The sequence below is a fragment of the Osmia lignaria genome, unplaced genomic scaffold (genome assembly GCF_051020975.1).
Source record: "Osmia lignaria lignaria isolate PbOS001 unplaced genomic scaffold, iyOsmLign1 scaffold0016, whole genome shotgun sequence".
Classification (NCBI taxonomy): domain Eukaryota; kingdom Metazoa; phylum Arthropoda; class Insecta; order Hymenoptera; family Megachilidae; genus Osmia; species Osmia lignaria.
In genome coordinates this window covers 12573464-12645552 of record NW_027478168.1, presented here as the reverse complement: position 1 = coordinate 12645552, position 72089 = coordinate 12573464, and positions in this window count along the sequence as shown.

Genomic DNA, 72089 nt, shown 5'->3' with positions numbered 1-72089 from the left:
CGCGAGACTGCCGCGCCAAAATCACTGCAGAGGGGTACCGGGCGACTCAACGTTTAATGCATTATGGTATATGGAAACTTTGACGGCTTTTTTCTAGGAGAAGGGTTGATTTCCGGCACATGGTTCCTTTCAGACTTTTTATCCCCTCGATGAGCACTATACGATAAGCCAATAAAAAAGTTTGACCTTGAAATTAGGGGTCAAGGTCAATTTTGCGGTCGCTTTCTTTGACAGATCTCCACCGATCCAGAGGTGTAGAATCACCCTATATAGGTCGTGACATTTAATTTTTTTACACCCTGTACATCAGAAGTGCTACCAACTTCTGATACAATCGTTACAAATACGAATGTTTTCTGAAGTATCTATAACGTTTCAAATTTTTTTCTTACGACTTATTAATTACCAGGTTTGCCATACCGCAGTCAAATCATTATTAGCAACATCGTATATTTTTAATTTTGCGCTGCCTCCGAGAACTTTGAAATGTATTTGGTATCCTATTTAACGATTAAGTAGATATTATTAATAGCTATGGAATATAAGTATAAATGAAATAGAAATTATTTGACACTTTTTAGTGCATCTCGAAGTCGGATTTGTTTTTTGTTAAAAATTATTTTATAAATAAATAAATTAATAGTGTTACGTTGCGCGTGCGACGGCGCAACGTAAAAAAGGAAAATATAAATTGGGGGATATGGGGTCGTTAAATTTCAATTAGTTAGTTGGAATTCAACCCCTTACACCTTCTTTCCTATTTTAGCGCGATGGTTGGTATCGCTGCCACCAGTCTTGAGCGGATTAACGCTCTCGACAAATTAAAAGACGAAAGGCAAAATTGATAAGATGTTAGATTAGAATTTATTAGCCCTCCGTTGGGTTCGTTCAACGCTTAGGTCCCGTACGGGTCCCTCTTTGAATCTGTGTATGTCGGTAGACGTGTTTTAGCTGAAATGTGTGAGGTGCGTTTGAAATGAATTTTGAAACTGTTTAGGTCAATGAAACTGGTTTAATTGTGAATGAAAAATCAAGTAAATAGTAACAGAAAAATGCCAAAATTGAGACTTTTATAAATTTGGAAAAATTCGTCAGTGTAGAAAATACCAGTTTATGCAAAAATGTGAACAAGGGTAAAGATGCTTAGAATTAATTAACAAAAATATATCAATATGAAAACACTCTAATATCACAATTGAAACGCGCTGAGTAATGTACCGGTCGCGTGAAATGATTATTACAATTTCGCTTTCCTAAAGTTAACTGTAAAATCGGTGGTTTTCGCCCGTGGTACATCCCAGCCTGAAATTCTCTCGTAACTCCCGAAAGAGCTGGACTAAGGTGCCCTTTTGATGATGGAAAAATTTGAATTGCGAGATTGTAATAAACGGAAAAAATAATACTGAACTCAGTCGATACCTCGTACAGTGGAACGATCTGACCTGAGTCTCTCTCGTAACCCTGAAGGGCTGGACCAGATCGCCCGTTTTGCCAATTGATAACGTCGTGATTGAAAAATGTAGTGGAATCGACTTACCGTTACGGTGTTTAATACGAAACAAGATTTATAATATTCGCTTGCTAATTTTCGCTTTGTATTCGCTCGATGATCTGGAACACCAAAGAAACGGTAAGATTTCGATCACTGCACTTGTCGCGGCGAAAACGGATTATAACGGACGAGTACGTCGACGAGAGACAAACGAATAACGAAAAATAATTAATTACGAAAATAATCGATTGTATATACTTACGCGGAATGAAGTTAATTCGAGAAATTACTACGTGAGCAAACGATTTAAAATCAGAAAGAAAAGATAGAAAATTAGGAAGAGAGAAGGTTTTACGTGCGCGTCTGTAAGTCCTTGTTAAGAAATCGGATTATTTCAACTACCACGGCACTCTGCCTCGCTACGCGGAGGACTTTACCGCAGAGGAAATCTATCGCGAAATTCCGAACAACTCTGTCTCCCGGACACACGGGCTCCCGATCACGTACTTACGATTGATCGATCAAGAGTGACAAATTTCGTGCGCGATCGATGGCCGAAGAGCCCGTCGCGCGAACATCGTCCTTGGAGGGGACGGTTTGGCGAATCGTAGTTCGTTTTCGGAAGTGTCACGTGCCCGGTGATTGGTTGAGACGCGCGAGCTAAACGAAGATCGTTAATCCCCTTTCTTTGATGTTCCATTCTTTTCTACTTCGTCGCCATGATAGTTTCAACGGTTTTCAGAAACTACGCAGTATTTCTCTTTATATATATAATTGATTAATCGTATTAAATTGAAATATGACTATTGCATTGAATTAATTTATAACTATGGATTTGATTGAACTGCAAGATGAGATTTGAAATTGCAGGCTTTGATGGAGGAAACCGTCATCCGTATATCAGGATCAATGTTATTCACTTTCCTGATTTACAATAACGATAGTCTGATTTAATAGGTATAAAAGCGGACGATGCGCTTACGGTGGTTGTAATGCCGTGGCGAATTATGCATTTTACAACAATCTATCGCACATTAGAAATTATCGCCTTGATGAACTCGGCATTTCGCATTCTATGACTTTTAAACAATTCTTAATCTGGCGAACGTTTCTTCGAGAACGTTCCTTTGTTCAAAATTTGCCGTTATCGCTAGGCAGTTCTAAGAATTTCGATACAATAGTGTTTATTGCTTCGAACGACCCTTGATTTTCGAACGGCGGTCGAACGTTCGCGACGTTCGCTTTCGTGAGGGTTCTCAATTCTTACTTTCATTGTTTAAATTCATTTTCATCCATCCATTCTCTCATACTATCGTTACAATCAGGTAATGGTGATCCTTGTTGGACCGGCTGACGCTTTGTGCAATAGAGAGAGAAAGAGGTTTCTAACAAAAGAATTATTACGATTTTCCCGTTTCTACGCAGTTAGCAAGGGAAATTCCCGGAATGCGAAGCACTGGCTATCTGCGTAGCGCTGGTGTTATGCTACGACTCTCTCTCTCTCTCGAGCTAACTCGAGTTTTTGTGCGTTATTACTGTATTCTATTACAATGGCTGGCGACGATAGTTTCAAGGAGGGTCACGTAAACTATTGAAAAGAAGAAAATAGAAACGACCTTTCCTCGTGTACCTCGCATGAGAAATTCTCGTAACCCTCGAAAGAGCTTGACAATATACACGATTCCATGGTAGAGCAGGTAAAGAAGAGAAAACGATAGAAGAAGTCAAAAATAGAAAAGAATTAAACTCAAACTCTTCCCTGCACATCCCTGCATGAGGAATCCTCGTAACCTCGAAAGGCTTGACAAGAATGTACAAGGTTGAGGATGAATGGAAAGATTGGCGGAAAACCGAAACACCCGCCTGTACGCCCCTTACATGAGAAATTCTCGTAACCCAAAAGGGCTTGATAAGGTACGCAAGGCGGATAAATTTCAAATTTTCCGCCGGGACGTAACAATAGGAAAAAATGAGACTTAATTTCTAATTTCCTGTTCCAATTTCCTTAATATAAAATTTAAGTTACGGTTCGCATTGTCTTCTTCTAGCTGCAAATAAATACTTTTGTGGAGTAAGAATTCATAAATAATAAAAAGAAGTTGTAATATTGTTGTAGTTACTTCACTCTTCACTTTCATCTATTTTGTACCACTTATATGATCACTTTTGTATCACCTGAGAGAAAGTAATTGCACCTGTTTTCAGAGTAAGCTTTTCTTATTTGTCCTAGCATTTCATTCGACACTGTTTAATTTCTTTAATGGATCTATTCAACTTTTCTACTCCATAATTTTTTGGATGTAATTTCCTCATCAATGTCTGAATAAATGCTGAAAATATAGAAGATGAAATCATATTATTATATATTGACACATTATACTCAACAGAATTAATTTGAAATAAAGGATGTATTGAAGAAAATAAGGTTTAATATTTCTTTTACCTTAAACATACTTGCAGATATATCTTGTAAGAAAGTAACTGCATTCAATTTCCACATATTTTTCACTATAACCTATACCTGTCAAACGTTACACATAACTATTTGACCTTAGTTGTTTTATGAAACAAGCGTATTGTTCTTCCGCTTCATCCAATTAAGGTAAAGAGAGCCGCTCAAATCAATTATAGGCTGTGGAAATGGTAGATGTGAATAGAATTCACGGCGATAGGACTATACCTCTAATGCACAAAACTACTCACCAAATAATGTTAAATATATCCAACTTTTGATTTTGGTTGCAACTTAATTGTAGTATCGTAGGTTTAGAGAACGTTAGTTTTAAGGACAGGAAAAGGGTCATAAAAGTGAGAACGTTGACGGACAAAAGACAGACCCAACGACTAGGCGATCGGCCGATGCGTCGGGGGTGTTTTTCTAGGAGCGTGGTGGGAGGGAAAGGGCCAGCGATGGTTTTCTTCCTGGTGAAAAGCGACAGATTCGAATGAGAGTCGAGAAGTGTCGTTGAGAGTCGAGAGAGAAAAGAGTTGGGTTGAACCTAACATTATCATTTGTATATCCTTAGTTCTAATAAATCATATTTTTAATATCAAACACTACATAATTATTTACTGATAAGCCTCTATTATATGCTTCTCTTACTGTGGTAAATAGATACATACTACTTTGCAATGAGAACGCTACGCACCATGTCATGCCGCATTGTCAAATACTTATACACTGTTAATGAAACAAAACAAACTAGTACATTTGAATAAGTATTCAATATTATTGTATCTTTTGCCCTATTTCATGTAATACGTGGATGAATGATCCTCTGGTATCTTAATAACGACCTTGTAAATATTCCTCTACTCTAACCTATACCTGTCAAACGATATACATAATTTACTAATCTTAGTTGTTTTATGAAACAAGCATTGCTACACACCTTGCTAAGTCGTATTGTCAAGAAACTGGACATCTCGTTTCTTACACTATTTTGTTAAAAAATATATGAATGTTTCGCACAAGCCTCAACATAAAATCCATATACAAATTAAATTCACTTCCAAATTTAATATTTTTGACCATGTATGTAATCATATACTACAGCATGCATACGCATTCAAACAGCATAGGAATTGGAATCGACGAACAATACCACCATCTGCCGACTTCCAAAAGCAATGATTTTAAAACATATGGCGTCCAAATGGCACAAATCCAAATGGCACGGCGTCCAAAAGGAACGCGTCCAATCGGTACGCGTCCAATTGGTCGGCGTCCAAGTGGGCATCACTCGAAATTTTTTAATTGCTTCTAATTTTGCGGGGTCTGGTTTAATACTCTCTTCGGTAATTACGTGACCCAAATAAATGGTTTCCTTTTATTTGGAGGGCTGCAATTTTAACCCGCTATCTGTTATTCCGATAAAAATTTCCGTCTGTCTTTCCTGGTGTTCCTGTAGAGAGCGTCCATGGATCACTATGTCGTCGATGTAAACGAAACACTTTATGCCCCGTAATCCTAACCAGTAAGGTCTCCATTGACCTTTGGAAGGTTTGCGGCGCTCCCTTTAAGCCGAATGGCATTCGGTTAAATTCGAAATGACCGTGAGCTGTAGAGAATGCGGGAGTGGCTCTGTTGCGCACAATACGATTGCGCACTATCGCATTGCGCACAGCTCCTTTGGACACAGTATTATTGTGCATAGTAACAATTGGGCACAGCTCTATTGCGCACCCGCGAAATATCGCACAGTATAGTTGGACACCGTAAAAGTTGCGCACAGTATCAATTAGAATATTTATATATTATTTGATTTTTCAATTTGTAAAGCTGTTTTAGGCTTATTGTATCTAGGTATATTAAGAATAGTTCGTAATCAAGGATTTATAATAAATTCAAAATGTTAATAACAGAAAGATTCATTTTTATGAAATTATTGTGTACCGCAGGGTTGTCTGCCATTCTAACTAGGACTGTTGTCAGTTTGTGAAATAACGGTTCCTGAATTTGGCGATGTCTTGTGTTCATGTTTTATTTATACGTGCAATTGAGGTTAGGTTAGGTTATATATTAATATTCCATAGATGTATCTATCCATAGACAAAATCACGACATAAGAAGGGAAATGGGCGCACAAATTTAATTCAGTGTCCAATTGATACTGTGCGCAACTTTTTCGGTGCCCAACTGTAATGTGTGATATTCTGTACGTGCGCAATAGAGCTGTGTTCAATTCTTACTGTGCCCAAAGCAGCTGTGTGCAATGAGATAATGCGCAATCGTATAGTGCGCAACTGAAGGCCTTGCAGTCTTTTCGCGATCGTCGGGATCCATGGCGATTTGATGGAATCCGGCGGCTAGATCTAGCGTAGTAAAATATTTGGCACTCCCAAGTTGGTCAAGAATTTCTGTTATATTGGGTAGAGGGAAGGAGTCACCTACCTTCAAATCGTTTAACATCCTAAAATCGACCACTACCCTATATTTCTTTTTGCCCGACTCATCGGATTTCTTGGGCACTACTAACAATGGAACATTCCATTCACTCGTGCTAGGGCTTACTATTCCTTGTTTGATCATTTCTGTGACTTGTTTTTCTACTTCTTCCTTATGTATCTGCGGAAGTCTGTATGGTTTAACGTTCGCGGGTTTCGCGTTTGGAATGAGCCGTATGTTATGCCTGACCTTGTCCATATAACCTAATTTGTCGCCCTCTAAATAAAATATAGCGTTGAACTTTTCGCAAAGTTCCATTAAACTCGACCTTTCTTCTGTATTTAAATGCTCTGTTTTTACGCTGTCTCGCAACATTTTCATTCTGTCCATTCCGACTAAGGCTCTAATGTCATAAGTCAGCGTTTCTTCGCGGTCCTTGTCCCCTGGATCGGGTAGGTCAGTGTCGTGTGCTATCGGAGTCATGTCCAGCTGCACCGTCGGCGGACGTAACTGTATCGTACAGTCGGTTAAGTTTACTACGGGTACGGTGCACATGCCATCTTTAGCATCTGTCAGGCAGCATTCAATATATACCCCTTGCCCTATTATTTGCTTTTCAACTACTTCTTGTCCATTTCTGTCTGTATGTGCCCGTATTATTGTTTCTGAACGCGGTTGGAGTTGAATTTCGACGTCTTGAATTAAAGGCCAGTGTGTTTCTAATACTTCTACTCGTATTCCCGGTCTAATGATGGCCATATGCTTTGTTATGAAGTCGTACCCTAAAAATTCCATCGGCTCTTAACGGGAAATCATCCTTAACTACGCGACATGGGTGTTTAATATATTCATTTCCTATTTTTATATATACATCTATCTTGTAAACTGTCGGGGTTTCCGTGCGACCGATGCTCTTCAGGATTACCACTTCTCGAGTAGTGCGCACTTCGCCACGAATTCTACTATACTTTAGGAGGGTAATGTCTACTCCAGTATCCACTAGCATTCGTACTTTGGGAGATTTTAATTCCTTTGCCTCTATTTCTACTATATTTTTCAACTCTGAATTTCCCTCTGTGCAATTTACTTCATAGGCTCAGAGCGACGGTCCTTGATTCGTTTCTGATTCTTGCGGACTGGTCGCTTCGTCATTTCTCGGGTTTCTTTCTCTGTTTCTGTCCGTGACGCGATGTTTTACGACTGCTAGATTAATATTACTATTTCTTGGTTGACCACCGTTGTCTCTCATTAACGTTCTACAGTCGCGTTGAACATGCCCTGGTCTTCTGCAATAATTGCATATCACAGAAGCTCAATGTACCTCTCGTTTAATTCCGAAACTTTGGTCAATACACGAGTGTCTCGATGGTGGTAAAGGTGGCCGTGGTACGCTCCGTTGCGCATAACAATTTTTTTCCAGATGCCCTTGCCTGTGGCACCTCTCGCACTGTAGTGCGCTGGAGTTTTGCCCTACTCTTCGCCTCGAATAACCGGAATTTCCTTGATTTCCGAAGCTACGCGTCGTACTTAAACCCATTGCCTGCTCTTCTTCTATAGCCGCTGAGATTGCTGCTCTAAGCGTGGTAAACTTCCGAGACCTTATGATCACCTTCAATTTTTCTTTCAACCCTGAACTAAATATATTTAATGCCTGTTCGTTTACGGAATCCACCAAAGCCATGTTTACTTCGTTACTGTTTCCTGGTTTAGTCATTAATTCAGTCAATTCTACGGTTAGTTTTTCTATTCGAGTTGCGAAGGACCTAACGTTTTCGCTGTCATTCTGCCGACATGCGTTGAATTCTGTCTGTACCGCACATAGGGAGCGTTGTTCCGTAAATAGTGTAGTTAGTGTCGTCTTCAATGTGTCAAAGTCGTCTATGTCTTGGTAACCCAATTCTGTAACTGCTCTCCCTTTTAGTTTTATCCCTAAAATTGTTCGCAGCAATAGGAGTCGTTCAGCCTCGGAGACCAACCCCGACGCAATATCGCATGATTTTAAAAGCGTAGTTACCTCACTAGCGCACTCTCCCCCGAATTCCCTCACTAGGGAAAGTGCTTTGATTACGGGAACTGCCATGTTTTGTGTTTCGAGTAAACTAAAATCGTGTTCGACGATAGGGAACTCTCTTTCTACAATTATTTGTTCGAAATTTACACTACCGCTCGGTGAATCGGTGTCGATGTCTATGCGTGGTGCGCGTATAAGTCTACACACTGGTAATTCTGAGTCGGAAAAAGGTGTATTTTAAACAACGTTACGGTCAAGAGTTAAATAGTTGTCAAATATTGATTCAAACGATCTTGAAAAGGTTCTAGTATTGGGTAACCGGAAACGATTTATATCGACACCTTACTCCGACATTCAAGATTCTGGTTTACAATTTCGCTTTCTAGTGAGATTGGCACTTACAGGATTAGCCGCTTGCACATCCTCGTTGTGCTAGGTCGCTCGCTGTGGAATCCTTCGAACTGGCCGCCAATGGTCCTCGGCTCGCTGATGACTGCCTTTACTCGAATTCCCGTTTGCTCCTGGCGTCGATGGAGAAGAAAGGTCTGGATTCGAACCTTCTAGGGTGCCTTTTCCAGGGTGCCTCCTTCGATATCGACGGTCCTTTGATCGGTCTCCGAATGCTTCTTAGTCGTATGGTCCACACCAGACCTGATGTAGACTTGCCACTTTATGGGGCTGGTAAACGTCTCCTCAGAGTCCGTCCTGGGTCAGCTCTTTAGTGCCACCTCAGTAGCTAAACGGTAGTCTCTTTCCGTTTGGCGATGCCAGCAACGAAACAGTGTCTTCGTCGATGTCGAACCACGACTTCGTAATTTTCACTGGAATTGCCCTTTCAACCTGACATGATTAACGGAATCCCACCGCTGCCACCAAATTTGTTGTACCCTCAGGCGATTTTTGGGATTTCGGGTGCTGGAGCGGTTGAACAATTAGAATTCACCGGTGTCCGAGTAACAGTCGAGAGTTTATTTCCAAACGAACTTCCCACAATCTTCCACTTTTACAATTGTTCGCTCTTTTATAATGTATCGCGTTGCGTGAGGATGACCAAAAACGGTCGTACTGCCCGGCACGTGTTCTGCTAGCTTGCATAGTTTCGCTATGGGTATGAGCTGCAGATTTGGACATTCCTTAGCCGGGCGATGGTCGTACGCTGACTCTTATGCACGTTGCCGGGCACAAGAAATATCATTATTGCTATATCTGCATTAGATATGAATTGTACATTTAGTAACAATATCATTATTACTATATCTACACTCGATATAATGTAATATGCATTTAATAACAATATCATTATTGCTATATTAGATATGAATTGCACATTTAATAACAATATCATTATTACTATGTATACATTATATATGTATTATACATTTAATAACAGTATCATTTTTATCCGACTTCTTGTAGGATATGTCTTCCGACTGGTCCCGTTAAAAAAACGTTTCGCATTTTTTTATTCCGAACGGTTTTTATTGCAAAAAAACGTACTATTTCATGTACGTGCGGTGTATGTTCACCGATTATTCTGAGATGGGTGGACCAATCGGAATGAAACTTTTTGCATCTTGTACAGTACAACTCCCCATTGGTCCCGTAAAAAAAATATTTTGCATTTATTTATTCCTAACGACTTTTTTTTCTAAATGTACGTTTTCTGATTACTCCGAGACGGATGGATTAATCGGAATGAAATCTTTTGCGTCTTGTAGGATATGTCTTCTGATTGGTCCGGTTATAAAAACATTTCGCATTCTTTTATTCCGAACGGTTTTCATTATTGCAAAATACGTTCTGGTTCAAGGAATGCACCGATTGCGATGAAAGCCTTCACATTTCGTAGATCATTCCACGATGATTCCATTTCCCAAATTTTTAGGTAACTTCTTATTGTTAATAACTATTGTTATTATAATAAAAAGCGTATTCTTTAGGGTTACCCTCCAAGGAATATACCGATCGCGATTTTTCAAAGTTGTCCCTGCAAGTAAACTTCGTCAGTTTCTTTACCAATTGGTTGCTAATAAATATAAAAAATAATAAAAAGGCTTGGCTTCCTTCTTCACGTATCGGAAGCTGGAAGCCGATTTGGACTGTTTCTTTGCAAAAGTAACTGTCGTAATCTTTGCATTTCTGCGAGTGCTCTCTCGCCATGAGGTTTAACAAGGACTTTGTTTGATGCTAAATCAGATAAAACTAGACCAGCTAAACTTTTAACACGACTAAGTGCAACGTAAATTTGGCCTTTTGCAAAATTCTTTTTGCCAAGATCAATTACAGCTTTGTTTAATGTAGTCCCTTGTAATTTCTGCACTGTTACTGCCCAACTTAGAATAAGTGGTAACATTCTGCGTTCGACGTCTTCATAACCTTTCGTCGCTTGGAACGTTGCTACAACTGGAAATATTGGAATGTAACCGTCGGTATCTTTGAATCTATTTCCAATCGACTCGTCGTCAAATTTTAGAAGTACTGAGTCTGGCAACTCTCCCTGTTCTAGTTGATCTCTTCGAAATGCCGGCCATATAAATTTCTTCACTATTTCCATTGCGCCGTTTATCAAACCATCAGAAATTGATATATTTCGTTGCAACATGATTCGCGATCCTTCAGTTAACGTTATTGTATGTAATAGTCCGCCACAAGTATTTACATTTACAGGTATGACATTTGCTGGCGGCCTTTTTCCATATGTAGCTGCCTCACGGGACTTGTCTATTGAATCAATGACGTACATTCGATGTGATTTTGGTAATTGACCAGTCATTTTTGAATTATATTCATCCACTAATTTTATCGTTGGGAATATTCTTACTGCTGCACCATCCTCAAACTCGCCGGTTAGGGGAACTCTTCTTCGTTCGCATATTTCCAGTTGAGAAGCTGTCACTTCCCTAAACCGAAGGTTATTCAATAAATCGATAAACTCAACGTCATCTCTTTGTCGCATATTAATGGTGAGTTCGCAGGATGAAAATTGGCGCCATAAATTAATTTCTGCAGTACACCAATGTGGCTGTACAAAACACCAGTGTCCTTTTACTGGGGACAACTGCATGATATCGCCAAAGAGAAGTACATTTACGCCACCAAATAGTTTATCATTTGTTTTGAATTCTTGCAATCTTAAATGAATTATTCGCAAATTCTCATAAGATACCATTGATATCTCGTCGATAAACAACCACCTTGTATGACGCCACTTTCGTTTTTCCTGTTCGAGCCTCTGTCCTGTAAGTCGTCGATAGGTCATTGCAGTATCTTTTTCAATAGATAACGAGAACAAGGAATGCAGATTTTTTCCGAATATTCGACGGGCGGCGGCGCCAGTCAAAGAAGCTACTTCAATGAAAAATGGTTTTATCGTCGTATCAATTGTAGGATTATAGCACCGTTTAACATGTTCAACAAGTAATATTAAAATAAACGACTTGCCGCTACCAGCTCCTCCGGTAATGAAACGCAATTTTTCATCAGCGGTTCGGTACAGTAATGCTCGGCTAAATTTCACTACGTTCGGGAGTCAGCAATGTAATTAACGCGAACAGGGTAGCGTTTTGAATCCGAGAATTGACTCGAGCAGAACTTGACAGAGTAAGAGAATAGATACGACAGGAGGAAGAGAGATAGACGTATTACGTCTAGCAGCATCAGTCGAGGTACGGCACTTCAAAGAGATGCCGCGAGTGAAAAAAGTGAACATGCAATAACGAGAATTTCACTATCATTAATTTTCAACTTATTTTTATGAAAATTATACCATTGAATTATTGAGTTCCTTCTGATTGAAATTAGTCCAAACACGACGTAAATCGGATTGTATTTACGTTATCTAATAATTTCATAAGAAATCACGTAGAGTTGATCATAATGTAAATCATAATGGATCATTTACAGTAAATATGGTTCAAATTATATCGTGTTTGGACTCATTTTAAACGGAAGAATATCAACTATCTATCGGAGCTACAATTATAAACGTAAGACGAAAAAGACTGAAAATAAAATTTTCTTTACTGCATGTTTACTTTTTCCAGTCGCGGCATCCAATTGATGTGCGTCTGTTCTTGTTCTTTTCATTGTATTTGTTCGAATTTCGCACTTCAAATTCGTACGAATACCTCGGTCGATAACACGGGTCGATAATCCCGTCGTCACCGAACACGTAAACGTAATCGCTGTTGCGCTGTTTAACCACCGATCCGAGCGCTCGCCAATATTAAAACTCCAAAACTCGAACCGTTACGGCATTAATGCGAAAGCAATTCAGAGAGCGATTATCAAGCGACAACAGCGACCAAGAACTTTTCTTTACTTGAGTTTCGAGCAATTTTAAATTCAATTCAGTGCCTTGCACCGCGAATTCTGTAAATCGTGTAATCCCAAATTAAAACACAAAGGTGATTTTTGTAGTGTTTAATTTACGACTCATTGTGTAAAAATTATCAGTTATAACAATTAGTGACCGCTAAGCTGTGTCGTTCATCTTTTCCTCGACGCCCACGTCTTTGAAAAGACGGAATCCACGCCATCCCAACAATTCCAATTCTCGCCGAGAACAGTATTCATTTTCTGTCCTTGCTACTGAGACCAGGTTTCGCCGAGCTCGCTGTGCTGAGTGGTGGGAGAAGAGTGGGGCTGGGTCCTGGAAATTTAACCGAGCAGATTTCAGTGAAATTTAGCCGAGCATTACTGTATTTTCATCATCATCATTTTGTTTAATATCTTTCTCAATTACTGCGGAAACTGATTTCAATAAGTCTTTCTGTTGAATATTCAGACTTCGAATGCTATTAAGGAATACGTCTTCGGGCATTGCATGTGTTTCTTGTAGCTGTTGATCTTCATATAAATCACCTTGATCATAATATACTGTTTCGTAGGCATGAATTCTGACTGGTTCTCCTAAATGTTCATTATTAGTTCCTTATTCAGGTACAACATTCAAAGCAACAGTCTGGGCGAGCGCCGCTTCAATAATTTGCCCTGCGTGAGTAAATTGTTCGACGGTTGCGTTACCCAACATAGGTTTCAACTCGCGTTGCCGTCGAAGAAAACATTGTTCCGAAGATTCGTTTTCGGACATAAGTGTACTTAGATCACGAAATGGAATGTGACACACTATTAAGTTATAGAAATATCCTTCCCTATCACTGTGTAATGTATAATATCGGTGGCGAAGTACAGCTGGTTTTCTTCTTATTCGCATTCGGGTATTGTCCTTTAATTTTATAAACCTCGATCTCGATAATTCTTCATCGTTATTTCAAAGTTCTGCGTCTCCATCCTCTTCTGTCCACATTCCACTTGAAACTGTTTCATGTCGGACAACAAATTCAGCTAAGCTCAAATCCTCTAGATTGTCTGGTCTCTTTACGTAACGATCGAATATGTTAGTGAAAAATGATGTTTCATTTTCTTCGAATCGGAGAGTTCTATATGTCTGTACAGGCCGACAGCTGTTTATAAATACAGCTTTTCTCGAGCTCATTTTAAGGGGCAGATGGCACAACCGATATGCACATTCTATAGCACAAATCACACGTTGAGATAGAATTGCCATAGATACCAAAAATAGTTGATCCCGGACGGTTCCGCTCCGGCGTTTCGCTCGTAAAATGGCTTCTTTAATAATATTTCCCTTGTCCTGCGGCTCGCATTTACTTGCGTATTTAGCAATATAATATGCGACAGCTGTAAGATTTACGCATGGTCTTTCACTTATCGGTCTGGGGAATCCAAGACGACAACTATTATTACGATCTTTGTAACATGTAGCAGAATGTTTGTGAATTTGGACCTTTTGATCTATGTCCCTCATATCTTGATTTTCTGCTTCCAATGAACAAGCTAGAACTTTCTCAATAACGTTGCGGCCTTTGTTGGTAAGGAAATCAGGTACGTTTGCACACCAAAGAAGCATGTGCAAATGTCGACTTCCCCTATTCTGAAATTCTATTATATGCCAAAAATCGATAACAACGCCACCTAGGCAATCGGAGTTTCCTAAATATTGCATTAACGCGTTTACACATAACCTAAATTGTCTTGCAATAACTACAGGATATCTCTGAATCAACTTTAGTCGATCTGCAAAAGTTAGGTTTTCGAATTCGGTAATGGGGCGACCATCGGATAGTAGTAATGCTTTCAACATATCTGGCTAGTTTAGATTATTACAAGAGAACATAGCAAACCACGTGGGCGGTCCAAGACTTCGGACCATGGCGATTAATTCGGAACAGCAGCGTTTCCAGTATGATGCCGATCCTCTTATGTTTCTCATCGTGAGGTGCATATTATCTACTAATCCCTGTGGAGTATGTTCCCCTTGGCGCATTTTACATGATACTGAAATGCTAGCTTTTGCGCGGTAATATTCAACAACAGATGACGCGAAGAACAAATAATCTGTTCGCTGGAATCGTTTGTCATTGCTCAGATTACGCGCTTGGAAGTAATCCAGTGGTGTTATTGAGATATCTCGATGCTCTCCAAATCCATTTTTTCCATCCGGAAACAGGGAGAACCAACACTGTGCTTCCATTCTTCTCTCCCTTTCTAGGTTCAAAGGAGGCGCTGTTTTTCTATGTATATTCGCCAGTTCTATCGGGTCATTGTCTGCGTTATTATTATTATTACTGACAGAGACGATACTGTCGATGTTGGGAACATCTTCGTCAATCGAGCGTAACACGCTTGTGGCGAAAATAATTTGTGTTGCGCCGGATTCTCTACGAGCGGTCGTAACAGATGGTTGTTGTAACCTTTCTATTTCAGGAGATCTATTCCTTTTGGGTGCTATTAGAGGCGTTAGTGAATAGATATTTAGCACATTGCTTTTGCCTCCTTTAGCATATAAATTACGACGCAAGATGATGTGTAAATCATCAATATAAGTACATTTCATACAGCATGACGATGCTTTATATCCTTTTGGACCTCCTGCATGGGAATCAAACAACCAATAGTAAGTAGTCTCCGACTGGTTACCGCATGATACAGCTACTGATGTAAAATTGGCAGTAACAATTCGTTACGTATACTGTTGGAAAAACGTAATCAAAGCGTTCTTTAAATTTGGAAATCCTTCATCGCCGTTATTAATATCAATGTGACCATTTACAAACATTTCATAGTCAACGTTAATATTGACTCGCCTATTATTAAATGATATGCGTGGCAATAATTAGGTTACGGCTAAATAGTTTACATTGACTTCTCTGGGGTCAGGATTACTTCGCGTTTCAATGCAATCACGGTAATATTTATCACCTACTAAAACTACGTAATCGGCATCGCTAGTACCCCACGTACTAGGATCGAGCAAATTAAACGCAATACAAGCAACTGCAGCTATGCCAGTACATTGTTTACCACTAGGTTCGATACTGAAGCGATCGCTAGCTTGATGGCACGAGCCTCGTAAAATAGCTACAATCTGTCCAACATTCACAAATCTACTGTTTGATTCAGTATTTCTTTGTGCAACTTCCAATTAAATCAAATAGTTCACTTGTTAACTTTCGTTACAAATTTTGTGTCATATTTTCAACTCTACAGATCTCACTTTTATATGCTCTTGCTTACATATGTTTCATTTGTTCTTTTCATGTGTTTCAAACAGCTCGTACTTTCTGTTAACTAAACCATTTTTATTGTTATACTTATTTTTCTGAAATTATACTTCTGTTAACTAAACCATTTTTATTGTTATACTTATTTTTCTGAAATTATACTTTTGTTACTCTTAATCAGTTCTAATTAATTTGCGTTCAAACACATTTCCTTCCTACACTTTCACGCCTACCATCTTCGCACAAATTCACACCAGGGGCCCGTATGGGACCAGGGCATTGACGAACCCAGCAGTAAATCTAACATCGAATTTTACTGACTTTTTAATCGTTCTAACCATAGAGGAAGATCGCACAAGTGATCGTCATAAGTGGTTAGGACTGGTGGCAGCGCTAATACCTTTCTCAACCGCGCACTAACCTCCAAAATTTATAGTATCAATAATTTAATCAAAATAATTAATTTTTCTTTTTCTAATTTTGTACGTCGCGCGCCGTATCTCGCTCGCGGCGTAACAAAGCATTATTTTGTAATAGCCATTGTAAAGCTACTCGAAGTTTGCCAACGTTTATTTGAAATTGTCGTTGTCGCTCCAAGTTTTCGACGCTTTCCACTACAATCATTATACCGGTTTGGTTTAATCTAACTGGAAGTTGCTCGGCTACTTCGAACACATCGCGAGCAAATAGGACTAGTTGACCGTTGTACCAATCTTGACTGAAGAGATTATGAATTTTCATGATTTTAAGAAACTGTACTATTCTGCACAACATTTGTTTTTCGATTTCCGATAAATCTGCTATCTCCTGAGGTACAGGCATTAGTTCCATTTTATTCCAGAATGCCTGTGATGGAACTTTATGTTTTTTAAGATGATGTAGGCAACGAGAACATGTTGTTATCTTCTCTGATTCTAATAGATTTGCAGGAATTAGACCCGACAAAGGCTGCGTGTGTAAAGCGTAACGTTGCTGCGGATATAAAGTCTTGCAACACACTGCACACGGTACATTAGCAAAAATATTAATAGCCGATTTAAAGTAGTCATCCTGAAGGAGTAGTTCTTTTCTCCGCTTTTTAGCTAGTTCACGCATATTCCTTAAACGCGTATTCGTTTATTTGACACGTTCACTTAGTAGTACCTTCCGCATACGATTTCTCACAACCTTTAGACGTTGCGAACGTTCCTCATTAGATTCGTTCGCTAAACGCCTGCGGATTAATTCGATACGACGTGACCGTTCCTCATTAGATTCGTTCGCTAAACAACTACTAATCCGCAGTAGTTGATCTATGCGGATTCTAAATCACTGGCGTCAGCACTTTTTTGTAATTTGACACCACACTGTCAGCAGAAATATGGTACCCCCACCCCCCACCCCCTCTCCGCACCCCCATGACCTTGAACTGAAATTTGACACCACCGTCAGCAGAAATATGATATGTCCTCGACAATCCCCCACCCCATAACCCCCCCCCGTGGCGTCAGCATTTTTTGTAATTTGACACCACACCATCAGCAGAAATTGATACCCCCACCCACCCCTCCACCCCACCCCATGACCTTGAACTAAAATTAGACGCCACCGTCAGCAGAAATATGAAACGTCCTGACCTTGAACTGAAATTTGACACCCCACACCATGACAACCACCACCCCATGACAACCCCCACCCCCACCCCATGACCTTGAATTGAAATTTGACACCACCGCCGGCAGAAATATAACACCCTACCCCCACCCCCCATGACCTTGAACTATATTTGTCTTATCCAAAGACGGTACAAGGCCCCAAGTGGAAATGAGATTTTTTGTTGGCGCAGCAAATCTGACGCTGCAATTCGCGACTATAGATGGTAGAGGTTTTGCTCATGACCTTGAACGAATTTTTCTACGTCTTGGAAATGCGGTTTTTGTTGACGCTGCAGAGTGAACAGCAATTAAACACTTTCGTCAATGACAGCCCCACTTTAATAAAATGGGAGAAAATTGGCAATGTGCGTCATATGTAGTTTGACAATTAGAAGTGCAAGGATACTTAACGCGTTTGTGGAAAAGAGAAATGGAGGCCACGTTACTGCAGGAACTCGAACGCATCACCGAATTATTGGCGCAGTGGGCGATAAACATCAATACTGAAGATGAGTGTTGCGATTGCTTGATGCGATGTGATCAGTGCATCGAATTGATAGACGAACGATTACAAATGGGAGACGATCTATCAGTCGAAGGATGGCGAGACGTAGAAGCATACAAAGAAAGAATCGACGCCTTGCGTAGAATATTGTATCGTGACAATGATCATCCTAGTGGTCAAAAGGCAATATTACTAAACGAACTTGCTTGTATAGAACAACTTTTGACACAACGTATTGCAGCCATAAGTAGTAACGACGATCGAAACGCATGTCTGGTGCAATGCAATCAATGCATTTATTTAATGATAGAGCGATTGCAACTGGAAAAGGACTTATCAACTGGTTTGAAAAATAGTTTAACAGCCAGGATAGCGAGATTTAAATCGTTAAGAGCAGAGTTACCCGGATCTGTAAAAATAGGCGAAGGTCAAAGGAGAACAGATGCTGAATCACATGCATCATCATCATCATCTCTTATCTGGGAGGATGTAGAATCAGCTTTCCATAACCGGATAACTACAGGAATTATAATCAACACCGAGCATATTGAAGCACGAAACTTTTTGGAAGATGCTAGAAAAATAGTATTCCAACGTCTAGCGGAAGTTTTCCAAAATCATTCATGCATAAAAGTGAATACGGTGTTGTATGGGGAGTTTACCGCTAATAATAAAACTGATGTGAAAAGTTTCAGTGCGAGAAATAAACAATTATTTTCTACATCAAACTTGAACGATTGGTATGACAAATACGTTGTGAACTCAACTTTAACACTGATGGAAGAATTTCAGGAACGGGACAGTGGTTGGGCAATATCGAAAATTCTGCATTTGATGTTAAATATCAATAAATGCAATCCGATGCATGTTGGTTGTTACACCGACATACCAAAAACAATCAAGAACAAAAGAGCGGTAGTAAATGTGACAGATGACGATGATACGTTTTTTGTCAGATCGAGAGTTGCAGCATTATATCCCGCCCATGTGAATGCAAATCGACCATCATCGTATCCCAACTATGACACCGTTTTAAATTTGGAGGGCATCGCATTTCCAATAACGCTTAATCAAATACCAAAATTTGAGCGCCAAAACGATGTTTTGATAAACGTTTATTTCTGGGACATGAATGTGAAAAGGTGTGCTCCGCTCCAACTCACCACTAAGAAAAGATTTCGTCACGTTAACCTGCTGATGCTTGAAACGCCCAACCGTAATGTGCGCCACTTTGCATGGATTAAAAATCTTTCCCGGCTTGTTTCAAACCAGCTCAGTGCACATAAGAGTAAAACTTATATTTGTGACAGGTTTGTATCACGCCATTACCATCTATTTTAGTGTATGCGTTTGTTCTTTTGTACTAATGCAGTTACTTTGTTTATATGCAGATGCCTTCACTATTTTTATGCAGATGAAAAGTTATTGAAACATACGAAGGACTGCATTGTCACGTCCTGTGACGCATTCTATATGCATATAAATAAACATAAGTTTCCTTAATTTTCTGATTGATTTCACAATTAAAATCAGTATAATATATGTATTGTCACGTCCTGCGACGCATTCTTGAAACTTCTATTTCATCAACCAAATTCTTTAAACTTCTATTGCACCATCCAAATTCATCGTTCCGCAAATTCTGAGTGAGCAACTCAGCCGGGTCGTCGTACGGCGAGAACGCTGACGATCCGAACGAGGTGGTTCACCCGAATTGCCAAATCAAATGTCGACCTCATTCATCAATATAAAATAACGCGACCGGGCCCGCCCGCACGCAGTCAGTTTTTACCAATAGTTCTCGAAAGAAGTTCTCATAGGCGCAGTTCTTATCAGTACATCTAAACGGTTCATCGACTTATCAATATAGTACGAAACCGAAAGTATCGCGATCAGACTAGATCATTCAAACCATCTGTAAATCCGCGAAGATAATCCGCGAAGTACCGCTCAGATTTCGATACTCTAGAATCTACACGACTCTGTTACGAAACTCAGTACTTCGACAGAGCAAGATTCCGGTAATATCAATAAATTAACTAAGTCTAGCGTTTATGACTCTGCTACGAAGCTCAGGGCTCCGACAGAGCAAGATTCTGTAAGACTCGATTGTAAACGTGCGCGAATCAAAAACTGTACCAGTAACGAATAAACATACATTGTGATCGGAAGTGCGTGATCTTCACTCGAAACATCTACCCTACCGTCCCAACACCTGGACGACATACCACCACAGGTTCCGTCCATATATAGGTTCTACTTATCCAGCAAAAGGTAAGTGAGAACCACTATCTACCTGACAACGCAGATCAAATTTCCTAAAGTACGCCGAGGACTCAGTGAGAGAGAGAACTCCGCGACTATACAGCATGAAGATGAACGATTGCGCAATCATTCTACCATCGAGTGAGAATAAAATAATAAAGTTTGATAATTTTTGTCACCGAGAACGTCATCCATTCATCGTGTACGCCGATTTCGAATGCATGCTTAAGAAGATTAACAGTAACATCAATCAAGGACACTGCAATACATACCAGCAGCACGAAGCATACAGTGTGGGATATTATTTTCACTGTTCGTACAACGCATCGGTGTGTGAGTATCGCCCGTATCGGGGTCCTGACTGTGCTGAATGGTTCGTGAATGAACTTGAGAACCTTGTAAGAAAAATTGCACCATTATTTAATACGATTGTGCCCATGACAAATTTGACGGGTGATGAAAGAGAAAATTATATGAAAGCAACGCATTGTTATATTTGTGAAAAACCGTTCGACATCGACGAAACAAAAGTTCAAGATCATTGCCATTTCACTGGTCGTTACCGAGGACATGGTCATCAGGGATGTAATTTAAATTATAAAAATAAACGTTTTATACCAATAGTGTTTCATAACTTATCGGGATACGATGCCCATTTTGTAATAAAAGAATTGGTAACGATTATCGAAGGCTCGACATCAGTCTTGCCAATTACAAAAGAAAAATATATTTCATTTTCAACGAATTTAAAACGTTACAAAATTTCGCTTCGATTTATAGATTCATTCAAATTTTTAAATTCAAGTTTAGATAAATTGAGTTCGTATTTAGGGAAAGACGATATGACGATTTTACGGTCACAATTTAATTTTTTGAACGAGATAAGATTCGATTTGCTTACACGAAAAGGCATCTTTCCATACGATTATGTTACCGACTACATGAAACTGAACGAGACGACATTGCCGACATGCGACAAATTTTATAATCAACTAAGCGACTGTGCCGTTTCGCAGCAGGATTATGACCACGCGATAAAAGTCTGGTACAGTTTTAATATAAAAACACTTGGCGAATATAGCGATTTATATCTAAAAACAGACGTTTTATTATTGGCCGACATTTTTGAAAATTTTCGTAGCAGCTGTTTGAGAAGTTACAAATTGGATCCTGCATATTACTATACTTTACCTGCTTTTACGTGGGATGCAATGCTGAAGCACACGCGTATCGAATTAGAATTATTGACAGATATCGATATGCTACTTTTCATACAGCGCGGCATACGCGGCGGTTTAAGTCAATGTTCTAATCGATACGCAAAGGCCAATAATAAATACATGGATCCGTACAATTCCGAAGAACCATCGCGATATTTAGTATATTTCGACGTTAATAATTTGTATGGATGGGCAATGTCGCAGTATCTACCTTACGGCGAGTTTAAGTGGTGAGACGATAATGAAATTAAAACTTTTAACATTCATGCAATATCCGAAAATTCGAACATTGGATATATTTTGGAAGTCGATTTGAAATACCCGCTAGAATTACACAATAAGCACGCAGATTTACCTTTGTGTCCAATACGCGAGAAGCCTCCTAATGCCAAACATGAGAAACTACTCGCTACAGTTCAGGATAAGCAACGTTACATCATCCATTACGGCAATCTTCAACAATGCATAAATCATGGCTTAAAAGTTTCTGTAATTCATCGCGTTTTAGAATTTAAACAATCTCCATGGCTTCGCGAATACATTAATTTAAACACACAACCTAGAACTGTAGCTAAAAATAATTTTGAAAAGAACTTATTTAAATTAATGAATAATGCAGTCTTTGGTAAAACTATGGAGAACGTTAGAAATCATGTAGACGTTAAATTAGTTATAAAATGGGAAGGCAGATACGGGGCTGAGGCCCTGATAGCAAAATCAAATTTTCATAGCAGATCAATATTTTCGGAACATTTGGTTGCAATAGAGATGCGAAAGTTGGAAATTAAATTTAGAAAACCCATTTATGTTGGTATGTGTATTCTGGATATATCAAAAACACGTTTGTACGAATTCCATCATGATTATGTTTGGCCGAAATTTAAACATCTTTGTAAAATATTATACACAGACACAGACAATCTTATATACGAACTGGAATGTGATGACATATACGATGTAATGAAACGCGATATACATCGGTTTGACACGAGCGACTATACCGAGGACAATGTTTACAGTATGCCACGAGTAAATAAAAAAGTACCAGGATTAATGAAGGATGAAAATAATGGATGTATAATGACTGAGTTTGTCGGACTTCGGTCGAAAATGTATGCTTTGCGCGTAGAGGGCAAACGGGACACGAAAAAAGTGAAGGGCGTCAAAAGTAACGTAGTTAGGAAAGCTATTTCCTTCGATGATTATATACGTTGCTTGTATGATCGTTTAGAAGTGCATCGTGAACAGAGATGTATTCGTTCAAAATTGCACAATGTATATTCTATATGTGAAGAAAAGAAGGTGCTTAGTCCTTACGATGATAAACGATTCATAATTCCACAATCCACAAGAACGTTGCCTTGGGGACATTATAAAATAAATAATTATTCCTAAAAACATAATTTATTCTTTGCTCCACGAGTAAAATATTATTAATTTCCAAGTATCTTTATAAGCCTGTAGGGTTTCGAACTCATGCAAACCGTGCAATTTCATGAGAGAGAGACCGGAGTTCTTACTCATCTCAGGTCTTAGAGTTTGGAGGGAGATGTTTTCTCAACTCGCACGTGATCATCACCCTTGTACTTGGCTGGAGCTGCATTCTTTATGTTAGAATATACGGACGATAAGGGTTTGTCCGCGTGTTCCGGTGTTACGTCGACGGGACACATTCTAATCGTACGATGACTTCTATTGTTATAATCTGAGACCAGCATCGGTAAGACGGTTGTCCACGTTGAAAAATTGTCGACGTAGAACTAATCGTCGCTATGCTCCTGGCAAACCTGGTGGGGGCCTGGTGGCATATAAACTGGTCGGTTGGGTGTTGCGATTACTTTAAAAGAAACTTTGTCGCGTAATATGGATCTATCACGATTCAAAAAAGACGTATTCAGATCTTGGGTGAGTAGTCCTGACATCATTCTTTTTTTCTTTTTTGTTTTTGATTTATTATTCCGTTTTCTTGTGATGCCCTTTTTCAGCGTGAAGATGGTACTCACGTGGTTTACACGGGGCACATTAATCTTGCATACCGGAAGGCCGTCCGGTGGTACCGGGCCTATTTTCGACATACCCTCCAGGAACTATGGGAGTGGGACGAAGATAACATCTTGAACCTTGCGCCTCTATTTCAAGAGGAGAGATAAATTGTTTTCTTTTAAGGAACAAACAACTTGGGCAAAAAATAAATCATATATATATATTTTCTTCTTCTATGTGGTGCGTGTTTTTATTTTTATTTTTATTTTTTTCTTAAGCCTTCTGATCCCGTTCTTTAGTTTTAGTAGTACAGGATTGTTTTGGTTTTGAAGCCGGGGTTCGTTGTTCCGTTTTGTTGTGCTTCTGATAGCTCTGCTATCTGTAGATCTGAGGGCAACGTTGTTGGGGTGGCGGTCGGTCGGTTCTGCAGCTCGATGTCTTCTGGCGTGAACTGGCTACGTATGTTTTCGCTAGGCTTGTCCAAAATTCGCTGCATAGAAACATTAAGATTCTCGTCGCTGTCGCCGTACGTTTCAACGGCATGTATCGATTCTTCACGATGAAAATCGGGGCGATCTTTCGTCACATCCACCGACCGTTCACTCGAAGATGTACCAGGTTCGGAATAAATGCGTGCTCTTGCAGTTTGTGTGCTTTGAGGGTTAAGAAAAGGAGTTGACGTCAATTTTTGCGGTTCTTTAATATTCACACTTGTCGAGCCGTTCAACAGGCCATCGATTATGTTTATATTCATGTTATTTTTTACACCGCCTAATATGAAGCCTCACTGTCACTTCTTCTCCACGGAAATTTATCAGATTATCGTTTTGATCGGTAATGCGTATACTAAGGTGATCAATGGCTCTCACGATAACTGGAAGATAAATGACGTTCGTAGTACTTTGCGAAATTATATATCCAGGCGGCACGCGCGGTGAAAACTCATGAATGGTATGAACACATTGACCGTTGCTATACGCACCAGTTGTAATATTACATTCGATCCTCAGCACATTTACTTTCATAATATTTACGGGTATATCCGACTCGTGCCATTGCCCCGACGGTAATATGCGATATGTAGAAAACCCGAGAAGCGATCCTACATTATTTGGTTTGGTAAAATCGATTGTATAATCACTATATATTTCACTTTTCAAAGTGCTGTTATTTGTACGAAATAAAATGATTTTTGTCTTGTCCATTATTTTCTCTTGTATGTATTTATTTAGCGCTTCGAGTTCGTACGAACCATCCGGTATCGTGATCTCACCATCGGCATCAAAGTAAAATTTATTGTTTGTAAAGTCAACGTTCGGTATTGTGTTGAAAGCTTGAAAATCAACGAGTCCGAGTTCGTAATTATCATCCTCCAAGTCTATAGGTGGAAAGTAATCAGTGCTAAGCACAGAATTTTTTCCGCTTAACGTAAACGTCAACGACATCTTTGCAACTGTGAAGACTATGTGCATCGAAACTATTTTATACATTTCCAGCTAAAAAATGCAAGCTGAGTTGTCCGCATACACTTGTATTGAATTTTTGATACTGCGCGTGATTGTATAAAATCGTTACATGGTTTCCGAAGTAGTTTATTAACTCTGTCGGTGGCCTCAGATTTCCAAAAGAATCGAAATATTTAACACAATTACCTCGCTTTACGTAAGCTACCCAGTGTGTACCAGGACCTTCCGATTTATCTAAATTCACGATACCGCATTCGTTTAAGAATGATTTAGAGGGCAAATTTGTACGCATGGAAACACCTCGAAAATATGGAAAGTTCAACTTTCGTGCAAAGTTATATAACTGTACATTTGTCATTGCGCCCTGTGGAAGCGTTACAATTTGCCGAAGCGCTTCTTTTTTTTTCTTTAATTCCTTTTCCCCGTTTATATGGTGCAAGGTAAAGTCCATGTCCTTCCATAACACGATTGTGCCATTTCACTTCCTCCAGTGTTTTCCGTGCTGCAGATGCATCGTTGACTGCCTTGGCGATACCTGCTGCACCGCCAGCCACCGTGCCCAAAGCTGAAAGGCCTGCAAAAATAGGTACAAGTGCTGGAAGAAATCCCCCACGTTTTGCAACTGGAAGTTTGCGCAATTTCGTCTTCTTCTTCTTGTTACTTTTCCACGGTGCCATTACTTTCTTCTTTGGCTAACTTTTTGGCTAACAATATTCCAGCAACGTGCGCAGACAAAAGTGTTTTCCAATCTGGTGCGAATTCTTTTTGTGCTAATTCGAAGATCAAATGTGCATATGCACATCGTACGACTACCGTATAGGAAGTGAAATTTTTTCCTGGGATGTTTGGGTTTATATAGGTAGAGAGAGAAGTTGTAAATGATGCAATACATTATGATTTATTAAAGTATAATTTCTAACATAATTTGTAACCTAATCCTTTTTGCTCTGTTAAGATGCTGCTGATGCAGCTGTTATTATTGCCTGAATACCTAAAGCTACTAATTCGCAATCAATAATTGAATTTGGATCATAAATATCAGTTTCTTTGATATGCTGCACAACCTCTGCAAGCACTTTTACATCTCCGTATCCCCGAACTAATGCAACAAACTCTTTAAATTTTTGTTCCACCGAATACAGTTTATCATATAATGCATTATGCATTTCAACTATACAATCATTTAAAATTACCATTTTCTCAAATGTTTTTTTCATCATGCACATGCATATATCATTGCTAATCAATTTAATTACTTTTTCGCCATATAGCACTCCAAATTCAACACTTATATCATTAAAATTAATATTGTCGCGTGTATCTTTTGAATCGTCAAAGAAGCTGCATACGTTGTCTGCTTCGGCTACAATCAGCGACCATGTGACTATGCTCAGCTCCAGGCGGTTGTTTCGGCTGTCTGATAATACGAGTTGCGGGTAGAAATTGTCGCCAAGTATATTTATGCCGATTTCCAAATGCTTTGTACAGAAATCCGTCAATGGATATTTTCGGCCCAAAATTCTACATGATAATTGTGGTGCGATTCTAGAACAAATAAATACCGTTTAAGTATGTTATTAGAACAAATACCGACAGCGTTAAATGAAATGTGTTTCGAACACATACTTCACGTCATTCTGATGTTTTGTCATTTTTTTGCGTGCCTCTTCTTCTTGAGTAGAACTTGCGGGGCGCTTCCTTTGGCAGAAAAACTCTTTGAAACTTTGAGAATACATATTTCACTTTTCACAATACAATCTCGCGAACGATGCACTTGCGGTGATGGTCAATTTGGTTTTGCGTATGCTTGAAGCTTTAGCAAACCCCCTACCTTCTATAGTCATGAATTGCAGTGTCAGATTTGCTGCGTGAACAAAAAAACTCATTTCCAAGACGTAGAAAAAATCATTTCCAAGACGTAAAAAAAAGTGGTCTTCCGATAAGAACAAACAGTTCAAGGTCATGGGGTGGGGGTGGGGGTTGTCATGGGGTGGGGTGTCAAATTTCAGTTCATGGTCAGGACGTATCATATTTCTGCTGACGCTGGCGTCTAATTTTAGTTCAAGGTCGTGGGGTGGAGGTGTGGGTCTGATGGGGGCGGTTATGGGGTGGGTGCGAGTGGGGGGAGGGATGGTTATGGGGTGGGTGTTGTCGAGGACGTATCATATTTCTGCTGACGGTGGTGTCAAATTTCAGTTCAAGGTCATGGGGTGGGGAGAGGGGGCGGGGAGGGGGGTATCATATTTCTGCTGATGGTGTCAAATTACTGCTGAGTCAGCAAAAAAAATGCTGACGCCAGTGATTTAGAATCCGCATAGAACAACTACTCGGATTAATTCGATACGACGTGATCATTTCTCGGTAGATTCATTCTTTAAACGATTAGAAATTCTGCTTAGCCTCCATTACACCTCCCTTCCTTCGAGCTATGCTATGCCTGGTCTGGACGGTTTTCTCACGACTCTACCACTTTTGGTAGTTACCAGTGCTCTCCCCTCATTCACTCCAGACGGTCTGACGGTAACGCTGTCACTGCTTGACAAGGACTCTTCTTCACTGTCATATTCGTTGTACATGTGAACGACACTGTTTGGAGATTTTTTAATATGATACGATTTATCACATCCTGAGGTAGCTTAGACCAATAAAACAGCTGTCTTAGCCTCTTTTTTGTTTTTTCAATCCCAAAGTGGGGCTTATGAGCTAATTTAATCATTTCTGACTGTAGTAACTTAGGAACTAGTATTTTATTGTTATTTAGGACCAAAATTCCTTTGTGATATGTTATTTCATTTCTTAGCAACCAATAATTAGTGTCCACTGACTTACATCTAGCCTGTGGCCAGTCATTTAAAGAGTAATTGATTATTTGTTTTAGTTTTGTATCATTAACGGTAGCTTTTTGAAACTCCGCAACCCTCGACTGACTCATTGCTACATAGGTGTTTAAGGAGTGTACAATTTCATTATCAGTGTTGTTTGCGACTTCGGTCTCATCTTTATTCAGATGTGATCTTGACAGCAGATCTGCAATCAGCATCTGTTTTCCTGGTAGGTATTCCAAATCAAGCGTGTATTTTATTAACTTAAGCATTAACTTTTGCAACCTAGGAGTTATTTTATGTATGTTTTTCTTTATTATTGAAACTAATGGTTTATGATCGGTATACACTTTGACTTAATTGCCATAGACAAATTAATGAAATTTTTCTACCGCGAAACAAACAGCTAAGTACTCTTTTTCAATCTGCGGATATCTACGCTCCGTGTCTGTTAAGCTTCGGGATGCAAAAAACACAGGCCGTCCGCTTTGTAGCAAGCATGCACCTAGCCCATGTTGTGAAGCATCCGCTTGTATTACTATCGGTAACTTATTATCAAATAATTTTAAAGTAGGTGCCTCCACGATTTTATGTTTAATTTTGTCTAATGTCTCACAGTGTTCTGGTCCCCATTGCCAACTATGTTCTTCTTTGTTAAATCTCTAAGACAGTTTGTTAGTTGAGACACATTGGAAATGAACTTTGACAGAAAATTTATCATACCCAATATCCTCAACAACTCCTTTTTATTAGTAGGTTGTTTTAGTTTCAGTATTGCTTCTACATGAGATCGATCCGGTTTTACTCCATCTTTATTAAATATAAATCCTAAATATTTAACTTCGTTAGTCTTATATTGAAGTTTATTCTTATTGAATCTAACATTGTATTTATTAGCTCTTTCCAAAACTAACTGCATAATCTTGTCATGATCTTTTCCATTCTTAGCAACAATAATAAGGTCATCAAAATAGATACCTACATCTTCTATGTCACCAAATATTATAGTGTTCACTCTTTGGAATACCTTCGGCGCGGTTGACAAGTCAAATGACAGTCTTGTGTACTTATATTTACCAAAAGGTGTTATGAAGGTACATACCTCTGAACTCTTTTCTGTTAGTTTTACCTGATCAAATCCGTCTTTCATATCCAACACTGAATAAACTTCTTTACCTGCCAACCTATTGCACAATTCATCAGCCGTGGGTATTGGAAATTTTTCCGGTTTTATGCTCTTATTATGTTGCCTTGGATCCAAACAAATTCTTAATGTTTTGTTTGGTTTTTCTATTATGACCATATTATTGACCCAATCTGTAGTATAATTCACCTTTTTTATTATCCCTGCTCCTTCTAAACTATCTAAAGTGCTTTTTAATCTATCCTTTATACTGAAGGATACTCTTCTACAAGGGCTGACCACCGGCACTGCGTGCTCTTTTAATTTTATTTCATACTTGTAAGGATAGGACCCTAATCCCTGAAATATTTTCTCATTAGCAGCTATAAACTCCTGTTTTGACATATTAATTTCTTCTGTTATTGTGTTACAAACCCTTATATCTATGTCTTCTTTCTTAATTAATTTTAATTTAACGCACGTATTTAGTCCTAATATGGGCATGCTCTCAACGTCAACTATGATGAATTTAACCTTAAACATCTTATTATCTGCACTATAATGTAGTATTGCTGTCCCTAGCGACTTACATTTATCATTGGTGTAGCTCACTACAATAGTTAATGTAGAAATCCAGTGTGGCTGTTTCTTAAATTCTAAATTTTTAAATATTGTCCAAGGAATTATGTTACAATTAGCTTCTGTATCTACTTTAAAGCTTATAACATTATTACCTATCTTAATTTGCTGTATCCAAACCCGATTTTTAAGTTCTGTGTTTACAGAGTCTACAAAAAACTGATTACTTTCCGTTGCAACCTCACTCACATTCCTGAGTCTTGACGTGGTGCTTAAGCATCCTATTGCAAAGTGATTCATTCTTCCACACATTTCCAAACGCTGGGCAGCTTGCTCTTTTGTGATGACTTCCACATTTCTTGCAATCGTAGGACTGCTGGGAATCTTCTTTCTTCTTTTGTTGTCTCACTTTGATCTTACTTAGCCTTGGCTGTAGTTTTGTTTTTTGACAACATTCACGCTGACTTCTTTAGTTTTTGTGTTTTCTACTTTTAAAGACTTTTGCTGTATTTTACTCATTTCTGCTGCTCTGCAGCTCTCGATTGCCTTTTCTACTGTTAGGCTTGGATCTCTTACGAGACGTTGTTGTAGGCTTTCATGAAAATGAATATACGGCATGATTTAATTAAAAACATGCATGTAATATATATACTTCTCCTCTTTTGTTTTCAGAAAATGCAATAATGGCTGCACTCACAGCAACAGGCAGCAGCTGCAACAGCAACCGCAGCAGCAGCCACAGGAGGACGTTAAACCGAAGCGTAGTAAGTATCACAGATCTTATCGAACAAATCATTAACCCATTTGCGTCGTGAATAATATAAAAAATTAATTTAAAACTGGTTGAACTATATAACATTTTAAATTTTACATTACAGAAAGAGGAACAGCGACCGGGACACGTCGCCGCCCTACCGTGGAAAATGGCCGCGTGGCGGGAGGGGCGGCGGTCCAATAAATACTATGTATTTTTTAAATAGATATAGTTTTTTTTTGGTTTATATAAATAAAAATAATTTAAAAAAAATATTATTCACATTGTTTTCTTTTATTTATATTTAACCATCTAAATTTGATCAATATATTTTTCTTGCTTGACAGTTATTAGGTATCCAATAAAAATACAAAACATCTTTACGGTATCTTTCAAATACTGCTGGTTCCACTAAAAAATGTGAAATAAAATAAATATTAACAAAAAAAAACCGACTTCGAAATGCGCTAAAAAGTGTGAAATAATTTATATTTCGTTTATACTGTAACGTGGTGACACCCGTGCCCCCCCGTAACAATCGCTGCGCTTTTCCCACCTTACACTCCCACCTCAAAATAACCCGTAACTCTTCCCTCACCTAACCCCTTCTCCCTGCCCACCGGTGTCGGGCCGATGGAGGCGACGTAAAACCCACATGGAATACCTGCAAAAGGAGCTACGAGGCCGGCGACAGACCCCTAACCCTTTCCAAGGAAAAGCAGCGACGTTGGACTCCGGAGAAACGGACGAAGCTGCCCAAATGATGTCAAAACGTCCACCCGGAGCCAACTGTTGCCGAGCCCGAAGACCTCAGCCCACCCGTCATCGCAGGATATCCGCCAGCCTCAGCGACCCCGACCACCGGCATATCGACTATCGATTATCGATCTATCCCGTTGCCGGAAGAGGCCCCCATCTTAGACCCACCCCGCCCCCAAACTTTTACCGTGACGGTCTCGTCGCCGCAACGGCGATGACGAGCCGTCATTGAGCCTTAGGCTATTGTAGCGAGTTACAGAGATTTTGATCGAGCGATTATAGAGAGAGAGTATTAGAGTGAGATTTTGTGTGTGGGGTGTTTTGGGTGAGTCCCCTTGATCATTATAATTGTAGAGTTGAGATCCGGCAACGGCAATCTTCACCCGCGTACATTCGCGCCCGCGTATTGTTCCGATTCTTCCAAGATTTCTACGTTTTGCGAAAACCCCCTTGTCCGACCCTAGGTACTCCCGTCTGCAGCAATCCCCCTACGCGTAACGTATACGAGCTTTCCTGTGAACCCTTTCTCTTACCCTGAGATCTCTCCCAGCCCTCGACAATCCTCCCAGCGTATTCCCCCGCGGAATATTGTACGGACGAAAGTGCCACGAGTCCCATACGACCCCAATTCTACCCCTTTCCCTTTTCGGTTTTGATTGCCACGAGACGTGGCTGGCGCCCAACGCATTGTACTACCGATTGAAACTTGTAATTGTAATAAAAGTATAGAGTGCACCCACGTGTAACGGGTCACAATACAATTAAGTAACAATTATTATTAATAAAATTTGTTGCATTAACGAACTGCGTTAACAATTATAAAATAATTTCTATTTCACTTATTCAATAGCTATTAATAAAATCTATTTAATCGTCAAATAGGATACTAAATACATTTCAAAGTTTTCGGAGGCGGCGCAAAATTAAAAATACCTGAATATAAAATCCTGCCAATAACGATTTGATTGCGGTATGGCAAACTTGGTAATTAATAAGTCGTAAGAAAACAAATTGGAAACGTTATAGATACGGCAGAAAACATTTGTAATTGTAACGATTGTATCAGAAATTGGTAGCACTTCTGGTGTACATGTATATTGCAATTCACGAGAGACCATACTTAATTCGCGCTGCTCACTTGGTCTAGGGAGATTTTTAATAACGTGTGTGATTCTCCTCTACAGCTTGATATAAATAGTGGACAGAAATATATGACGTATGATAACTGATAACCGATGATGATATGTTACAGATTCACGATACAATGAAATTCATATTATTTTTTCAAAGAAACAATTATATAATCGTAAAGTAAGAAACAAGCTGTACAGGGGAATCATACACGTTATTAAAAATGTCCCTAGACCTAGTAACCTGCACGAGTTAAGTATGGTCTCTCGTGAACTGCAGTATAGATAATCCGCAATGGGTACGTTGATTGCCGTTGAATATTGTTTACTTGAAATTATCAAATGGGTCATTTGTCACAGGTTGCCGACGCGTGAACTAGGACCTTCCTAGTAGAAGAAAAGTTTTTAATTTTGCGCCACCTCCGAAAACTTTGAAATGTATTTAGTATCCTATTTAACGATTAAATAGAGTTTATTAATAGCTATTGAATACTGGTATAAATGAAATAGAAATTATTTCATAATTTTTAGCGCATTTTGTTAATGCAGCAAGTTTTATTAATAATAATTGTTACGTAGTTGTATAAGGACCTGTTACGTCCGGGTACATTTTCAATTAACCCGACCTTGCGTTCCTCATCGGATGCGCTGCATCTGGAACTTTCCACGTGAGGGGCGCAAAGAAGGGCCTTGCTAATTTATTTCTTCTCCTCGTTACCTGTCCGCGTTCCTCCGATCTTGTGCTCTACCGTCGGGTGCGTGAGCACTTGGAAGTAATTCCTCACGGAGAACACAAGAAAGGAGTTTGAGATTAAAATTATAATTCTCCTTTTCCTTTTCTCTTGTTAGTTTCAATAGTTTAACCGTCAATATACCGAGCTTGTGTACCTCGCCAGTGCGAAGCACTTGGAGATAATCCCAGGCGAGGCACACAAAGAGGGCTATATTTAGTTCTTTCAAATAATACAAGTCAACCTTTCCTTGGGATGATTGCCTTGTCGAAACTACGTAGCGACAAAAACTTCGAAAGTCGAAACCGTTTAGGGAGAGGTACCATAAACATCCTTCGCCGCGCGGTTAAGCAGTGCGACGCACTTGGAAATTTCCCAACTTAACCGTGCAACATAAAGAAGAATTTTCTTCTATTTTATTAGCGAGGTACCTCTCATACCTGCAAAGCATGCGTCAGCCGACCCTTCCACGAGGAGTGCATGTGATTTATAACAAAGCGATTGGAATTTAACGGAATGAAATTGTTTGAATGATATTAAAATGCGAGGGTTTGCGTGACAACCACTGTAGTTCGAAATCGTTCACGAATGTTCGAGACAAAGGTCGACCGAGTCTATAAACATCGTCGTTAAACGTTAAACGTAGAACGTTCGAATATACGTAAATCGTCGAGATACGAATAGGAATATTAATAACTAATAAGAGCGGAATGAATATTAACTAAATGCGACACGCATGTATCCACAATTTGTCGACGATTATAAAACACCGACTGCATCTCGCGTAACCCGCTAAACAACGAGATTAACAGAACAATTAACGTATGAATAATAATTAATGATATTCAACTAATGGTCATTCAAACCAGTAAACCAAATATTTGTAATGAAACGAGGACCCCTTTCGATACCGGAAACGTCATTATAAAAGCCTCTTTAATTAGCAAATTCGAATAAATTAAGTCGTAACAGATTTCGAATATTCCAGAACTTTAGAATTGCGACGCATGAAATCCGTCGTAGTGTTAGAGGGGTAGAAAGAAATGGACAACCTTAGACGAAGGTAGAAAGAAAAGCCAAGAAGGGATGAGAGAACTAGGAAGAGCGGCCAACTAGCCCAATACGCGCGGGATTTCCCCTCCGTCACGTACCCCGATTTGCCAAATGATGTCCCCACTTTGGGACCTTGATCGCGGGTCGAATCCTGAGACACGATCGCTTGACTGAGGCAAATCACTCTTCGTCGATAAGTCGCAAGGTGCGTGACGGGGAGCCCGTGTTCGCGTAGAGATAGAGTTGTAACAGAACCGCGTAATTAGATCGCTCGGCAAGTCCTCTTCAAGGCCGAGTGTCGAGAAAGTTTCGGTTCGGGGTTTTGTGACAAGGACTCAAACGGATACGTTAAATTCTTTTCATACTCTTCAAATTCTATCTTTTCTCTTTCATTTTATATCGTTCGTATATTAATTATTTTTTCTTTTTTTTTCCCGCATCGCGTCGATTTAGAAATACCTTGTGTTCGTTCGTAATAGTTTAAATTCGTCTCGTAACACCGTAATAAAGGCCGATCGCAAACGCGTAGTGCAATGGCAGTTTCCTCATCTCTTCTTTGATTTCCAGATTTCTCTACGACACCAGCGAAAAAGCTACGATTAAAACTATTATCAGATATTATTCCACCTTGATTCCTGGTAAGTTGTCCATTTCATTTTATCTAATACGACGAATCTGGACGTGGCGAGGCAAAACGGGCGATCTACGAAACCGCGTATTCTGGAAAGTTTCCCTCTAGATCGTTCCATTCACAATAGAGACATAAGGTATCGAATATTTAAAATATTTGGAAAATTCCGATTTCACACGAAAGAAGGCGGCCCCACGAAACCGTGGCTCTGGTAGTTTACCCTCTGGGACCGTTCTTCCTTTCTGTTCGCGTTTAATTCTTTATACGACATCGTCGCTCGAATCGTCGAATCGTTTAATCAAACATTAACTATTCCATAATCAATAGTCTCACTTTCATATAACCTAAACCTTTCTTAACAATGCATTTATTTTCCCTTGTATTTCAAACAGCTCGCATTTTCTGTTAACCAACCATTTTATTGTCACGTTTACCTTTTTTGAGATTATATTTTTGTTACGCCTAATCTGTTTTAATTCATCTACGTTTTCAAAACACTTCTTTTCCTTCATTTTCACGCCTACCATCTTCGTACAAATTCACACGAGGGGCCCGTATGGGACTAGAGCATTGACGAACCCGATTAATATCTTAATTAACTATTAATTAATCTATCAACTCTTTTATTGTTTTAATCGCGAAGGATCTAATATCGTCTCGAGCGATTAGGACTGGTGGCAGCGCTAATACCGTTCTCAACCGCGTATCAGCCAACATACTAATTAAATTCTCATTTTTCCTTTTTTTTATTTTGTACGTCGCGCGCCGTATCTCGCTCGCGACGTAACAGGCCATTCCACGCAAAGTGATCACACTTTCTCCCGCATGGTCTTGGATTTTTGTTAAATTTTGTAGGTTTGTAGAACTCAATGTACGAACAAAAAATCGATGCTCCGTTCCTCGATATTGTTTAAACTTTCCGAGTTATAAAGACTGAAAGTTTAGGGTCACTTTTTTTTCAAAAAATCATAACTCGGAAAGTATTATAAATATCGACATGCATGATCCGGCATTTTATAGGTAAAACTTCAAAGTTTAATAAAAAAGTGACTACATGTGTCAACGCAATCTTCAAAGTGTTGTAAATAATCTTTATAATTTTCAAACTTGAAAATAACCCTAAGCGGGAGCACGAATCGGTCTGAAATTTTTTCTATAGAATCCTTAAAGAGCTTTCTAAATACCCTGAAAATTTCATGATGGAACACGCAGAATTGCCGGAGTTATAAAATTTTATTGCTGCGTATGACCTGCCGGCGGACCATCGCGCGCCGTCCGATCCCCATGCGGCACTGCACTTGTCGGCGTTACTTTTCGGTCTATCCGCTTACAAATACAAATTGGAGTAAATAATTGTTTGTAGTACATACTTTTTTCTTAATCTGGAGAGATGATTTTAAAGATTTTGATGTGATAGGAGATTCACTAAGAGATTTGAGGGCACTATTTAACGACGATAACAAATATTCCCGATCTATTTCTTCTACATAACTATCTGTATTTGTTCCTGTTGGTGCGATTCAATTCGAGCGCCATCTACAAGTATTACCGATGTCCCTACGTCATCTCCGATCTTAATTCTATTGTCACACTTTACTTTATATCTAACATGGTTATAGTTGTACTATTAGCTTTAAGACTATGAATATAAATAAGTTTAGTTTTACATTATATGTTGCATTTATTTAATTCTGTGTGTGCCTCCAACTCTAACAGTTCCCGAATTTGACGAATTGTTGCTTATTACTTGTTCTACATTACTTGGACCAGGAACAGGCTCTTGAACTGTTGAAGAACAACCCGGCTCACTTACGTTTACGATAGGAAGATTTGGACGATTTAATCTAGATGTTCGAATTACTCGCATTCTACACATGCAGCACAAATTTTCTCCTAATATTATATTCTGATATTTTTCACGAAACGCGATTGTAACTGATCGAAGATTTTTAATTACGTTTGAATGTCGAGGTAAACTAAATGGATTGGAACAATATCTTCGCGGCATTTTTGCTCTCCACCAATACATAATTACAGTTTTAAACTAAGAAAAATAAGAAACTGAAAAGTATACAGCACAGTTATGTACAACACTGAACACTTAACTGAAACCGCTCGTCTCCTTGCTTTCCCAAATAAAACTGAACGGTGTTCTGGAAAAGTGAACTGTCGAAATCGTTTAGCTATACTTTTATTGCCTTTTAAGGGTTTGTGGACAAAAGTACCAAAAACGGGTCGACCTATTCCGTAGTTGTTAACCGATGGCTGGTTATTTGAAAAAATGTAGAGTAGCGGCGCATGGAAACCGGACGGCGCGCGATGGTCCGCCGGCAGGTCATACGCAGCAATAAAATTTTATAACTCCGGCAATTCTGCGTGTTCCATCATGAAATTTTCAGGGTATTTAGAAAGCTCTTTAAAGATTCTACAGAAAAAATTTCAGACTGATTCGTGCTCCCCCTTGGGGTTATTTTCAAGTCTAAAAATTATAAAGATTATTTACAACACTTTTAAGATTGCGTTGATACATGTAGTCATTTTTTTATTAAACTTTGAAGTTTTACCTATAAAATGCCGAATCATGCATATCGATATCTATGATACTTTCCGAGTTATGATTTTTTGAAAAAAAGTGACCCTAAACTTTCAGTCCTTATAACTCGAAAAGTTTAAACAATATCGAGGAACAGAGCATCGATTTTTGTTTGGGTTCTACAAGCCTACAAAATTTAACAAAAATCCAAGACCATGCCAGAAAAAGGGTGATCACTTTGCGTGGAATGGCCCATAAACGAAATATAAATTATTTCACACTTTTTCGCGCACTTCGAGGTCGGTTTTTTTTTGGTTAAAAATTATTTTATTACTATATCAACTTTACATATGTAATATACATTTAATAACAATATCATTATTACTATATCTACTTTATATATGTAATATACATTGAATAACGATATCATTATTACTATATCTATATTAGATATGAATTGCGCATTTAATAACAATATCATTATTTCTATATCTACATTAGATATGTATTATACATTTAACATCTGTATCATTTTTACTATATCTACATTAGATATGTAATATACATTTAAAAAGAATATCATTATTACTATATCTTCATTAGATATAATGTAATATTCATCTAATCACAGTGTCATCACTACTATATCTACATTAGATATAATGTAATATACATTTAATAACAATATCATTATTACTATATCTACGTTAGATATGTAATATACATTTAATAACAATATCTTTATTACTATATCCACATTAGATATGTAATATGTTTTGATTTTGATTGCCATATTCAATTAGTGAAAAGTTTCTATTATATGCTCTTTTTCTTAATGTGAAAAGATACAGGCTACTTTAGAAAGAGTAGCCAAGAGAATGTATGGATATACGTACCATGCCATGCCGTATTGTTAACAGTATATAAAGTTCAAATAAACTCAAATAAACTTGCACGTATTTATTACTGGGCAACATTATTCCATCTTGCATTCTATTTCATGCAATATGCGGTTGATTCTGCTTGTGATGTTTTAATAAGTACTTTTAAGATGTGATTAACTCTAACCTTTACCTGTCAAAAGTTATACATAGTTTCCCTGACTGTATTTGCTTCATGAAATAAGTGATTCATCCTTCAGTTTGCTCTTCTTGGAACATCCGTATCGTTACTGCATTCGAAATTTGCAAACGTTTATTTGTTATTGCACACACACAATTATTGTAAATAGATACAAGTACTTGTACATAACTATAAATAACTACATATTACCGTTATTACTTGTAAGTAGTTGTAAATATGAATTATAAATTGGCACGGTAATATAAATGAATGTACCCTTTTTGAGTAAATTGAACTTGTAAGAAATAATTGTCTGTGTGCGTAATATCAAATAAGCGCATGTAAATTTCGAATGCGGTAAGAATGTAAATGTACGTACCGGATGGAAAACACAACTTAAACTCTATAAAAATTGCAGTGTATCTAATTAATTATGAATAAATGCAATGATTATAGAACAGCTATAATAGTTATTCAAAACGAGACAAATTATAATTTAAAAAAATGAAAATTTGAGAACCATGGATTTGAACCCTGGACCTTTAGATTGGGAGTCGTGCCTTTTACCGCGGAGCTAACCGTTTTTTTTTTGTTTTTGTTTTTATCATTGTTTACTAACTTTCTTCTTTCTTCTGTTACAGGTACACTAACGTAAGAGCCAGAATAAACGACTGAGTTGAATATATAATTAGCAACTTATCCTAATGGCGTGCAACTGAGCCTCTCTAGGACACGCTTATTAATGCATTAAGCTTTCGGCTATTTGCTTTGGTTTGTAATTGTTTCTTAGTAATAACTTGATAATACAAAAATGTTCAGAAAAAGAAATTTTGTAGATTAAATAAAAACTGAATTTGTTTGTTCCAGGTGATGGATGGGCGAAGAGGGAAAAAGAAAAACTTGAAGGAATAGAAACAGTGAGTGAGAGAGCAGAAGATGATAAAGGAAGGAATTATATATATATATATATATATATATTAAACTTGGTATACCAAGTTCTTACTATCAAAATAAATAGTCCATGTTTAATACCATTAATAAAGCTTTGTTGAAATAATTATATTTTGCTTATTTAAGTTTATCCTAGCCCTGCTCTATCAGTCTTAGAGTAATTATTTAGGCATTTATTAACAGGCTAGCTAATCGAAATAGCTATGATTCTTTTGACACTCAAAATATGTACAGGCTCCGTTGTAGACTTTCTTAGAATACTGTTTTATTAGTCTTTAAGGGTGCTCTCAAAGCAAATGTCTTTCAAAAAATATACTTGAAAATTCGCTTTTTTTCGGCCTCCTGATTAGGTATAACCCCTTAATATATTCCATCATATATTTAACCATATACTTTAACATACACGCGAAGTGAAATATAACCTAGCGACGTGAATAAACGGACAATACCACCAACTGCAGACCGAGCAAATAGGCCGAGCGTCGGCTATATCTATAGAAAAAAGTTGCTCGAAATTATAATCTCAAAAACATATTAAACAATGAGCTGGGTGAGATGTCGATAATAACTCTTCTTTCTTTTATTGAAGACACGACTTCGTTCTTCACTTCATCGTCTGCTGAAAATTTTTTTACACCTATATGCATCTTCAGGGAGGTGAACAGGTGATAATTTGAAGGTGGCAGATCGGGGGAATAAACAATCTTAATCTTAAAAATCTCAAACGGAGCTTTTCCCTTCGCAAGAAAGAAACGTATCACGGCTCGCACCTCGCACTTCGCGGGAGATTGTATAGACATGTTTTGCGCATCAAGTTATTACAGCCACAGTTTTTGTCACACTGAGCTGTTCTACGTCTCATTTGAAACAGGAGTTCATCTACAACGCAGTGTGAGGTTTACACCTTTGTCAACAGAAATTTCCTCCGCCCGTGAGAACCTTGACCTTCCTCGCGGGTAGTATAGGATACAGGATGGGGCGTTCAGTAATTGTAGATACACATATATGGGTCTTCAATATATATATATATATATATATATTCTGTCTCTGTAGTTACATACCCCTCGTTGACTTGAGGTGTTGTATGTCGCTCGCACGTTCTCGTATCACTCGCTGGTCATTCACACCAGAGGCCTTGTTTTACACTTACTTCGCGTTTCGGACGGTACACTAGACTCGCGGAGCGTGGCTACGACTCGACCTTGGAGATACAAGCGGTTGGTGGTGGTCCTGCACAGCACACAGGTGCACTCCTGCACTTGGTCCAATTATGGATCTGTTATCTCAGATCACGGCGATACACTCGTGTTGAACCGTCGGCCGAGCACGTCGTCGATGATCTTCCTGGTTTCGAGTAGCCTCACACGCGGATCTACTGCAGGTCACGAACGGACAGAACTTCGGTCTCTGCTATACGCTATCACGGAACTGGCGTACTTGCGTTTCGCCGATAACTTATACTCCCAAAAGGGGAGTAGGTTGCGAAAACCTACTAGCAAAGCGTTTTCGCCATCGCATTCCGCGAGTTCCTCGATTTCGTATCGCGGGCGTTGCTAAGCGAGAAAACGCTGATGTTTCGCGGATTCCAGAGCAAAACCTCCTTGGAATGGCGAAAGACGAAAATGGGTTATAACTAGGGACGTAACAGAAGTACGGTCATGTCCGGTTTGTTATGTGCAAGTTAAGCGGGCAGCATTGGTAAAAAGAAGTGCACGCAATTATATAAAAAAAAAAAACGGCTAAGTCAGAAAAAGTATGAACCGATCGGCCTTTATTACGGTGTACGGATTACGAGATACGATATACGAAACCAACGCGACGCGGAAAAAGAAATATAATATTTAATGAACGATTTAAAATTGAAAGAGGAAAGATAGAAATTGAAAAGTATGAAAGAATTTAACGTATTCGTATGAGTCCTTGGCGCGAAACATGAATTAAGCACAATCTTGACACTCTGTCTTGTTACACGAAGGAACTTTGCCGAGAAGATTAATTACGCGAATTCGTCGACAACTATGTCTCTACGCGAACCTCTATGTCTCTAGGGCTCCCTGTCACGTACCTTACGATTTTTCAACGAAGAGTGATTTGTCTCAGTCAAGCGATCGACGTCTCAGGGTTCGACCCGCGATCGGTACCCCAAAGTGGGGACATCATTTGGCAAATTAGGGTACCTGTCGAAGGTGAAGGCCCGCACGCATTGGTTTGTCTAGGCGCGTTTCCCAAGTTCTTCCCTCCTTGACCTTTCTTGTCAACTCTGTCTAACATTGACTATCCTTTTCTACCCCGCTAACGCTACATGAATTTTGTGCGTCGCAATTTCTATACTTTCTAGAATGTTCGAAATGGATTCTAACATGATTCTATCTGCTTCTCGATAAATGGCGAGGTTTCTGTAGACGATGTTCTGGTATCGATAAAACATTTTTATTAACGCTATTCGTTTCTTGTTAATTCGTTCGATGCATTCAATGATCGATGTTTTATTCGTTATACGCATTTTACGGCTTGCGAGATGAGGGATACGGCAATCTATGCTTTACCTTTAGTTAATTATGGGAACATTCCGTTCGTATTTTAACGCAAATTCACGTATATTAAGTGTTAACAATTTCTATGAATTTATTCTAGAATATTTCCTTGTGTAAACACTTGGCAGATTTTATTCCCTACTCGCGGCAATACGTGTTTATTACCCACGTCGACCGTTGTCTCGAACGTTCTTGAACATCGGTCGACGTTTTCAAATTCCCAGTGGTTGTCACGCAAACCTCGCTTTCCATTCTTATTCAGACTATTTCGTATCATTCAAATCAAATCACTCTCATGCTTTATTTCACTCATTCTCCCGTGGAAGGGCCGCCTGACGCACACCCTACAGGTATGAGACGTATTTCGCCTGTGAAGTAAAATAAAAATCGTATTTTCTTTGTTCTGCGCGGTGAAGGTGGGAAACCTCCAAGTGCGTCGCACTGCTTTACCACGCGGCGAAGGATATTTATGATACCTCTCCTTAACCTTAACGGTTTCGAATTTCTATGCGTTTCCAATATGTAGTTTCAACGAGCAATCGTCCCAAGGAAGGTTAACTTGTATTATTTGAAAGAACTAAATATAGCCACCTTTGTGTATATTAGCGGTTAAATTATTCAAAACTATTAGGAAGAAAATAGAAATAGATCTTTGCCACGGTCAGATTATTGAAAATAAAATAATTTTTAACAAAAAAAAAAATCCGACCTCGAAATGCACTAAAAAGCATAAAATAATTTCTATTTCATTTATATCTATATTCCACAGATATTAATACAATCTACTTAATTGTTAAATAGGATACTAAATATATTTCAACCTTTTCAGAGGCAGCGCAAAATTAAAAATACCCGAACAAACGATACTGCCAATAACGATTTGATTGCGGTATGGCAAACATTTGTAATTGTAACGATTGTATCAGAAGTTGGTAGCACTTCTGATGCACATGTATACTGCATTTCACGAGAGACCATACTTAACTTGCGCAGCTCACTAGCTCTAGGGAGATTTTGAATAACGTGTGAGATTCCTCTCTACAGCTTGCTTATTAATTTGCGATCATATGAATGGTGGACAGAAACATATGACGTACGATATTTGATAAGGGATGATGACATGGTAAAGATACAGGATACAATGAAATTCCATTATTTTTCAAAGAAAATCTTATATGATCGTAAAGTAAGAAGCAAGCTGTACAGGGGAATCACACACGTTATTAAAAATGTCCCTAGACCTAGTAAGCTGAGCGGGTTAAGTATGGTCTCTCCTGAACTGCAGTATAGTTAATCCGCAATGGGTATGTTGGTTCCCGTTGAATATTGTTTACTGGAAATTATCAACGGGGCATTTGTCACAGGTTGCTGACGCCTGAACTAGGATCTTCCTAGTAGAAGAAAAGTTCTTAATTTTGCGCCGCCTCCGAAAAGGTTGAAACATATTTAGTATCCTATTTAACGATTAAGTAGATTGTATTAATAGCTGTGGAATACAGATATAAATGAAATAGAAAATATTTTATACTTTTTAGTGCATTTCGAGGTCGGATTTTCTTTTTGTTAAAAATTATTTTATTTCACACTTTTTAGTGGAACGAGCAGTATTTGAAGGATACCGTAAGGATGTTTTGTATTTTTATTGGATACCTAATAACTGTCAACCAAAAAAAATTTATTGATCAATTTTAGATAGTTAAATATAAACAAAAGAAAACAATGTGAATAACATTGGTTTTTAATTATTTTTATTATTTTTACTTGAAGTAAACATAATATTTATTGGGACCGCCGCCTCTCCCGCCACGCGCCCATTTGCCGAGGTAGCGGCGACGCGTCCCGGCCGCAGTTCCTCTTTCTGTAAAGTAAAATTCGACATATTAACATAACTCATCCATTTGAGAATTAATTTTTTTTATTACTTATGACGCAAATGAGAATTATATGTTCGATAAAATCTGTAATACTTACTGCGCTTAGGTTTATCCTCGTGTTGCTGCGGCTGCTGTTGCTGCGGCTGCTGTTGCTGCGGCCGCAGCTGCTGTATCAGCATCAGGGCATTCGTTAGCGCTAGTTCTGAAAGAATAATAAAAAGAAGAAATATATATGTTACATGCATATTTTTAAATCATGCAGTATATTCGTTTATTTTCCATTAAAGTTGGAATAATACTTACGATCAGTTGAGGTTGATTCCATTTATCTGTGAAAAAAAAGTTTCATTAATTAAATAAAAAAAGATAATCCGCATTTGTGGATAAAAATTTGAAAAACTATCACCCCTATTTGTTTTTATTTTATTATTATTTTGAAATTCAGTATTATTACATGTTTTATACGCTGATTATGAATATTATCATTATGTTTCGTCTTGGTCTAATTTATTTATTATTATTTTGTCGAATCGATCCGACTGAAAATGAAGGATAAACTAGCCCGCGGGACTGGAAATAGTTCGATGAAAGATTTTTCTGAACAATGAATGTTTCGATGACGACTTGACCCTCACACTCATCGCGTGTGTTACGTGCGGCGCGCGCGCCGTGTGTTTGTGACGCTACTGTGTGAAGTGTCAGCCGATGTATGAATGCAAGAGTTTAAAAATGTGGTAGTGTCTTAGTCGAACAATGCAACTGTCGATAACGTAACGCGCGTGTGACGCCGTAAAGCCAGAAAATTTATTAAATATTTGTGGGTTCGGAGATACGCTAGTCCCATACGGGCCCTTTCATCAGATCGCTAATATAATAGGATTTATGAAGAAGGCTAATAAAGGTTATGTCAAAAAAAATTAGATTTGATTAAAATGAATCAAATGGTATATTATAAAGTAAAAATGTTAAATATAATGGAATACATATAATATTGAAAGGTATAAAATATATAAAACATTGAAATATGAAAAATGTATAAAATATTGAAAGATTATGAAAAATATATAAAATATTGAAATATAATAATAATAGGTATAAAATATTAAAATATAATGAAATATAATATTGCGATTAAATATAAGAAAACGCAGATTTAGCTCGCGTACAATTTAGATTCGAGACACACAATTATTGGCCGGAAATAGACAAATACATGTGATCAAATACGATTTGGAATTAGGAATCTCCAGTTGAAGAAGACTCTTACAATCAAAATTGACTATGTCAATTTTGACTACTGGAGTCTCCTTGGCAATATATTCATGAAACGACCGGAAGAGTAATGGAAACGACTCACCGGATTATGTGGTAAAATTCCGTATAATGATCCAAATTCTGTTGCTGCTATTTTCCTGTTGTCTGGTTATTGGAGGAAGGAGAGTGGAACACACACCCCGAACTGTTGCACCGATACACAATTTTGAACGCGCGAACTATTGTGAAGTCTATTAAACTAAACTACGTAATGGTATGTACTTATTAAGATTAAACTGGAAAATAGAAATAATGAATAAAAATATTAATCAAAATAAAAGAAAGTAAAATGGATACATGAAGATAGAGTCTTTTGCCCTATTTGCTACTTTTGAACAACTTGGAACAAAACTCGTCTCTGAACCACTTCGCGGACCCGCCGACACGCTGCTCGCGATTGTACGTCGAAGAGTGTCGCAATCTGCACCTCTCGGAGAGGACCAGAGCGGGCCTCGTCCGAAATTGTTTACATTGCGTTGTTGTGCGCCTAACGAATTAGGCGGCGGTGTCGATGCGTAAGGAGGCGGGATTCGCTTATCGGCGGTGCAGCAGGGATATATGCGTTCTTCTCTCTGTTTTAATCTTTCTCTTTCTAATTCACGTATGTTCCTTTACTCTTCCTGTCATACTAAAGACTTCGTTATTCATTAAAATATAAGGAATTTTACAAAATTGCTTTGATCTTAACGTTATAGGAAGGAAACATGTTTTTCAAAACCACTACAGATTATTGAATTTGAACGAATGTTAAATGAAAATTTAAATTCGCAACTTGGACTAACCGGCGTGGCGGAATTACAATATTATAGTGTTTAGTGAATTTAGCAGAAAATTCGGATTATTATAATGTATGTATAGGGAATTTTGATCATCCTCGCGGAACCGATAAGGAACGTTCTAGAGTGGTCAGGATTATCGGACCACACCAATGATGTTTCGGGTTTACATCCGGCGATATTTAGTACCAAGAATGACACGTGATTTTGAGCCGTGGGACCACGCTGATTTCGAGGAAGGAATTTGTCACGCTATCAATCGGAATTATGTCTGGAAGAGATAGACTATCTCGAAATTTCAAGGATCGTTTTTGCGTTCAATCCGGGGAGGTCCGGAATGCAAGACAAGCTGTCGATGTTCATGGTTTCCGTTCGCACCTCCAACCAAGGTCGGGGGTACGACGGATCATGACGATGGGAGCTGGCCCATCAAAAAGATGACAGAGGGGGGGGGGGGGACAACAACAACATGGCTTTCGCCTAGACAATCGCTGCCTCAAAGCGCAGTCTCAAAATGAGGGGGACCATTTCCGAAGAAGCGGAGAGGACATCTATATCCCGCATGTACTGGGGATAATTCAATCATGGTAACGTTAATCGATCCGCCCGTTAGCACGGAGGACAATTCGATGATTGGGGGGGGGGGGGGGGGGGCAAGGTGAACGTGTAAAAATTTCTGTTCGGAACGTAACACGTGATTGCAAAGCGTGCGTTTGAAGTTGTCAATTCTCAAATCGAACTACGAAAAACAATCCTGCGGGACGCAGGATGGATCGCGTAAGGACAAGGACGTCGAACTGTGTTGACGAGCTGCTAACGGTTACATCGAAGCTTTGAATATACGATATTCAACAAATATACTGCAATTTGGCTACTACTTGATATTCATGATAAAATAAAAATTATAATTTTTTACGTTTATCTCAGTGAATTCAACTGCTTCTCACAAACGGAAGCAGCACTGCCACAAAATAGCAAATCCTAATATCCGGAAGTAATCGGATAAACGGATCTACGTTTAATTTCTTCACACGTCGCTCCCACAAGAATTTGCAAATAATAATATTATTTGATAAAGAAATTGTTATTATTTCGCCAAAGCGCTGCCGGCCGCCTTACAATGGCCAAATAGTCGCCAATTTTTCACTATAATATTCCTAATCAGCGTATAGAAAACACGCAAGAATACTGTTTTAAAAGAAGAAAATCGGGGGCAAGTGATTTTCAGAATTACACCCAACCAAACCACCAACCAATGAGGACTAAAATAATATATTTTTTAAAAATATAAAATATTGGTACTTATAATTTGGTACTTACCGATATTCACTGTGACACGTTTAGCTTGATACTGAACAAATATCTGTGACTTCTAAATGAAGAGAGTAAGAGAATTGGTGGGGCACATTCCAGGATCGCAGATATTTGCGTCGTATGGATTCACGAATATCGTGTAGTTCTTACATTGTTTGAAATTTGTCGACTGCCTCGAACGTAAATAATAAATAAGGGCAGCGAGTGCAAAACTGTTATAATCTCATCATGAAAATCCCGTATGAGAAAGACTTGTGCGAATGAATCGGACGATGTGAAACAATTACGTCTTTCTAAAGAATGTGAAAGAAACTCAGAGGAACGGCGTGAAGAAATTATTGACGATCGCCGTTCGAGATTGTCTGCAAAGCGAAAATATGCTAGTTCGAAAGAAACGCGCGAAACGATAGACGAAAGGAAACGTCGGCTAAGCAGAATTTCTAACCGTTTAAAGAAAGAATCTACCGAGAAACGATCACGTCGTATAGAATAAATCCGCAAGCGTTTAGCGAAAGAATCTAATGAGGAACGCTCACGTCGTATCGAATTAATCCGCAAGCATTTAGCGAACGAATCTGATTAGAAACGGTCACGTCGTATCGGATCAATCCGCAAGCGTTTAGCGAACGAATTTAATGAGGAACGTCCGCAACGTCTAAAGGTTGTGAGAAATCGTATGCGGAAGGTACTACTAAGTGAACGTGTCGAATCAACGAATACGCGTTTAAGAAATATGCGTGAACTAGCTAAAAAGCGGAGAAAAGAACTTCTCCTTCAGGAAGACTACTTTAAATCTTTAATATTTATAATAATTAATATTTTTGCTAATGTACCGTGTGCAGTGTGTTGCAAGACTTTATATCCGCAGCAACGTTACGCTTTACACACGCAGCCTTTGTCGGGTCTAATTCCTGCAAATCTATTAGAATCAGAGAAGATAACAACATGTTCTCGTTGCCTACATCATCTTAAAAAACATAAAGTTCCATCACAGGCATTCTGGAATAAAATGGAACTAATGCCTGTACCTCAGGAGATAGCAGATTTATCGGAAATCGAAAAACAAATGTTGTGCAGAATAGTATCGTTTCTTAAAATCATGAAAATTCAGAATCGCTTCAGTCAAGATTGGGGCAAAGGTCAAATAGTTCTATTTGCCCGCGATGTGTTCGAAGTAGCTGAGCAACTTCCAGTTAGATTAAACCAAACTGGTATAATGATTGTAGTGGGAAGCCTCAAAAATTTGGAGCGACAACGACAATTTCAAATAAACGTTGGCAAACTTCGAGTAGCTTTACAATGGCTATTACAAAATAATGCTTTATACAAAGATGTGCGACCATGTTTTTCTAACATTACCAATAGCATTTTCGAAATAGCTCATGTCATTGAACAGCCGGCTATTGTAACAAAGGAAATTGAAGTTGCACAAAGAAATACTGAACCATACAGTAGATTTGTAGACGTTGGTCAGAATGTAGCTATATTACAAGGCACGTTTCATCGAGCTAGCGGTCACTTCAGTATCGAATCTCGTGGTAAGCAGTGTACTGGCATAGCTGCAGTTGCATGTGTTGCGTTTCATTCCCTTGACTCTAGTACGTGGTGTACTAGTGATGTCGATTATGTGGTTATAGTGTAACGGGGTCGGTCGGTTCGGTGAGCACGACGTTGCGCACCGCGGTCGGTTTCCCCGTGCCAGGGTTTGCACGGGAACAGGTCGGTAAATAACGAGGCTGTTTTATACATAGAAAAATATATGTTTATTCAAAACTACTCTGGTTGACTACGATACAGTGCGGTGTCTATCCCTGCCGGGCTGGTTGGGTGGCGGTATTCTCCTGCCTCGGAAGCTACAAGCAGAATATCGTCTGACGGTTAGACGCATGGAGCCAATTCGTACTTAGCCTAATTTACAGGACTTACTATCTACGGTCGGAACCCGGTCCGTCACAGAAGATACACGGCCTCAAAACTAGCGCGGTTCGTAGCTATTGCTACGCGGTTTTACAATCTAACGGCGCGACGTCGGAGCGCGGAGTGAAAGCGCTGAGCGGAGCGCGAACGCGAGTGAACGCAAACACAAACGCAAAAGTCGGGAAAGGATTGGCCCGATTGGGCCGACGGTGATTTATTCAAACGCGCTGCGGTGTTTCGCGCTGCGGTGGAGTTGCTGCCCGCTTGCCTCACGCGGCTCATCTTCTCGTACGCCGAGGTAGAACTGAACAGCGAACGAGACGACGACCAATCCTGGCCAGCCTGGGTAGCGCCACGAAGCTGGGCGGAATCGGCTGCCAAAGGCAGAATGCGGTGCCGAGAAGGCTAGTGTTCGGAATCCCCGTGGAAGCACCGGCAGAAATTATGAACACGCACTGGCTTGGTCACCCCGGGTCAACCACGGAGATGACGGGGCTAGGCGCCTACGGCTGCTTGACCTATGGGAGCTGCCAGGTCGTGACGTAGTGCAATGCGACGGCCCGACGGTCAGAGATCTCTTCGCCAGGTCAGCCATGGCGTCGAGAGCTCTGGTGCTGCGGTCCGCACCTCCTAGGCGGTTCTCTCGGGGCCGAAGCCCCGAGGCAACTCATCAATCCACGCATCGATCGGTCTTACTTATAGTCTAATCGCACGGGAGTGGGGATGCCGCCGCGGTAGGGGCCCGCGATGCGCGACGCCGATCCGCGGCTGTCGTCGCAATAGTAGGAGATAAATATTATCGTGATTGAATTGAAGCACGAAGTATTCCTAACCCCAACGAAATCAATGTAGACTATTTAGCCGCAACTGAATTATTACCACATCTAACATTTAATAATAGGCGAGCCAATATTAACGTTGGCTACGAAATGTCTGTAAATGGTGATATTGATATCGACAACGGTGATGAAGGATTTCCAAATTTAAGAAATGGTTTGATTAGGTTTTTTCAACAGTATATGTACGGAATTCTTACTGCAAATTATACATCAGTAGCCGTATCATACGGTAACCAGTCGGAGACTACCTACTATTGGTTGCTTGATTCCCATGCAGGAGGTCCAAAAGGATATAAAGCATCGTCACGGGGCGTCACATGCTGTATGAAAGGCACTAATATTGTTAATTTACACATCATCTTGCGTCGTAATTTATATGCTAAAGGAGGCAATAGCAATGTGCTAAATATCTATTCACTAACACCTCTAATAGCACCCAAAAGGAATAGATCTCCTGAAATAGAAAGGACAAGCATGTTACGTTCGATTGACGAAGATGTTCCCAACATCGACAGTATCATCTCTGTCAGTAATAATAATAATATAGCAGACAATGACCCGATAGAACTGGCGAATATACATAGAAAAACAGCGCCTCCTTTGAACCTAGAAAGGGAGAGAAGAATGGAAGAACTGTGCTGGTTCTTCCTGTTTCCGGATGGAAAAAATGGATTTGGAGAGCATCGAGATATCTCAATAACACCACTGGATTACTTCCAAGCGCGTAATCTGAGCAATGACAAACGATTCCAGCGAACAGATTATTTGTTCTTCGCATTATCTGTTGTTGAATATTACCGCGCAAAAGCTAGCATTTCAGTATCATGTAAAATGCGCCAAGGGGAACATACTCCACAGGGATTAGTAGATAATATGCACCTCACGATGAGAAACATAAGAGGATCGGCATCATACTGGAAACGCTGCTGTTCCGAATTAATCGCCATGGTCCGAAATCTTGGACCGCCCACTTGGTCTGCTACGTTCTCTTGTAATAATCTAAACTAGCCAGATATGTTGAAAGCATTACTACTATCCGATGGTCGCCCCATTACCGAATTCGAAAACCTAACTTTTGCAGATCGACTAAAGTTGATTCAGAGATATCCTATAGTTATTGCAAGACAATTTAGGTTATGTGTAAACGCGTTAATGCAATATTTAGGAAACTCCGATTGCCTAGGTGGCGTTGTTATCGATTTTTGGCATATAATAGAATTTCAGAATAGGGGAAGTCGACATTTGCACATGCTTCTTTGGTGTGCAAACGTACCTGATTTCCTTACCAACAAAGGCCGCAACGTTATTGAGAAAGTTCTAGCTTGTTCATTGGAAGCAGAAAATCAAGATATGAGGGACATAGATCAAAAGGTCCAAATTCAAAAACATTCTGCTACATGTTACAAAGATCGTAATAATAGTTGTCGTTTTGGATTCCCCAGACCGATAAGTGAAAGACCATGCGTAAATCTTACAGCTGTCGTATATTATATTGCTAAATACGCAAGTAAATGCGAGCCGCAGGACAAGGGAAATATTATTAAACAAGCCATTTTACGAGCGAAACGCCGGAGCGGAACCGTCCGGGATCAACTATTTTTGGTATCTATGGCAATTCTATCTCAACGTGTGATTTGTGCTATAGAATGTGCATACCGGTTGTGCCATCTGCCCCTTAAAATGAGCTCGAGAAAAGCTGTATTTATAAACAGCTGTCGCCCTGTACAGAGATATAGAATTCTCCGATTCGAAGAAAATGAAACATCATTTTTCACTAACATATTCGATCGTTACGTAAAGAGACCAGACAATCTAGAGGATTTGAGCTTAGCTGAATTTGCTGTCCGACATGAAACAGTTTCAAGTGGAATGTGGACAGAAGAGGATGGAGACGCAGAACTTTGAAATGACGATGAAGAATTATCGAGGTCGAAGTTTATAAAATTAAAGGACAATACCCGAATGCGAATAAGAAGAAAACCAGCTGTACTTCGCCACCGATATTATACATTACACAGTGATAGGGAAGGATATTTCTATAACTTAATAGTGTGTCACATTCCATTTCGTGATCTAAGTACACTTATATCCGAAAACGAATCTTCAGAACAATGTTTTCTTCGACGGCAACGCGAGTTGAAACCTATGTTGGGTAACGCAACCGTCGAACAATTTACTCACACAGAACAAATTATTGAAGCGGCGTTCGCCCAGGCTGTTGCTTTGAATGTTGTACATGAAGAAGAAACTAATAATGAACATTTAGGAGAACCAGTCAGAATTCATGCCGACGAAACAGTATATTATGATTAGGGTGATTTATATGAAGATCAACAGCAACAAGAAACACATGCAATGCCCGAAGACGTATTTCTTAATAGCATTCGAAGTCTGAATATTGTAACGAACCCCAATGGATTGGGACTCGAGGATCCTTTAAATTTTGTTTGAATGAAACAGCAGTTACAGAATATCGTTCAGTCTGCGGATTTCTGATTTATTTTGTTTTGTCGACGAACGCAGTTTACATTGAAAATTTTAGATGGACGACAACGTGAGAACTTGATGGGTTTCTTTAGGAAATAAATTCAATTAGATCTATCAACGAGGTTTTGAAAACGCGAAGTTCACGGAGAATGTTCACGACGAGAAACTACGGCAGCCCTGCTGGTAAAACATAATTGCGTGGTGCCAGATTTAACTTATCTTTTTGAAGCGAAGGCCTGTGATTAATACGGGCCCTTCCGGTCGTCGATCGTCCTCGATAATCGATTTCTTTGAATGATCCGTGATTCGATTGATTCCTTGGCAGTACGATCCTTGGCGGAAGAGAGCGATTAGTCGCTCTGCGCGGTATTATATGGATCTTCTCCCACCACAACAAGGTGTGTGTGCCGTCATGTCGACATCTTGACGTCGGTAGGTGCGACATTTCAAATGGCACCTTACAATATTCAACAGAAAGGCTTATTGAAATCAGTTTCCGCAGTAATTGAGAAAGATATTAAACAAAATGATGATGATGAAAATACCGAACAAATGTTGCTTTTTATTACCGGAGGAGCTAGTAGCGGTAAGTCGTTCATTTTAAAATTACTTGCTGAACATGTTAAACGCTGCTATAATCCTACAATTGATACGATGATAAAACCATCTTTCATTGAACTAGCTTCTTTGACTGGCGTCTCCGCCCGTCAAATATTCGGAAAAACTTTGCATTCCTTGTTCTCGTTACATATTGAAAAAGGTACTGCAATGGCCTATCGACGACTGACAGGACAAAGGCTCGAACAGGAGAGACGAAAGTGGCGTCATACAAAGGGGTTGATTATCGACGAGATATCAATGGTGTCTTATGAGAATTTGCGAATAATTCATTTAAAATTGCAAGAATTCAAAACAAATGATAAACTATTTCGTGGCGTAAATGTACTTCTCTTTGGCGATATCATGCAGTTGCCTCCAGTAAAAGGACACTGGTGTTTTGTACAGCCACGTTGGTGTACTGCAGAAATTAATTTATGGCACCAATTTTCATTCTGCGAACTCACCATTAATATGCGACAAAGAGATGACGTTGAGTTTATGGATTTATTGAATAACCTTCCGTTTGGGGAAGTGACAGCTTCTCAACTGGAAATATTATGCGAACGAAGAAGAGTTCCCCTAACCGGAGAGTTTGAGGATGGTGCAACAGTAAGAATATTCCCAACGATAAAATTAGTGGATGAATATAATTCAAAAATGACTGATGAATTAGCAAAATCACATCGAATGTGCGTCATTGATTCAATAGATGAGTCTCGTGGGGCAGCTACATATGGAGAAAGGCCACCACAAAATGTCATACCTGTAAATGTAAATAATTGTTGCGGACTGTTACATACAATAACGTTAACTGAAGGATCGCGAATCATGCTGCGACGAAATATATCAATTTCTGATAGTTTGTTAAACGGCGTAATGGGAATAGTAACGAAACTTACGTGGCCGGCAAATAGAACAGGGACCGTGATCAACTAGAACAGGGAGAATTGCCGGATTCAGTACTTATAAAATTTGACGACGAATCCATTGGAAATAGATTCAAAGATATTGATGGTAACATTCCAATATCTCCATTTTCAGCAACGTATCAAGCGACAAAAAGTTATGGAGAGGTCGAGCGCAGAATGTTACCACTTATTCTAAGTTGGGTAGTAACGGGGCACAAATTACAAGGGACTAGATTAAACAAAGCTGTAATTGATCTTGGAAAAAAGAATTTTGTCAAAGGCCAAATTTACGTTGCACTTAGTCGTGTTAAAAGTTTAGCTGGTCTAGTTTTATCTGATTTAGCACCAAACATAGTCCTTGTTAAACCTCATGACGAGAGAGCACTCGTAGAAATGCAAGGATTGCGACACTTAGTTTTGCAAAGAAACAGTCCAAATCGGCTTCCAGCTTCCGATACGTGAAGAAGAATGCCAAGCCTTCTTATTATTTGTAAATGGTAAAGGAACTGACGAAGTTTACTTGCAGGGACAACTTTGAATAATCGGGATCGGTACATTCCTTGGAGGGTAACCCTAAAGAATAGGCGTTTTATTATAATAACAATAGTTATTAACAATAAGAAGTTACATAAATTTTGGGAAATGGAATCATCGTGGACTGATCTACGAAATGTGAAAACTTTCATCGCAATCGGTGCATTCCTTGAACCAGAACGTTTTTTGCAATAAAAACCGTTTGGAATGAAAAAAATGCGAAATGTTTTTATAACGGGACCAATCGGAAGACATATCCTACAAGATGCAAAAGATTTCATTCCGATTGGTCCATTAATCTCGGAGTAATCGGCAAACAAAGGCAGGAAAAAAAAATAATAATAAAAAAAAAATATACTGATCGAATTGAGTATCCTCCTCCTTTTCGAAGTCGGATAATAATCCGGACGTAACATTATTAAATGTATATTACATATCTGACGTAGATATAGCAATAATAATTTTGTTATTAAATGTAGATTACATGATATCTAATGTAGATATAGTAAGAATGATACTGTTGTTAACTGTATATTACGTATCTAATGTAGACACAGCAATAATGACATTGTTATTAAATGTATAGTACATGTCTAATGTAGATGTGCCAATAATGATATTGTTATTCAATGTATATTACATTATATCTAATATACATATAGTAAGAATGATATTGTTGTTAAATGTGTATTACATACAGGGTGTCCCGTAACGCATTTTCTCCCTCTGAAGGGGTGGTAGGTGGGGTGATTCCATTGCGAAAAAGTGGTTTAAAGCTTTCTTTTGAATTATTAAGCAAAAACCCTGACCAATCCGAACGCGTACAGCGCTCCCTGAATAAGTTTGAAATAATGTGTTTCCAAAAAAAAAAAAGATTGAGTCTGAGTGGACTCGAACCTACGAAAAGAAGTTTCCAGCGGTTCAGCAGTCAGACGCTTTACCGCTGGACCACCGACACCATTGAAAATACCCTTAATCTTCTGAAATATAACGGACATAACGTACTTTTATCAATCAGGTTTATTTAGTTTAATTCCTATTCTATCCCACTGCATGTAAAAACATTGAACAGTGTATATACCATGTATTTGATAAATAAGCGAAAAAATCGGTTTTTAATTTTTTTAACTATGGCGCACCTCTCCAAATAATCTGAGAAAAATTGAGGATGATAGTATCAATAATATACACTTATAAAAAAAATATGATCGTAGGACCTCATCTCCTTCAGTACAAAATCGCCATTTTTCAGCATTTTTTGACGTTTTTGATTTTTTACGGCTTCAGTTTTCAATCTACTGTTGCGTGAGAGCGCGTATATCGGATCTCCTCGTCACGCGGGGCCTGTCCGGGAGGTGCTGCCGCCACGCGGTCTTCTTCGGTAACCAAAACCCTCGTGCTAGCGACGCGTACCGCGTAGCCATATTGCTTCTTGTAACCGACACGTGAACATTGAGCTCCGCACGGTTTTCAATTATTGTATCGGTTTGTCAAGTTAGTGTGCGCTGAATTGAACATTTATCGGTTATCCTCGACTCCTCGCGTTGATCTCAAGGACGGCTACCTAAATTAAATCGGTTGGTGCGCAATTTCGGGACATTACCAGATTCCGCGACGACGCCACGTGGTCGTAACTGGCTAACGGTCATCTCGTGCACCTTCATCGGACTCTGCTAGACGTGCACCGAACTAAAGAACCCTTTAGTGAGATTGTGAAGAGTGGAGTGAACCTCGAGGATAGACCGTGGACGATAGTTTTTTTTGTGTGTACTCTTTTGAACCGCGCGATCCGATTCGCATCGGTATACCGGTCTTCCTCACTTTGTGCCACCTCAATCGTCTCAATTTGTTTTAATAAACTGACTACTTCCAGACTACCTCGTGCTTCTGCCTTTTGGTGTTTTTTTTTTGTGTGTACACTGAGCTGCATTGAACTTGTCGCAGTAAAGTTGGCCACGCATTCACTCACCGACGCGGCGTGAATGCGTTAGTGAATTTGTAGCCAACTTCACTGCGACAAGTTCAATGCAACTCATCGTACTACCTCTACCCCGACTCCCCCTCGTTCCCCTCGAAACAATCTACAAATCTGAAAAAATTGTGTAATATGTACCTCACAAATAAAAATGTCTGATTTTTTCAGAATTTTCGAATGTCATTAAGTGGGAGAAATTGACCAAAAACCTCGCAATTACATTTTTACCCGTAACTACCCTTCCAGATGAGATACAGGGTTGAAACTTGGCACAGACTGGTTTTGTTTGATCACCTATCGAATGGTTCATAGCAAGTCGAATTTGGTTTGGGGGCGCTTTTGACCATCTTATCCGGCTATACCCTTTACCCATTCGTTCCTAAATTAACCTGCTATGCAGAAAGCAGATAATTCCTACCTTGGTCTATCCTGGGTTATTGTGTCGGTCTTCATCATTCGACGAGGAAACACGTGTGCAGAACAGCTGGTTTCATGGTCGGGCTAGTGAACTCGCCTCGTTTATTGCACTTACGTAGCCACTTTCGGGGTCGATTTTTTCACTAAAACGACCGCACAAAGTCGTTTATTGTACTTAGGTAGCCCCTTTCGGGGCCGAACTTTTCTCTTAAACGACGGCACAAAATCATTGTCAATTTTCACGCACATTAACCTTATGACTTCAATTATAAGTGTACGTAAATAAGTAAATTTAATTGAATTGTCTTTACGTACAGCTGAACTCTTTTATTGAAGAGCGTCGTGGTAGAAAAAAGTTTCTTCAACTGTCTTGGGCTCAAGACCAAATGTCCTTGTTGCGCGCAGAGAATAAATTTTTTCTCTGGGTAAAATACCGGTAATTTTAGTAAGGAAGGAAGGAGTTTAATAACGTTTAGAAACACTTTTAATGTACGTAAGATAATTTAATAAACAAAAAAAGGAGTGTTTAGTCACTTTACACTGCGTGGCCTTTAATTAGTAAAGGCGAAACTGGTTTATATAAACGTACTTTCAATTGAAGTACGTGGAGTGAATTAGTCGCGTGTTCTGAATCTTTGTTGTAATAATAACTTGTTTTCGTCGTGAAGAGCGAAAGAGTAGGCCGATCGTCGCCGCGTCGCGGTTTTTATAATCGTTAGCGCGATGACAACGCCGAGGTGTTTTCGGCGTCTGGCATAACTTTGCCTATTTTAAATTGACGCGCGCTTAATCCCGAACAGTCCTTTTTCTTCTCGAGCCTCTTTGTCTTCGCTTTCCGTTTCCCCCGGGCCGCGATTTCGCGCAACATGCAAGCTATTAGCTGTGACGTCATCTTGATTGCCTAGCAAACGGTCGCTGTTGCGACTACTTTTTTTTAAAAGTTAGCTGCATAATGAATAAGTAAACTTATGTTTACTCTACGTTTAATAAATTGGTGGCCCCGAAAGGGGCTACCTAAATACAATAAACGATTTTGTGCGGCCGTTTTAGTGAAAAAGTCGACCCCGAAAGGGGCTACATAAGTGCAATACCTAAATGCAATAAACGGGGCGAGTTCACTAGCCCGACCATGAAATTAGCTGTCCTGCACACGTGTTTCCTCGTCGAGTGATGAAGACCCACACAATAACCCAGGATAGTCCCAGGTAGGAATTATCTGCTTTCAGCATAGCAGGTTGTGACGGATACGCAAGCCCCCCCACCAGACCACCGTCGGCAGTGCGCGGCGCAGCACCGCAAGTTTGCGCGGCGACCGCTAGAGGGCAACGAGCAGCGAAGCGCTCTCGCAAGGCAACCGAGCCGCCTGGCCGAATATAAGATGGCCCGCGGAGCCAGGAAATCGAGTCGGCTCCGTACCGAGAGGGAAAGCGTAAGCGTACTGAACACGCACCGTCGCAACCGCCGATACGAACGAGCCAAGTACGACTCCTTTTTGTACTCCTACTTCCTGGGACGGTTTGGTGAAATCCGGCCGCCCCGTGAAAGGTCGATAACCGACGCCCGCGGAAGGCCCGTCTGACCTTCCTGCATTCTGACTTCCTTGACTTCCGTTCTGCCCCGGCGGAAGCCACAAGCGAACGGGACAAAGGTCCTCTGCTCAGGCCCGAGGGACGGCGTTTGCCAACTAACCGAGGGAACCACTATTACCGCCACTACCGCTCCGATAAACCCTACTCTCCTTTGCCCACTGCGAACCTATACAAAACCGCGCTCCGTAGCTTTAAGATCGCGCCGCCAATCCGATAGCAGTAAGAACCGTAGCGTTAAGACCCGCGTAGGATTAAGTACCGAGCCGCGAATCGAACCAACCGCGCATACCATAGCTTTAAGAATCGCGTACCGAGGCTTTAAGTCCACGCCGCGTTCCGCGTTCATCTCTACCCTGTATGAAAGCAAGATTTCCGCCGCATCGACTGTAACCCGTAGTCAGTAAGAGCAATTTGCGAATAAACACGTTACCACCAATACCCAACCGAGTACTCATTCAGGGAAGAACCCTGAACATCCGATTGAACCGCCCTCCCTCCCCGGTCCACCGCAGGACGGTCATAAGGTTAATTTAGAAACGAATGGGTAAGTTTCATTGAAATTGTTTTAAAATTTTTATTGATTATTACATTTCAAACATTTTTATTTGCTGTTTAGAATGTTTAAAATTTCCTTTTTTCCATAATGACAGGCGACAAGAGATTAGGTTACGTATTTATTTTAAACAACAACTAAAAATGTTCAACCAGTTCAACTTTTTTATTGTGCTGTGCCAACGGGTTCCCGAGCCATTCGTTCGCGACCTACGTCAAGCCCCGCTTTCGTAGCCGACGCTGCCGTCCCTGAGCCCGCGCGCTGTACGCGCTCGGATTGGTCAGGGTTTTTGTTTAATAATTCAAAAGAAAGCTTCAAACCACTTTCTCGCTACGGAAAAAGTTGTTCATAACCACTTACCACCCCTTCAGAGGGTGAAAATGCGTTACGGGACACCCTGCAGTTTTTGTAGATATAGCCACAACGATATTGTGATTAACTGTATATTACATTACATCTAATGTAGATCTATTAAGAATGATACTGTTGTGAAATGTATATTACATTATATCTAATGTAGATATAGTAATAATGATACTGTCATTAAATGCATATTACATTGTGACGGGTACGCCAGCCCGACCCCCCACCAGACCACCGTAGGCCGCGCGCGGCGAAACTTCGCGCCGCGACCAATAGAGGGCCGCGAGCCGCGAGGCGCTCTCGCAAGGCGATCGAGCCGCCTGACCGAAGATAAGGCGGCCCGCGGACCCAAGGCAGTGAGTCGGCTCCGTATCGAGATCGAAGCGAAAGCGAAGCGTACCGAACCCGCACCGTCGCAACCACCGATACGATCGAGCCCGACTCCTGTTTTTGTATTCCTGCTTCCTCCACGGCTCCGGGACGGTTTGGTGAAATCCGGTCGCCCGGCGAAAGGTCGATAACCTTCGCCCGCGGAAGGCCCATCTGGCCTTCCTGCATTTCGGTAACCCTGACCTCCGTTCTGCCCCGGCGGAAGCCACCAGCAGACAGAATACAGGTCCTCTGGCCAGACCCGAGGGACGGCGTTTGCCACTTAACCGAGGGTACCACTACTACGGCCACTACCGTTCCTACGACACCCCCATCCCGTCCGCCACAAACTGCGAAGCGTCTGTTCATGCGACCGCACCTAGATCTTAAGACCCGTGCCGCGAACCGTAGTCATAAGGCCCGCACTTATAGTAGTAAGATCCGCGCCGCGACCCGTAGATTTAAGCCGCGTTCGAATAGATATAAGGCCCGCCTAGGATTAAGACCGCGCCGTGCTCTCGCGACCAGCTATACATGTAAGAATTCAAGATTTCCGCCGCATCGCCTGTAAATCGTTAGTCAGTAAGGTAGTATTGAATAAACACGTTACCACCCATACCCAAACCGAGTACTCATTCAAGAAGACCCTTGACCATACGACTGTGCCGCCCTTCCTCCCCGGTCCACCGCAGGACCGTCACAACATTATATCTAATGTAGATATGGTAATAATGATATTGTTATTAAATGTATATTACATGATATTTAATCTAGATATAGTAATAATAATATTGTTATTAAATGGGATTCCCCTGCGGGTAACGGCTGCGAACGGATGTGTGTTGTACAGAGCGCAGTGATCAAATAGTGAGAAAGGCGGAAAAGTGGACAAGCGAAGAACAAAGATAGAAGAAATGGTGAGTGGAAAAGGGAGAGAAACGGTAGTAGTGTAGGACAAAGTGAAAACAGTGAGAGTAAGGAGAAGATTGGCAGAAAGTGGGTCCACTTGTGCGAGGTTAGGAGGAGAGAGAAGCCAGGAAAACGCGGCACCGCGAAGAAGGAGAGAGTAGGAAGAGACATCTAGAAGACAGGAAAGCAAACCGGTGAGCGTAAGGAATGCCCGGGGACAAGGAAGAGGTAGGAGTAAAGAGAGGCACCTGGCAGCAAAAGAAGGAAGAAACGAAGGTGAAGTGAAAAACAGCGGGAGGAAAGGAAGAGACATAAAAAGCAGAAAAAGGGGTAAGACGGGGCAGGCCGACCAACGTAGAGGCATTAAAGGAAGAAAAGAGCCTCAGCGTAGGGAATATGGCGTAGGGAAGAGAGAAACGGAACTAGAGGAGGAAGAGGAGAGGGAAAGAGGAGGGGGTGGCAATCCTCAAACAGAGGGGTGGATGTTCAGAGGAAGTAGTCTAGTGGAGAGGTCCCCTGATAAGAAAAAGGAGAAATTGGAAGAGGAAGGAGGAATCGGGGAACTAAAGGAGATAATAACAAAACTAGGAGAAAGTCTGGGAGGAAGAATCGATGCAAGCGCAAGGGCTCTGGGAAAAGAAGTGAGAGAGGAATAGAAGAGATAAAGGGAGAAATAGGAAAACTAAAAGAGGAAATGAAAAAAAGGGAGGAGAAATGGCTAGAAAATAAGAGAGACATGGAAAAGAAAATGGAAACGCTGAGGAGAAAAGTAGAAGAGAAGGAGAGAGGGGAAATGGAAAGCACAAAGTGGAGAACAATAGAAGAGAAAGTCCAAAAATTAGAGAAGGAATCAACAGAGGAAAAAAAGGAGGAAGGCAGGGACGAAATATTACGAGAAAAACTGAGGAAACTAGGGAAGAAGTGGGAATGGAAAGAAAAAAAGGAGAGGAGGAAAAACATAATAATTAAAGGACTCAAAGTAAAAAGAGAAGAGATGAAAGAGAGGGTCGAAGAAATATTAAAATCATTGGGAGTGGAGGAAGTGATAGAGGGGGTGAAAGCGGTGGGGTCCACAGAAGGAGGAAAGGAACATGGTGCTGCTGCAACCAAAAACAGTAGACCATAAGAGAAAGGTGATGGAGAAAAAGAAGCTACTTAATGGTAGGGAAGAAAGATTTAAAGAAGGACGTGGAATGAGAGGAGGGTGTAGTGGAAGCTAAGAAGAGTAGCAAAAGAGGAAAGGAAAAAACGTGTGGGTGGACTACGGTAAGATAAGAATAGAAGGGAAATGGTGGAGGTGGGATGAGGATAGGGAAAATTTGAGGGATTGGGGAGGGAAGGAATGGAGCGCAAACCAGGAGGAGACGCATAACAAGGGGGGAAAATGGTAAGGGATAAGGGGGAAGAAGAGAAAGGGGTAGCAGACAAAGGAGAAAGGGAAAGAAAAGAGAATGGAAGGATGGAGGCGGAAGAGGAGGAGAAGAAACAGGAGAGGAACAAAAGAGATCTCTGGCCGTCGGGCTGTGGCATTGCACTACGTCACGACCTAGCAGCTCCCATAAGTCCAGCGGCCGTAGGCGCCTAGCTTCATCAGTTCCGTGGTTGATCCGGGGTGACCAAGCTAGTGCGTGTTCATAATCTCTGCCGGTGCTTCCACGGCGATTCCGAACACTAGCCTACTCGGCACCGCATTCTGCCTTGGGCGGCCGGTTCCGTCCAGCTTCGTGGTGCTATCCAGGCTGGCCAAGATTGGTCGACGTCTTGTTCGCTGTTCGGTTCTACCTCGGCGTACGACAAGACGAGCCGCGTGAGGCAAGCGGGCAGCAACTTCACCGCAGCGCGAAACACCGCAGCGCGTTTTAATAAAACACCGTCGGCCCAAGCGGGTCAATCCTTTCTCCCGACTCTTGCGTTCGATATTCCGACACACGATAGTGTCTCGACGCTTTCGCTGATTTGTTCGCGTTCGCGCTCCGTGCATCCGCGTATACCCGCGGTCGTATAGTTGTAAGGCGGTAGCGACCGCAGTAGTATATAAGGCCGGTTAGATATAAGTTCCGCGGAGACTTCCTGTGACGGACCGGGATCCGACCGTAGTTTAAGTCTTGTACATTAGAGTTAAGGTATACGGTTCCACGCGTCTAACACCAGACGATTCTATGTTGTAGCTCGCGAGGCAGGAATCTACGGCCGCCCGACCAGCCAGGCGGGAATAGCCCATCGGTATATCAACCCGTAGTCACCTTTAGTTGAATAAACATATATATTTTTCCATACACACTGTCTCGTTATTTACTGAACCTGTTCCCTTGCGAACCCTGGCACGGGGAAACCGACCGGACCGCCCCGTTACAGGAGGTCGAGTGGGAGTAAAGATTGGAGGGAGGAGAATAGACACGCTGGCCTACACAGACGATGTAGTGGTGCTGGCTGACGAGGAGGGAGAGCTGAGAGCGATGTTAGGAAGGTTGGAAAGGTATCTGGATAGAAAGAGGCTAGAATCAAACCAAGACAAATCCAAGGTAATGAGGTTCAGAAAAGGAGCAGGAAGATGGAAAAAGACGAACTGGACTTGGAAGGGGAAGAAAATAGAAGAGGTAGATCGGTTTAAATATCTAGGGTACGTCTTCGGAAGAAATGGAGGGAGCGAAGCGCATATAAAGGATAGAGTCAAGAAAGCAGGAGTAGTGATGAGACAAGTGTGGCGGTTGGGAAAAAGGAAATTTGGAAAAAACTGGGAGAAAAGGATATGGCTATGAGACAGGCTAGTGTGGACGGTCATAGCATATGGAGCTGAAGTATGGAGCTGGAGGGAGCGGAAGGAGATAGAAAGAATTCACGAGAGGTTCCTAAGATGGAGGTTAGGGGTGGATTGGCATACACCAAGCTACCTGCTCAGGGAAGAACTCCAGAGATGGAAAATGAGACTAAGGACGGGAAAGCGGGCCTGGGAATATGAAAGGAAGCTCTGGGAGGGAAGAGGAGGGGAATTGGCCAGAAGTTGCTGGGAGCAGATAATAAGAAACGAGGCAGGGAGGGGGGAGAGAGACAAGTGGGAGGAGGATAGAGACAAGTTCTTCACGGAAAGGGGAGTGGAAATGACGAAATTAGAGGAAAAAAGACGTAGCGGAGAGATGGGATATGAAGAGTTCGAGGAGAAAGACAAACAGCTACAAGAAGAGGAAAGATGGGAAAAGATACTGGAATCGAGATACAACAAATGATATAAAATAATAAAAGAGCCAGGAATTCCGAGCTACCTAAGAAAAGGATGGAAGGAGGAAAGATGGAGGAGGATAGGCAGATTGAGATTGGGAGACGAAGTGAATGAGACAAAATATTGGGAAAGAGAGGAGAAAAGAGTGTGTAGAGTATGTGGGGGGGGGAGGAGGAAACATGCGAGCACGTATGGGAAAGATGTACCGAAGGAGGAGAGGAAAAAAAGGGCTGGCAAGAAAAAGTTAAAGAACTGATGGAGGGAAGTAGGGAGGGGGAAGCCTGGATGATAGAAGTGGAAGAGCGAAGTGAAGAGGCACATAGAAAAAGAGTCACAAGGACGGGAGGAGAAAAGAGAAAGAGGTCGATAAAGGAGACAGAGACAAGAGCGACGGAAATGCCTGGGAACAGAAAAAGAACCAAAAGGAACGCGTCACGTGATGGCGCCACGGGAGCACGGAAACAGGTGGTATCACTGGAGAAGCACATGTAGTAAATACACGAGGCGTAGTACGGGAAAGAAAGGAGGAAAACAGTAAAGGCGAGAAGACAAAGAGTAGAGATTAAAAAAACCAGAAGGAATAAACGGGAGGAAAAGCGAGAATGGAAACACTGTGGAGAAAAGTACTGAAGGAATTGAGAAAGATAGGGGAAAGTATAGAGGAGATAAAGAACGAGATGAGAAGAGAAAAGACAGAAAGGGTTTAGAATGGAAGAAACGGCGAAGGAACACAAGGACTGGACAAAGAATCAAGAAAAAGAGGGAAAAAGGAAAAAATGGACATAGAGAAGGTAGACAAAAACGAGGAAGGAGTAAATACGGAAGAAGGGGAAGAGCCGGAGGAAACAACGACACCAAAAAGAGAAAAGAGAGAGGTTGACAAGGAAGCAGAGAGGACCAGAGAAGAAGAGGGGGAGATAGGAACGGAGAAAGAAGAAAGAAGTCAAGATATCGAGGAGGAGGAAAAAGGCAGAGAAGAAAAGGGAAGAAACAAGGAAGAGGAGGAGGAGGAAGTGTGGAGAGATGAGTGGGAAAGAAGAACGGAGGACTAGAGAAGAGAAACAAGAAAAAGAAGCATTGTATGGAAAGGAGTAGGGGAAGAAGATAAAGAAGAAAGAAGCAGGCGGGTAAAGATAATGTTACAAATGGAGCTAGGAAAGAAAATTGAGCTAAGAAAACGTAGGTGGCGGGAGAAGGAGGCAGGTATGTAATACTAACGGAGTTGGAAACAGAAGAGGATAGAAGAAAGGTGATGTGGAGGAAAGGGGAAATTTGGGAGAAATGGAGGGCCTGCGTGGAAGAAGATTTATCGAGGTAAGAGAGGAAGCTGAGATGGCTGATAAAAGAGAAGGCAAAGAAAGAAAGAGGAAAGGGGAAGAGGGTAGAATTCACCAACAGGAAGCTATGGGTAGAGGGACAAGAATGGGTATGGGAAGAGAAAGAGAGGAAATTAAAAATACAGAAGCTCAATTAAAGTAAAGCAAAAAGGAAGAGAAAGAAGAGGAATGGCGAAGTGAGAGGAAGGACCAAGGGTTGGAAAGTGAACAATGCAAAAGTGAAGAGTGCCTAATAAGAGAGCAGGAAGACTGACAGAGATCTAGCTTTTGTTATGACATGTTTTTATCCGACTTCGAAAAGGAGGAGGATACTCAATTCGATGTGTATATTTTTTTTTTTTTTTATGTATGTTCACCGATTACGCCGAGACGGATGGACCAATCGGAATGAAACCTTTGGCATCTAGTAGAATATGGCTCCCGATTGGTCCCGTTAAAAAAACATTTTGCATTTTTTCATTCCTAACGACTTATATCGTAAAAAACGTAATACTTCATTTATGTCTTCTGGCGTTAATGCTCCAGGGAATGTACCGATTGCGATAAAACCTTTCACATTTAGTAGGAGGTATATCCGCGATGATATCACTTGCAAAAATTTATTGAATTTGTTAATAACTACTGTTATAGCAAAAAATCTACGCCTTCATGTTACTCTGCAAGGAATGTATCGTTCGCGATGAAACCTTTCATATTTGGTAGGAATTACAAGGTGTCAGGCGACTACCTCGACAGCCGTAGAGGGATGATTGATAATCTCTTATTGCCTGTCATAATGTAAAAAAGGAAATTCTAAGGATTTTAAACAACAAATAAAAATGTTTGAAGTGGTATAATCAATAAACGTTTGAACTAAAGGCTACGCTAATGATGCAAAATTTGAAAACAATTTAAATGAAACTTACCCATTCGTTTCTAAATTAACTTGCTACGCTGAAAGCAAATAATTTCCACTAGATCACTGTGTCGATTCTGGACATTCGATGAGGAAACTCCTCGCCTATTATTCACACCTACGTGCAATAAATGAGGGGAGTTCACTGGCCCGATCATGAAAACTGCTGTTCTACCGAACATGTTTCCTCGATTCCCGGTGACAATTATCTGCTTTCAGCGTAGTAGGTTAATTTACGAACGAATACCAGTTTCATTTATATTGTTTTCAAATTTTTCATCATTAACGTGGCTTCCAATTCGAACGTTTATTAATTATTCCATTTCAATCATTTTCATTTGTTGTTTAGAATGCTTAGAATTTCATTTTTTACATTATGATAGGCGACAAGAGATTAGGTTCCGTATTCATTTTAAACAACGACTAAAAATGTTCTACCCGTCCAATTTTTTTATTGTGCTATGCCAACGGGGTGCTGAGACGTTCGTTCGCGACCTACGTCAGGCCCGGTTTTCATAGCCGACATTGCAGTCCCTGAGCCCGCGCGCTGTACGCGCTCGGATTGGTCGGTGTTTTTTGTTAATAACTAGAAAAACAAGCCTTAACCAACATTTTGGAAAAAGAAAAAGTTGTTTAGAATCACCTTAGCAATCATCTCTTTTCGGCTGCAGAGGTAGTCGCGTGACATTCTGTATATCCGCGATGACCCCACTTGCAAAAATTTATGAAATTTGTTGTTTATTAACCATTTAAATTTGGTCAATATTTTTTAGGTTTATGCTTATTGGCTAAGTAACAGAAACCCAAAATCACCTTACACTATCCTAAAAATACTACAGGTTCCACTAAAAAGTGTGAAATAAAATAATTTTTAACAAAAAACAAATCCGACTTCGAAATGCACTAAAAAGTGTCAAATAATTTATATTTCATTTATACCAATATTCCATAGCTATTAATAATATCTACTTAATCGTTAAATAGGATACCAAATACATTTCAAAGTTTTCGGAGGCGGCGCAAAATTAAAAACATTTCCTCTAATAAGAAGATCCTAACTCGGGCGTCGGCAACCTATGATAAATCACCCATTTGATAATTTCAAGTAAATAATATTCAACGAGAATCAATAAACCCATTGCGAATTAACTATACTGCAGTTCACGAGTGATGGAGGGGAAATCCCGCGCGCATTGGGCTAGTTGGCCGCTCTTCCTAGTTCTCTCATCCCTTCTTGACTTTTCCTTCTACTTTCGTCTAAGGTTGTCCATTTCTTTCTACCCCTCTAACGCTACGGCTGATTTCATGCGTCGCAATTCTAAAGTTCTGGAATATTCGAAATCTGTTACGACTTAATTTATTCGAATTTGCTAATTAAAGAGACTTTTATAATGACGTTTCCAGTATCGAAAGGGGTCTTTGTTTCATTAGAAATACTTGCTTTACTGGTTTGAATGACCATTAGTTGAATTACGTTAATTATTATTCATACGTTAATTACTCTGTTAATCTCGTTGTTTAGCGGTTTACGCGAGATGCAACCGGTGTTTTATAATCGTCGACAAATTGCGGATACATGCGTGTCGCATTTAGTTAATATTCATTCCGCGCTTATTAGTTATTAACATTCTTATTCGTATCTCGACGATTTACGTATATTCGAACGTTCTACGTTTAACGTTTAACGACGATGTTTATGGTCTCGGTCGCCCTTTGTCTCGAACATTCGTGAACGATTTCGAACTACAGCGGTTGTCACGCAAACCCTCGCATTCTAATATCATTCAAACAGTTTCATTCCGTTAAATTCCAATCGCTTTGTTCTTAATCACATGCACTCCTCGTGGAAGGGTCGGCTGACGCATGCTTTGCAGGTATGAGAGGTACCTCGCTAATAAAATAGAAGAAAATTCTTCTTTATGTTGCACGGTTAAGTTGGGAAATTTCCAAGTGCATTGCACTGCTTAACCGCGCCGCGAAGGATGTTTATGGTACCTCTCCCTAAACGGTTTCGACTTTTGAAGTTTTTGTCGCTGCGTAGTTTCGACAAGGCAATCATCCCAAGGAAAGGTTGACTTGTATTATTTGAAAGAACTAAATATAGCCTCCTTTGTGTGCCTCGCCTGGGATTATCTCCAAGTGCTTCGCACTGGCGAGGTACACAAACTTGGTATATTGACGGTTAACTATTGAAACTAACAAGAGAAAAGAAAAAGGAGAATTATAATTTTAATCTCAAACTCCTTTCTTGTGTTCTCCGTGAGGAATCACTTCCAAGTGCACACGCACCCGACGGTGGAGCACAAGATCGGAGGACCGCGAACAGGTAACGAGGAGAAGAAATAAATTAGCGAGGCCCTTCCTTGCGCCCCTCACGTGGAAAGTTTCCAAGTGCAGCGTACTCGATGAGGAACGCAAAGTCGGGTTTATGAAAATGAACCCGGACGTAACACACCGCTAGTCATTAATTAATATTAATGTAACTGTTATTACTTATATCTTTTTTTGCAAATATTACATCTATATATTTTTGTTTAAGAACGCACACGCAATAAATAACAAAATAAAAAAAAAAAATAATTATACAATGGAGACGTCTGAAAATGATTGTAAGTATTATTTCAACTTTAATAATGGTAAAAGAGTTCAAGAAAAATTAAAAGAAACTCTGGAAAATGCATATATTGCATGATTCAGAAACATGCCTGTAATATATATATATATATATATATTTGTTTTTTATTTCTCATCAGCAGAACGAGCAGCATCAGCGGCAAATGCAGCTGCTGCAGCAACAACGAGAGCAACAATTGCTACAACTGAGGGAGGAGCTCCTCCCTCAGGAACAGGAGAGGAAGGAGGCGCAGGAAATTGCGAGGCCACCGCGAAGTATGTATTACAGATTATTCTTTATTATACTATAAATTCTTGCCTCGTACAGAGTAATACAATATTGCCCTTATCAGAACATCTCTGTTGTTCAATATAAGGGCGAATACTTATAATAATAATATTTTGTTAATAAAATAATTTTTAACAAAAAACAAATCCGACTTCGAAATGCACTAAAAAGTGTCAAATAATTTCTATTTCATTTATACCAATATTCCATAGCTGTTAATAATATCTACTTAATCGTTAAATAGGATACCAAATACATTTCAAAGTTTTCGGAGGCGGCGCAAAATTAAAAATACTCGAACAAACGATGCTGCCAATAACGATTTGATTGCGGTATGGCAAACTTGGTAATTAATAAGTCGTAAGAGAAAAATTATAGGTCCGGCTGAAAACATTTGTAATTGTAACGACCGTATGAGAAATTAGCAGCCCTCCTGATGTACATGCACTATACTGCAGTTCACAAGAGACCATACTTAACTCGCGCCGCTCACTAGGTTTAGAGAGATTTTTAATAACGTGTGTTATTCCCCTCTACAGCTTGCTTCTTATTACACTTTGCGACCATGTAAATGGCGGGCAGAAATATATGACATACGATAATTGATAACCGGTGATGATATTGTAAGGTTTCACGATACAATGAAATTCCTATTATTTGTCGCAAGAAAAAAATGATGTGAACGCAAAGTAAGAAGCAAGCTGTAAAGGGGAATCACACGCACTATTAAAAATCTCCCTAGACAGTAGGTTACTAGCTGCGCGAGTTAAGTGCGGTCACTCGTGAACTGCAGTATAGTTAATTCGCAATATTATTTACTTGAAATTATCAAATGGGTGATTTATCATAGGTTGCCTAGGATCTTCTAAGTAGAGGAAAAGTTTTTAATTTTGCGCCGCCTCCGAAAACTTTGAAATGTATTTGGTATCCTATTTAACGATTAAGTAGATATTATTAATAGCTATGGAATATTGGTATAAATGAAGTAGAAATTATTTGACACTTTTTAGTGCATTTCGAAGTCGGATTTGTTTTTTGTTAAAAATTATTTTATTTGCAAAAAGTAGACGGGATGTTGCGAGTGGTGTCATATTTCAGCCGACGTACCACTCCGGAGGAATCACGTTACCATTCGTACGAATTAGAAACACTTGCAATTGTCAACGCTTTAAAGAGTTTCCGCGTGTACCTGCTGGGGATTAAATTTAAAATAATTACTGATTGTAATGCCATTAAGGCCACGCAAAACAAAAGGGATTTATTGCCACGGATAGCACGTTGGTAGGTGTTTCTTCAAGATTTTACTTTTGATTTAGAATATAGAAAAGGAAAACTTGTCGAACATGCTGATTATTTAAGTAGGAACCCGCCTAAAGATTACCGGGTGAACGTTATTTGTGAGGGTCCCTGGTTAGCGGTCGTGCAGAAAAACGATGAAGAAACGCAGAATTTATTCGGAGAATAGAGGCGAACGAAACGGTCATTTCGGATTTTGAATTGAGAGACGGGATACTGTGTCGTAAAATACTCAGAGACACTGGTCGGATAGTCTACAGAAGTTTTGTTCCGAAAGGAAGCCGGTTAGGATTGTTACGGCTATACCACGACGAAAATTGTCACGTAGGTTTTGAAAAAATATTTGAACGTATTGCGCAGAGGTACTGGTTCCCGAAAATGCGCAGGTTTGTTCGTAAATATATAGAGCATTGTATTGTTTGTATAATGTGTAAACGACAATCCGGGCCGAAACAAGGCAAGTTATATTCAATACCAAAGAGGCCTGTTCCTTTTGATACGATCCATTGTGATTATGTCGGCCCGTTTGCAAAAACGAAAGATGGTTACGAACATATTTTGGTTATAGTGGATGCGTTTACAAAGTATGTACAGCTTGTTCCGCTAAAATCCTTGTCCGGATCGGAAACGTTGCAGGTGTTTAAAGAGCGATTGGTATTGTTTGGTACACCTCGTATGGTAGTTTTAGATCGTGGTACGAATTTTACTTTTAAATCTTTGGAACAGTACATTAAAAATCAGGGAGTAGAATTGCATTATATTGCCACAGGAGCCCCGAGGGCAAATGGGCAAGCAGAGCGATATGTTGCCACTGTTACAAACCTGCTCACGGTAGAATTGAGGAAAAGCAAGGATTAGCCGAGCAAGTTATCGAAAGTAATGCTTACATTAAATACGACGGTTCAAAAATCTACGGGTTTTTCACCGTGTCGGTTACTGTTCGGAGTAGAGAGGAGTGCTGGCGTTCCAGTTACTGCTGAAATGTCGCTGCCAGACACTAATGAACAAATTCATTTAAATGAAGACAGGACAGTAGCTTTGGAAAGATTAAATAAAAATGCCGAAAAACAGAATGTGCGCTTCGATAGGAAACGCAGGACAAATGCTGTGTTTAAAGTTGGCGATTCGGTATTTGTGAAGCCAGCGGATTCTAGAAGGGCGAAAACAGACATAAAATTTCTTGGACCCTATACAATTTCAGAGACGTTGACAAATGATCGGTATTTGATAGTGGGTGAAAGTGGGAAACCACAAACTGTACCCAAGGATCGATTGCGTCTTTGGAAAGGTGAATGGTCGGGAGATAATGAGATAGAAGTTAGTGAGGAAGAAAGCGCGGATGAGCCATGTTAGCGGTTTATATTTTATGCAAACGTCATGTTGTTCGTTAATAGTAATTTGATTATTTTTGCTTATTATTTTATTATATGATTCCATGTGAACTATTTAACGTTTTTTTTGTGTGTGGTTTTAAAATAGATTTATGAAAAGTATTACTTTGTTTCTTTCTTTCGTTACATAACTCATGTTGCCTTCCCTTCTGGCGTCTGTATATGGTTGATGCTTCGATGTTTAGCTGATGCAAGTTAGTGACTTGTGGTAATACTTTTGAGTATTTATCACTGTTGCAGCATACCTGTGGGTATGGTCTGTGTTGGGGCACACACCTGTGGGTGGTACCGCCTGTTTTGCACGGTGTTAGTGAATACCGATGCTGCCGGGTGGCACTTGCGGGTGTCATTTGGAGGTGACGCACTTGTGGGTGTAGTCATCGTGGAAATAACGGATGAAAGGTGTCAATGTCGTGTACGGAATATAGTAACTGTTGCGGATTTCGAGCGCCATAATTTAAAACCTAATCCAATTAGTGTTCGGCAACACCATCGGCCCGGCGTTGTCGTCGGTCGATGGGTTTATAAAAACACCGACGCCGCGACAAATGGCCTACTACGTCGTTTGCGCTCCTCGAACAAAACGACACCCATAACTCGCGAC